The sequence below is a fragment of the Urocampus carinirostris genome, chromosome 17 (genome assembly GCF_059441175.1).
Source record: "Urocampus carinirostris isolate Australia breed hairy pipefish chromosome 17, RoL_Ucar_1.0, whole genome shotgun sequence".
Taxonomy (NCBI): domain Eukaryota; kingdom Metazoa; phylum Chordata; class Actinopteri; order Syngnathiformes; family Syngnathidae; genus Urocampus; species Urocampus carinirostris.
In genome coordinates, this window is record NC_142365.1 from 2,764,527 (window position 1) to 2,825,474 (window position 60,948).

Here is a 60,948-nt window from a genome sequence, read left to right on the forward strand (position 1 = left end):
GAAGCAACGAGATCTCGTTTGCCGAGATCGGCGCGAGACCAAGACAACAATGGCGGATCTGCCTGACGAAAAGTTTGGAGTGCGGTAAATCTTTGTTAAAAAAAAAAAGGAATCGGGTAATAATGACAATTTGGTTTGAGACAACGCGTCCCCAGCAAAAATGATGCGTCTAGGACGCAGGGACGCGGGCAAACCAGAACACTGCCAAAATCTGAAAATAAATAATACATAATAAAACAAATAACAAATAACAAATAACCATCTCTGAGTTCTTAACCAAAAAAGTCCACTTCCTGTTGTGCCATCTACAGTCTTAACACTAAAAGTCCCAGGAATGTTCTTGCCCCCTCCAGAATGTTCTGTAAATGCAACAAGGTGGGCTCTTTCAAATAGAATGCTATTTCGGACACACTAACCCCTTTGTGGTTTTTTTTTTTTAACTTTTTCGACACACTAACCCCCTTTTTTTTGGGACATTTTAGACATACTAACCCTTTGTGTTTTTTTCGATATTTTCGACAGACTAACCCCTTTGTGTTCTACACATTTTCGACATTCTAACCCCTTTGTGTGTTTTTTCGACATTTTCAACGCCTAACTCCTTTTTTTTCAACAGTTTTGGACATTCTAATCATTTAGTGTTTTTTTCAACTCTTTCGACATACTAATCATTTCGTGTTTCTTCGACAGTTTTGACATACTAACAACCCCTTATGTCTTTTTTTCGACATTAGTGTTTTTTCGACTTTTTCGACATACTAACCCCTTAGTGTTTTTTTGACTTTTTCGGCATACTAACCCCTTACTGTTTTTTTTCGTTTTTTTCGACAAACGAAACCCTTACTGTTTTTTTCGTTTTTTTCGACATTTTCGACATACTAACCCCTTAGTGTTTTTTTGACTTTTTCGGCATACTAACCCCTTACTGTTTTTTTCGTTTTTTTCGACATACGAAACCCTTACTGTTTTTTTCGTTTTTTTCGACATTTTCGACATACTAACTAACCCCTTAGTGTTTTTTCAACTTTTTCGACATACTAACCCCTTGGTGTTTTTTTGACTTTTTCGACATACTAACCCCTTAGTGTTTTTTTTATATTTTCAACAGACTAACCCCTTTGTGTTTTACACATTTTCGACATACTAACCCCTCAGTGGTTTTTTTTGACCTTTTCAACGCCTAACTCCTTTTTTTTCAACAGTTTTGGCCATTCTAATCATTTAGTGTTTTATTCAACTCTTTCGACATACTAATCATTTCGTGTTTTCTTCGACAGTTTTGACATCCTAACAACCCCTTACATCTTTTTTTCGACATTTTCGACTGACTAACCCCTTAGTGTTTTTTCGACTTTTTCGACATACGAAACCCTTACTCTTTTTTTCGTTTTTTTCGACATTTTCGACATACTAACCCATTAGTGTTTTTTTCGATATTTTCAACAGACTAACCCCTTTGTGTTTTACACATTTTCGACATACTAACCCCTTTGTGTATTTATTTCGACATTTTCAACGCCTAACTTGTTTTTTTCCACCAGTTTTGGACATTCTAATCATTTAGTGTTTTTTTCAACTCTTTCGACATACTAATCATTTCGTGTTTTCTTCGACAGTTTTGACATCCTAACAACCCCTTACATATTTTTTTCGACATTTTCGACCGACCAACCCCTTTGTGGTTGGTTTTTAATCTACATTTTTGACAAATATAGCATTTTATGTTCTTTGTTGACTTACTAACCCCTTTGTGTTTTTTAGACTATTTCACATACTAACCCCTTGTTTTTTTCGACTTTTCGACATACCAATCCCTTTGTCTTTTTTTCGATATTTTTGACATACTAACCCCTTTGTGTTTTTTTTTCGACATTTTCAACATGCAGACGCCTAACTCCTTTTTTTCAACAGTTTTGGACATACTAGTCCTTTAGTGTTTTTTTTCGACTCTTTCGACGTACTAATCATTTCGTGTTTTCTTTTACATTTTTGACATACTAACAACCCCTTACATATTTTTTTCGACATTTTCGACCGACCAACCCCTTTGTGGTTGGTTTTTAATCTACATTTTTGACAAATATAGCATTTTATGTTCTTTGTTGACTTACTAACCCCTTTGTGTTTAGTCAACATTTTCGACCTACTAACCCCGTTGTTTTTTGAACATTTTCGACATACTAACTCTTTTGGTTTTTTTCAACATTTTTGACACACTTGTTTTTTCGATAATTTCAACATACTAACCCCTTCGTGTTTTTTAGACATTTTCGACATTCTAACCCCTTTATGTTTATTCGACATTTCCGACCTACTAACTAACCCCTTTGCTTTTTTCAACATTTTCGTCATACTAACCCCTTTTTGTTTTTATTCAACATTTTCTACATACTAACCCCTTTGTATGTTTTCAACTCTTAAGACATACTAATAAGTTACGTCTTTTTTCGACATTTTCGACATACTAACCCCTTTGTGTATTTTTTTTGACATTTTCAACGCCTAACTCCTGTTTTTTCAACATACTAATCCTTTAGTGTTTTTTTACTTTGACTTGATTACTTTCAATGACTTTTGGATTACTCCAATACCAAATATGCTAATAAAAGACAAAAGAAACTAAATATGAATAAAATGACTAAATTTTGCGCAGGCTTGGGGAGTAACGGAATACATGGAAGGGCAAAAATGATGTTGGCAAGCTGTTTGGATTGATTTTCATTTTGTTTCTGTTGCATTTTATGTTCGTTTTGCCGGAGATCAAAGAGATCAAAGCCAGGAGAGAAAGCTTACCACGTGTTGTGAGTCATACTTTTATTCCTATTGAGTTTCTTTTGTCTTTTATTAGCATATTTGGTATTGGAGTCATCCAAAAGTAATTGAAAGTAATCCAGTTAAAGTAACCCTACCCAACCCTGATTATTCTATTCTAATCAAAACATTGTGACTAATTCATTGTCAGAGTAAGATGTGAAATGTCCGTTCGTCACTGGTATCGAATAAGAATAGTGCGGGGAAAAAAAACATCTTTTGTTTGACAACTCAAAGAAGAAACATTGTATAAGATAAAAACACGCACAAGACAGCGCCTGGTTGTTTTGAATGTTGGCGTGAGAGAGTTGCGCTGGCAGCATTGAAACCGAGGAGGTGTGTTGACACCTGTCCGTCTTCTCACCTCCATTGTTATTACTGCACTTTGAGTTGAGATACGCCCGCACTTATGCTGCCACTGCTTTTCTCTTGGTTCCTTTCCAAGTCTTCGACTTAACCCCTTAACGTTCCTATGGCCTGCCTTAGGGACCTCGCCAGGGTTGGGTAGGGTTACTTGAACTGGATTACTTTCAATGACTTTTGGATGACTCCATTACCAAATATGCTAATAAAAGACAAAAGAAAAGAAAGAGAAGTCTTACATTTACAACTCTTTCACAATGTCTAAAAATCGGCCATACTAAAATATACAAATGCAACGTTTTTAGGGCTGCGAACCAGTTGTCTTCTAAAGGCCACATTGAGAATTGCCGGGACCGACCATTAGAAAAATGGGTAAAATATCATGTTTTTCAGATTTTAATTAAATTTTAACTAAGTATACTCCATCGAAAATGGCCGAATTAGTGACTTTTGAGAGTGTGGGAAGCCTTTTTCTCAAGTCCTTTAGCTCTCTCCTATTGGCCATCTTCTCCCCGCATAATGGCGTGCCGACTCCTCCCATGGGCGCGCCAAGGAAGCCCCCTGGGCTTCACCATCTCGTAGAAGAGTCCCGATGTCTGGGTTGCTCAAAACAACACCGAGCGTTTCTACGTCATCAGGGCCTTTCTGCGTCACCAGCGTCTGGATGTGCTGATTATCTTATCAGCCGTACGTCCCGTTCCCGCCGTTCCTGTAAACAACGTTTTCCACCAGGGTGCCCTGACCTCGCACCACAGCCCAGTCACTGAATATCTTTTGGTTTAAATGTAATTTGTATTCAATCGTATAAAATCCTTTATAGTCCAATGTATAAAATCCTTCACAACCTTTCAAAGTATAAAGTCAAGTCCTGCTTATTTGTTTGGCACTTAATCACAAGAAGTCTCAAAAGGTTGTATGGGTTACAATGACAATTCTTGTCTCAAAAGCTAGCCAAGGACAAATCTCCTCGATGACGGCAGCCGTCGACACCGAGACCGCTTTTTCCGCCAGATTTTTCTCAATGATTGGGCGTGGCACTTAGGCCACGCCCACCGCCGATCCGCCGCCATAATGCGCAGTTCACCGGAGAGGGAGCGGCGCCGATTCTTTGAGACGGCGAAGAAAAACTCTGACAAGCCGGCGAAGCCTGAAGGGCGAGAGGCGAGCTGACTCATGGCCTTTCGTTGACAAGGTTTTCAGGGCGGGGTCAGAACCGGTGTCGGGCACGTGACTCTTGAACCGTCCTCTGTTGAAACCCTTTCTGATTTGAAAAAGGAAAAAACACATCTGTTTGGACATTGCACCAAGGGTCTCCACTTTCTTAGGAATGTCCATCCATCCATCCATTATCTGCACCGCTTATTCTCAGTAGGGTCACTGGGGTGCTGGAGCCCATCCCAGCCATCTTCAGGCATTGGTCAGGGGACACCTTGGACTGGTTGCCAGCCAGTTGCAGGGCACACAGGGACAAACAATTCACACCTAGGGACAATCTGGACCGACTAATTAACCTGACATGCATGTTTTTGGAATGTGGGAGGACACCAGAGTGCCCGTAGGAAACCCACACAAGGACGGGGAGATCATGCAAACTCCACACAGGAAGGTTGGTAGCTGGATTTGAACCCATGACCTCAAAACTGTGCCACTGTCAGGAATGTCTTTTGACTAAATCCAGTAAACCATAAATTCGATCAAATCGAAAGTTTCGACTCAGCAGAAATATTAACCCTTTTTAAGTTTTTTCCCAAAAATTCGACATATTGGGATTGGTGTTAGTGTTTTTTCGACATTTTCGACGTACTAACCCTTTTCTGTTTTTTCAAAAAATTTCGACATACTAACCCTCAGTGGCATTAGCTCAGGAGGTAGAACGCTTGCTCTGAATCTAAAGGTTGCAGGTTCAATTCCTGGTTGTTCTTTTGTGTTTTTTTTCAAATTTTCGACATACTAACCCCTTAGTGTTATTACGACTTTTTCGACATAGTAACCCCTTAGTGTTTTTTTTGACATTTTCGACATACTAACCCCTTAGTGTTTTTTCGACTTTTTCGACATACTAACCCCTTAGTGTTTTTTCGACTTTTTCGACATACTAACCCCTTAGTGTTTTTTCGACTTTTTCGACATACTAACCCCTTAGTGTTTTTTTTGACATTTTCGACATACTAACCCCTTAGTGTTTTTTCGACTTTTTCGACATACTAACCCCTTAGTGTTTTTTCGACTTTTTCGACATACTAACCCCTTAGTGTTTTTTTGACATTTTTGACATACTAACTCCTTAGTGTTATTACAACTTTTTCGACATACTAACCCCTTAGTGTTTTTTTTGACATTTTCGACATACTAACCCCTTAGTGTTTATTCGACTTTTTCGACATACTAACCCCTTTGTGTTTTTTCGACTATTTCGACATACTAACCCCTTCGTGTTTTTTCGACTATTTCGACATACTAACCCCTTACTGTTTTTTCAACAGTTTCGACATACTAACCCCTTAGTGTTTTTTCGACTATTTCGGCATACTAACCCCTTACTGTTTTTTTTTCGTTTTTTTCGACATTTTCGGCATACTAACCCCTTAGTGTTTTTTCGACTTTTTCGACATACTAACTAACCCTTTACTGTTTTATTCCGGGTTTTTTTTCGACATATTCGACATACTAACCCCTTAGTGTTTTTTTGACATTTTTGACATACTAACTCCTTAGTGTTATTACAACTTTTTCGACATACTAACCCCTTAGTGTTTTTTTTGACATTTTCGACATACTAACCCCTTAGTGTTTATTCGACTTTTTTGACATACTAACCCCTTAGTGTTTTTTCGACTTTTTCGACATACTAACCCCTTAGTCTTTTTTTTGACATTTTCGACATACTAACGCCTTAGTGTTTTTTTTGACATTTTCGACATACTAACCCCTTAGTGTTTTTTCGACTTTTTCGACATACTAACCCCTTAGTGTTTTTTCGACTTTTTCGACATACTAACCCTTTTGTGTTTCTTGCAAAAAAAATCGACATTTTAATCCTCAGTGGCATTAGCTCAGGAGTTACAACGCTCATTCTGAATTTTAAAGATCGCAGGTTCAATTCCCGGTTGTTCCTTTGTGCTTTATTCAAATTTTCGACATACTAACCCCTTAGTGTTTTTTCGACTTTTTCGACATACTAACCCCTTCGTGTTTTTTCGACATTTTCGACATACTAACCCCTTACTGTTTTTTCAACAGTTTTGACATACTAACCCCTTAGTGTTTTTTCGACTTTTTCGACATACTAACCCCTTCGTGTTTTTACGACTTTTTGGACATACTAACCCTCGACTGTTTTTTTCGGGGTTTTTTCGACATTTTCGACATACTAACCCCTTAGTGTTTTTTCGACTTTTTCGACATACTAACCCCTTAGTGTTTTTTCGACATTTTCGACATACTAACCCCTTAGTGTTTTTTCGACTTTTTGACATACTAACCCTTTTGTGTTTTTTTGAAAAAATTCGACATATTAATCTTCAGTGGCATTAGCTCAGGAGGTAGAATGCTCGTTCTGAATTCTAAAGATAACAGGTTCAATTCCAAAAGGCTCCTTTGTGCTTTTTTCAAATTTTCGACATACTAACCCCTTAGTGTTATTACGACTTTTTCGACATACTAACCCCTTACTGTTTTTTCAACAGTTTTGACATACTAACCCCTTAGTGTTTTTTCGACTTTTTCCACATACTAACCCCTGACTGTTTTTTTCGTGTTTTTTTCGACATTTTCGACATACTAACCCCTTAGTGTTTATTCGACTTTTTCGACATACTAACCCCTTTGTGTTTTTTCGACTATTTCGACATACTAACCCCTTCGTGTTTTTTCGACTATTTCGACATACTAACCCCTTCGTGTTTTTTCGACTATTTCGACATACTAACCCCTTAGTGTTATTACGACTTTTTCGACATACTAACCCCTTTGTGTTTTTTCGACTATTTCGACATACTAACCCCTTCGTGTTTTTTCGACTATTTCGACATACTAACCCCTTACTGTTTTTTCAACAGTTTTGACATACTAACCCCTTAGTGTTATTACGACTTTTTCAACATACTAACCCCTTAGTGTTTTTTGGACTTTTTTGACATACTAACCCTTTTGTGTTTTTTCAAAAAAATTCGACATACTAACCCTCAGTGGCATTAGCTCAGGAGGTATAACGCTGTTCTGAGTTCTAAAGATAACAGGTTCAATTCCCGAAGGCTCCTTTGTGCTTTTTTCAAATTTTCGACATACTAACCCGTTAGTGTTTTTTCGACTTTTTCGACATGCTAACCCCTTAGTGTTTTTTGGACTTTTTTGACATACTAACCCATTTGTGTTTTTTCAAAAAAATTCAACATACTAACCCTCAGTGGCATTAGCTCAGGAGGTAGAACGCTGTTCTGAGTTCTAAAGATAACAGGTTCAATTCCCGAAGGCTCCTTTGTGCTTTTTTCAAATTTTTGACATACTAACCCCTTAGTGTTTTTTCAACAGTTTTACATACTAACCCCTTAGTGTTTTTTCGACTTTTTCGACATACTAACCCCTTCGTTTTTTTTTCGACTTTTTCGACATACTAACCCCTTACTGTTTTTTCAACAGTTTTGACATACTAACCCCTTAGTGTTTTTTTGACTTTTTCGACATACTAACCCCTTAGTGTTTTTTCGACTTTTTCGACATACTAACCCCTTAGTGTTTTTTCGACTTTTTCGACATACTAACCCCTTAGTGTTTTTTCGACTTTTTCGACATACTAACCCCTTAGTGTTTTTTTTGACATTTTCGACATACTAACCCCTTAGTGTTTTTTCGACTTTTTCGACATACTAACCCCTTAGTGTTTTTTCGACTTTTTCGACATACTAACCCCTTAGTGTTTTTTTGACATTTTTGACATACTAACTCCTTAGTGTTATTACAACTTTTTCGACATACTAACCCCTTAGTGTTTTTTTTGACATTTTCGACATACTAACCCCTTAGTGTTTATTCGACTTTTTCGACATACTAACCCCTTTGTGTTTTTTCGACTATTTCGACATACTAACCCCTTCGTGTTTTTTCGACTATTTCGACATACTAACCCCTTACTGTTTTTTCAACAGTTTCGACATACTAACCCCTTAGTGTTTTTTCGACTATTTCGGCATACTAACCCCTTACTGTTTTTTTTTCGTTTTTTTCGACATTTTCGGCATACTAACCCCTTAGTGTTTTTTCGACTTTTTCGACATACTAACTAACCCTTTACTGTTTTATTCCGGGTTTTTTTTCGACATATTCGACATACTAACCCCTTAGTGTTTTTTTGACATTTTTGACATACTAACTCCTTAGTGTTATTACAACTTTTTCGACATACTAACCCCTTAGTGTTTTTTTTGACATTTTCGACATACTAACCCCTTAGTGTTTATTCGACTTTTTCGACATACTAACCCCTTTGTGTTTTTTCGACTATTTCGACATACTAACCCCTTCGTGTTTTTTCGACTATTTCGACATACTAACCCCTTACTGTTTTTTCAACAGTTTCGACATACTAACCCCTTAGTGTTTTTTCGACTTTTTCGACATACTAACCCCTTAGTGTTTTTTCGACTTTTTCGACATACTAACCCTTTTGTGTTTCTTGCAAAAAAAATCGACATTTTAATCCTCAGTGGCATTAGCTCAGGAGTTACAACGCTCATTCTGAATTTTAAAGATCGCAGGTTCAATTCCCGGTTGTTCCTTTGTGCTTTATTCAAATTTTCGACATACTAACCCCTTAGTGTTTTTTCGACTTTTTCGACATACTAACCCCTTCGTGTTTTTTCGACATTTTCGACATACTAACCCCTTACTGTTTTTTCAACAGTTTTGACATACTAACCCCTTAGTGTTTTTTCGACTTTTTCGACATACTAACCCCTTCGTGTTTTTACGACTTTTTGGACATACTAACCCTCGACTGTTTTTTTCGGGGTTTTTTCGACATTTTCGACATACTAACCCCTTAGTGTTTTTTCGACTTTTTCGACATACTAACCCCTTAGTGTTTTTTCGACATTTTCGACATACTAACCCCTTAGTGTTTTTTCGACTTTTTGACATACTAACCCTTTTGTGTTTTTTTGAAAAAATTCGACATATTAATCTTCAGTGGCATTAGCTCAGGAGGTAGAATGCTCGTTCTGAATTCTAAAGATAACAGGTTCAATTCCAAAAGGCTCCTTTGTGCTTTTTTCAAATTTTCGACATACTAACCCCTTAGTGTTATTACGACTTTTTCAACATACTAACCCCTTAGTGTTTTTTGGACTTTTTTGACATACTAACCCTTTTGTGTTTTTTCAAAAAAATTCGACATACTAACCCTCAGTGGCATTAGCTCAGGAGGTATAACGCTGTTCTGAGTTCTAAAGATAACAGGTTCAATTCCCGAAGGCTCCTTTGTGCTTTTTTCAAATTTTCGACATACTAACCCGTTAGTGTTTTTTCGACTTTTTCGACATGCTAACCCCTTAGTGTTTTTTGGACTTTTTTGACATACTAACCCATTTGTGTTTTTTCAAAAAAATTCAACATACTAACCCTCAGTGGCATTAGCTCAGGAGGTAGAACGCTGTTCTGAGTTCTAAAGATAACAGGTTCAATTCCCGAAGGCTCCTTTGTGCTTTTTTCAAATTTTTGACATACTAACCCCTTAGTGTTTTTTCAACAGTTTTACATACTAACCCCTTAGTGTTTTTTCGACTTTTTCGACATACTAACCCCTTCGTTTTTTTTTCGACTTTTTCGACATACTAACCCCTTACTGTTTTTTCAACAGTTTTGACATACTAACCCCTTAGTGTTTTTTTGACTTTTTCGACATACTAACCCCTTTGTGTTTTTTCGACTATTTCGACATACTAACCCCTTACTGTTTTTTCAACAGTTTTGACATACTAACCCCTTGGTGTTTTTTCAACTATTTCGGCATACTAACCCCTTCGGTTTTTTTTCGACTTTTTCGACATACTAACCCCTTACTGTTTTTTCAACAGTTTTGACATACTAACCCCTTGGGTTTTTTTGTCGACTTTTTCGACATACTAACCCCTTAGTGTTTTTTCGACTTTTTTGACATACTAACCCTTTTGTGTTTTTTCAAAAAAATTCGACATATTAACCTTCAGTGGCATTAGCTAGGGAGGTAGAACGCTCGTTCTGAATTCTAAAGATCGCACGTTCCAATCCCGGTTGTTCCTTTGTGCTTTATTCAAATTTTCGACATACTAACTAACCCCTTACTGTTTTTTCAACAGTTTTGACATACTAACCCCTTAGTGTTTTTTCGACATACTAACCCCTTCGTGTTTTTTCGACTTTTTCGACATACTAACCCCTTCGTGTTTTTTCGACTATTTCGACATACTAACCCCTTACTGTTTGTTCAACAGTTTTGACATACTAACCCCTTGGTGTTTTTTTCGACTTTTTCGACATACTAACCCTTTTGTGTTTTTTCGAAAAAAATCGACATATTAATCTTCAGTGGCATTAGCTCAGGTGGTAGAACGCTCATTCTGAATTTTGAAGATCGCAGGTTCAATTCCCGGTTGTTCCTTTGTGCTTTATTCAAATTTTTGACATCTAACCCCTTAGTGTTTTTTCGACTTTTTCGACATACTAACCCCTTTGTGTTTTTTCGACTTTTTTGACATACTAACCCTTTTGTGTTTTTTCAAAAAAATTCGACACATTAATCTTCAGTGGCATTAGCTCAGGAGCTAGAACGCTCGTATTGAATTCTAAAGATCGCACGTTCCAATCCCGGTTGTTCCTTTGTGCTTTATTCAAATTTTCGACATACTAACTAATCCCTTACTGTTTTTTCAACAGTTTTGACATACTAACCCCTTGGTGTTTTTTCAACTATTTCGGCATACTAACCCCTTCGGTTTTTTTTCGACTTTTTCGACATACTAACCCCTTACTGTTTTTTCAACAGTTTTGACATACTAACCCCTTAGTGTTTTTTCGACTTTTTCGACATACTAACCCCTTTGTGTTTTTTCGACTATTTCGACATACTAACCCCTTACTGTTTTTTCAACAGTTTCGACATACTAACCCCTTAGTGTTATTACGACTTTTTCGACATACTAACCCCTTACTGATTTTTCAACAGTTTTGACATACTAACCCCTTTGTGTTTTTTCGACTATTTCGACATACTAACCCCTTCGTGTTTTTTCGACTATTTCGACATACTAACCCCTTACTGTTTTTTCAACAGTTTCGACATACTAACCCCTTAGTGTTATTACGACTTTTTCGACATACTAACCCCTTAGTGTTTTTTTTGACATTTTCGACATACTAACCCCTTCGTGTTTTTTCGACTATTTCGACATACTAACCCCTTACTGTTTTTTCAACAGTTTCGACATACTAACCCCTCAGTGTTATTACGACTTTTTCGACATACTAACCCCTTACTGTTTTTTCAACAGTTTTGACATACTAACCCCTTAGTGTTTTTTCGACTTTTTCCACATACTAACCCCTGACTGTTTTTTTCGTGTTTTTTTCGACATTTTCGACATACTAACCCCTTAGTGTTTTTTCGACTTTTTCGACATACTAACCCCTTACTGTTTTTTCAACAGTTTTGACATACTAACCCCTTAGTGTTTTTTCGACTTTTTCCACATACTAACCCCTGACTGTTTTTTTCGTGTTTTTTTCGACATTTTCGACATACTAACCCCTTAGTGTTTATTCGACTTTTTCGACATACTAACCCCTTTGTGTTTTTTCGACTATTTCGACATACTAACCCCTTCGTGTTTTTTCGACTATTTCGACATACTAACCCCTTCGTGTTTTTTCGACTATTTCGACATACTAACCCCTTACTGTTTTTTCAACAGTTTCGACATACTAACCCCTTAGTGTTATTACGACTTTTTCGACATACTAACCCCTTTGTGTTTTTTCGACTATTTCGACATACTAACCCCTTCGTGTTTTTTCGACTATTTCGACATACTAACCCCTTACTGTTTTTTCAACAGTTTTGACATACTAACCCCTTAGTGTTATTACGACTTTTTCAACATACTAACCCCTTAGTGTTTTTTGGACTTTTTTGACATACTAACCCTTTTGTGTTTTTTCAAAAAAATTCGACATACTAACCCTCAGTGGCATTAGCTCAGGAGGTATAACGCTGTTCTGAGTTCTAAAGATAACAGGTTCAATTCCCGAAGGCTCCTTTGTGCTTTTTTCAAATTTTCGACATACTAACCCGTTAGTGTTTTTTCGACTTTTTCGACATGCTAACCCCTTAGTGTTTTTTGGACTTTTTTGACATACTAACCCATTTGTGTTTTTTCAAAAAAATTCAACATACTAACCCTCAGTGGCATTAGCTCAGGAGGTAGAACGCTGTTCTGAGTTCTAAAGATAACAGGTTCAATTCCCGAAGGCTCCTTTGTGCTTTTTTCAAATTTTTGACATACTAACCCCTTAGTGTTTTTTCAACAGTTTTGACATACTAACCCCTTAGTGTTTTTTCGACTTTTTCGACATACAACCCCTTCGTTTTTTTTTCGACTTTTTCGACATACTAACCCCTTACTGTTTTTTCAACAGTTTTGACATACTAACCCCTTAGTGTTTTTTTTACTTTTTCGACATACTAACCCCTTTGTGTTTTTTCGACTATTTCGACATACTAACCCCTTACTGTTTTTTCAACAGTTTTGACATACTAAACCCTTAGTGTTTTTTTGACTTTTTCGACATACTAACCCCTTCGTGTTTTTTCGACTATTTCGACATACTAACCCCTTACTGTTTTTTCAACAGTTTCGACATACTAACCCCTTAGTGTTATTACGACTTTTTCGACATACTAACCCCTTACTGTTTTTTCAACAGTTTTGACATACAAACCCCTTTGTGTTTTTTCGACTATTTCGACATACTAACCCCTTACTGTTTTTTCAACAGTTTTGACATACTAAACCCTTAGTGTTTTTTTGACTTTTTCGACATACTAACCCCTTCGTGTTTTTTCGACTATTTCGACATACTAACCCCTTACTGTTTTTTCAACAGTTTCGACATACTAACCCCTTAGTGTTATTACGACTTTTTCGACATACTAACCCCTTACTGTTTTTTCAACAGTTTTGACATACAAACGCCTTTGTGTTATTTCGACTATTTCGACATACTAACCCCTTCGTGTTTTTTCGACTATTTCGACATACTAACCCCTTACTGTTTTTTCAACAGTTTCGACATACTAACCCCTTAGTGTTATTACGACTTTTTCGACATACTAACCCCTTACTGTTTTTTCAACAGTTTTGACATACTAACCCCTTTGTGTTTTTTCGACTATTTCGACATACTAACCCCTTACTGTTTTTTCAACAGTTTTGACATACTAAACCCTTAGTGTTTTTTTGACTTTTTCGACATACTAACCCCTTACTGTTTTTTCAACAGTTTTGACATACTAACCCCTTAGTGTTTTTTCAACAGTTGTGACATACTAACCCCTTAGTGTTTTTTGGACTTTTTTGACATACTAACCCTTTTGTGTTTTTTCAAAAAAATTCGACATACTAACCCTCAGTGGCATTAGCTCAGGAGGTATAACGCTGTTCTGAGTTCTAAAGATAACAGGTTCAATTCCCGAAGGCTCCTTTGTGCTTTTTTCAAATTTTCGACATACTAACCCGTTAGTGTTTTTTCGACTTTTTCGACATGCTAACCCCTTAGTGTTTTTTGGACTTTTTTGACATACTAACCCATTTGTGTTTTTTCAAAAAAATTCAACATACTAACCTTCAGTGGCATTAGCTCAGGAGGTAGAACGCTGTTCTGAGTTCTAAAGATAACAGGTTCAATTCCTGAAGGCTCCTTTGTGCTTTTTTCAAATTTTTGACATACTAACCCCTTAGTGTTTTTTCAACAGTTTTGACATACTAACCCCTTAGTGTTTTTTCGACTTTTTCGACATACAACCCCTTCGTTTTTTTTTCGACTTTTTCGACATACTAACCCCTTACTGTTTTTTCAACAGTTTTGACATACTAACCCCTTAGTGTTTTTTTTACTTTTTCGACATACTAACCCCTTTGTGTTTTTTCGACTATTTCGACATACTAACCCCTTACTGTTTTTTCGACTATTTCGACATACTAACCCCTTCGTGTTTTTTCGACTATTTCGACATACTAACCCCTTACTGTTTTTTCAACAGTTTCGACATACTAACCCCTTAGTGTTTTTTCGACTATTTCGGCATACTAACCCCTTACTGTTTTTTTTTCGTTTTTTTCGACATTTTCGGCATACTAACCCCTTAGTGTTATTACGACTTTTTCAACATACTAACCCCTTAGTGTTTTTTGGACTTTTTTGACATACTAACCCTTTTGTGTTTTTTCAAAAAAATTCGACATACTAACCCTCAGTGGCATTAGCTCAGGAGGTATAACGCTGTTCTGAGTTCTAAAGATAACAGGTTCAATTCCCGAAGGCTCCTTTGTGCTTTTTTCAAATTTTCGACATACTAACCCGTTAGTGTTTTTTCGACTTTTTCGACATGCTAACCCCTTAGTGTTTTTTGGACTTTTTTGACATACTAACCCATTTGTGTTTTTTCAAAAAAATTCAACATACTAACCCTCAGTGGCATTAGCTCAGGAGGTAGAACGCTGTTCTGAGTTCTAAAGATAACAGGTTCAATTCCTGAAGGCTCCTTTGTGCTTTTTTCAAATTTTTGACATACTAACCCCTTAGTGTTTTTTCAACAGTTTCGACATACTAACCCCTTAGTGTTATTACGACTTTTTCGACATACTAACCCCTTACTGTTTTTTCAACAGTTTTGACATACAAACGCCTTTGTGTTATTTCGACTATTTCGACATACTAACCCCTTCGTGTTTTTTCGACTATTTCGACATACTAACCCCTTACTGTTTTTTCAACAGTTTCGACATACTAACCCCTTAGTGTTATTACGACTTTTTCGACATACTAACCCCTTACTGTTTTTTCAACAGTTTTGACATACTAACCCCTTTGTGTTTTTTCGACTATTTCGACATACTAACCCCTTACTGTTTTTTCAACAGTTTTGACATACTAAACCCTTAGTGTTTTTTTGACTTTTTCGACATACTAACCCCTTCGTGTTTTTTCGACTTTTTCGACATACTAACCCCTTACTGTTTTTTCAACAGTTTTGACATACTAACCCCTTAGTGTTTTTTCAACAGTTGTGACATACTAACCCCTTAGTGTTTTTTGGACTTTTTTGACATACTAACCCTTTTGTGTTTTTTCAAAAAAATTCGACATACTAACCCTCAGTGGCATTAGCTCAGGAGGTATAACGCTGTTCTGAGTTCTAAAGATAACAGGTTCAATTCCCGAAGGCTCCTTTGTGCTTTTTTCAAATTTTCGACATACTAACCCGTTAGTGTTTTTTCGACTTTTTCGACATGCTAACCCCTTAGTGTTTTTTGGACTTTTTTGACATACTAACCCATTTGTGTTTTTTCAAAAAAATTCAACATGCTAACCCTCAGTGGCATTAGCTCAGGAGGTAGAACGCTGTTCTGAGTTCTAAAGATAACAGGTTCAATTCCCGAAGGCTCCTTTGTGCTTTTTTCAAATTTTTGACATACTAACCCCTTAGTGTTTTTTCAACAGTTTTACATACTAACCCCTTAGTGTTTTTTCGACTTTTTCGACATACTAACCCCTTCGTTTTTTTTTCGACTTTTTCGACATACTAACCCCTTACTGTTTTTTCAACAGTTTTGACATACTAACCCCTTAGTGTTTTTTTGACTTTTTCGACATACTAACCCCTTTGTGTTTTTTCGACTATTTCGACATACTAACCCCTTCGTGTTTTTTCGACTATTTCGACATACTAACCCCTTACTGTTTTTTCAACAGTTTCGACATACTAACCCCTTAGTGTTATTACGACTTTTTCGACATACTAACCCCTTACTGATTTTTCAACAGTTTTGACATACTAACCCCTTTGTGTTTTTTCGACTATTTCGACATACTAACCCCTTCGTGTTTTTTCGACTATTTCGACATACTAACCCCTTACTGTTTTTTCAACAGTTTCGACATACTAACCCCTTAGTGTTATTACGACTTTTTCGACATACTAACCCCTTAGTGTTTTTTTTGACATTTTCGACATACTAACCCCTTCGTGTTTTTTCGACTATTTCGACATACTAACCCCTTACTGTTTTTTCAACAGTTTCGACATACTAACCCCTCAGTGTTATTACGACTTTTTCGACATACTAACCCCTTACTGTTTTTTCAACAGTTTTGACATACTAACCCCTTAGTGTTTTTTCGACTTTTTCCACATACTAACCCCTGACTGTTTTTTTCGTGTTTTTTTCGACATTTTCGACATACTAACCCCTTAGTGTTTTTTCGACTTTTTCGACATACTAACCCCTTACTGTTTTTTCAACAGTTTTGACATACTAACCCCTTAGTGTTTTTTCGACTTTTTCCACATACTAACCCCTGACTGTTTTTTTCGTGTTTTTTTCGACATTTTCGACATACTAACCCCTTAGTGTTTATTCGACTTTTTCGACATACTAACCCCTTTGTGTTTTTTCGACTATTTCGACATACTAACCCCTTCGTGTTTTTTCGACTATTTCGACATACTAACCCCTTACTGTTTTTTCAACAGTTTCGACATACTAACCCCTTAGTGTTATTACGACTTTTTCGACATACTAACCCCTTAGTGTTTTTTTGACTTTTTCGACATACTAACCCCTTTGTGTTTTTTCGACTATTTCGACATACTAACCCCTTCGTGTTTTTTCGACTATTTCGACATACTAACCCCTTACTGTTTTTTCAACAGTTTCGACATACTAACCCCTCAGTGTTATTACGACTTTTTCGACATACTAACCCCTTACTGTTTTTTCAACAGTTTTGACATACTAACCCCTTAGTGTTTTTTCGACTTTTTCCACATACTAACCCCTGACTGTTTTTTTCGTGTTTTTTTCGACATTTTCGACATACTAACCCCTTAGTGTTTTTTCGACTTTTTCGACATACTAACCCCTTACTGTTTTTTCAACAGTTTTGACATACTAACCCCTTAGTGTTTTTTCGACTTTTTCCACATACTAACCCCTGACTGTTTTTTTCGTGTTTTTTTCGACATTTTCGACATACTAACCCCTTAGTGTTTATTCGACTTTTTCGACATACTAACCCCTTTGTGTTTTTTCGACTATTTCGACATACTAACCCCTTCGTGTTTTTTCGACTATTTCGACATACTAACCCCTTACTGTTTTTTCAACAGTTTCGACATACTAACCCCTTAGTGTTATTACGACTTTTTCGACATACTAACCCCTTAGTGTTTTTTTGACTTTTTCGACATACTAACCCCTTTGTGTTTTTTCGACTATTTCGACATACTAACCCCTTCGTGTTTTTTCGACTATTTCGACATACTAACCCCTTACTGTTTTTTCAACAGTTTTGACATACTAACCCCTTAGTGTTATTACGACTTTTTCAACATACTAACCCCTTACTGTTTTTTCAACAGTTTTGACATACTAACCCCTTAGTGTTTTTTCGACTTTTTCCACATACTAACCCCTGACTGTTTTTTTCGTGTTTTTTTCGACATTTTCGACATACTAACCCCTTAGTGTTTTTTCGACTTTTTCAACATACTAACCCCTTTGTTTTTTTTTTCACTTTTTCACATACTTACCCCTTAGTGTTTTCACGACCTTTTCGACATACTAACCATTAGTGTTTTTTCGATTTTTTCAACATACTAACCAACCCCTTTGTGTTTTTTTTTTGACATTTTCGACATATTAACACCTTTTTCCCAACATTTTTAATATATTAACACCCTTTTGTCTTTTACTTCGCAATAACCCCTTACATCTTTTTTTTTGACATTTTCGACAAACTAGCCCCTTCCTTTTTATTCTTATGATTTTCAACATTCTAAAAAAGGGGTGGAAATACATTTTCACATCCATTTTAACAAAATACTTTTAACAAGAGATCATATAGTGTTTTTTTTTTAACGTTGACAATGAATTCAACATATTTTTCTTTAGTCTGAATTTTAACAAACATCATCCTTTTTATATATATGAGAAAATAGAAATAAGAACAACAATGAGTATAAAACGGGTACAATATACCTGCAAATGAAATGAATCACAACATTAACTTCTCTGCTGGCTTTGATCTCGTTGATCTCTATAAGGAGAATCAGCATTTTAGCACAACAGAAACAAAACGAAAATCAATCCAAACAGCTTGACAACATCAATCACATTACTGTGCATGTTGAGAGATTTGTCAGCTGTGGTTTCAATGTTTAAAATTAACTTTTTTTGTGGAGCACCAAAAGATGTGTCTTACCGATGGCAGCTCGCTCTGTAGACTGCCAACAAAACCCCGCCTTCCGGTCACATGTCAAAAGCCAAAACAAACCCTACCCCATACCAGCAGGTGGCACTGTTGGACTCATCATCGCAGGACACTTACCAAAAACTATTCAATAAAACAAAAGTTATTATTACACCCGTGACACATACATGTTGCAGTGTTGTAGTTTGCCCGCGTCCCTGCGTCCTAGACGCATGATTTTTGCTGGGGACGCATCGTCTCAAATCAACGTGCGTCCCTGGGACGCAACCTTTTTGACACAAATATGTCATTATTACCTGATTACTTTTTTTTAACAAAGATTTACCGCACTCCAAACTTTTCGTCAGGCAGATCCGGCAGATGTTGTTTTGGTCTCGCGGTTCCAGTTTTCGTCTGCACGCCGATCTCGAGTTGTGTGGTGAAAAGTCCGTCTCTTTTTAGAGAACCGGCTTTTTCGGCTCAACTCATTAAAAAGAGCCGCTCTCAAACGGCTCACTTGCTTTGATGATTGATATTACGAATGATGTTGTTTAAAGAAGTTAAGAAAAAAAGGAAGTATAAAAGGAGAAAATGAAAAAAAAACAGATTTGTGGTTATCCCTTGAATCGGTATATTACCAACAATAATTTGATGCAGAAAATGAATTCATAATTTGATGATTAAAACTGAATGAATATATCGATTTTTATTATATATTTGTCGCCGATTTACAATTTCAACCTCGAAAAGACTAAATTTTGGGGAGCCATAGATCTCTGTTGGGACCCATAGAAATTTTGAGCATGCGAATCCCCGGGACCAATCACTTTTCACAGATAAAATGAACTCTGATGTTGCCTCTGAAACACAGCAGTCAGTATATCTTCTAAGCTGCCACCCTTTGGCCACGCCCCTTCCAAATAGTCTAAAAAAGCAGTTCCTGGCTCCAATCTAGTAGTGAGCGACTATTAAGTCAAGATGTTGTTTTTGTTTCATTTTCGCAGGAGCGTCCCGATTTTAAGGTGAGCACGGCGTTCTCCAGCGACCGTGGGAAAATTCTCTGAACCTGCTTGAAGAGAAGCAGAGCGCCGGTATCTCTTCTCTTTTATTGGGCCTAGGATTCTTGCGTACGACCGCGTGCCTGGCTCGGCGCGGACCAGTGGCAAAATCACTGCATATCCATCCATCCATCCATTATCTGCATTGCTTATCCTCAATAGGGTCGCGGTGGGTGCTGGAGCCCATCGCCAGCTATCTTCTGGCAGTGGGCAGGGGACACCCTCAACTGTTTGCCGGCCAGTCTCAGGGCACACAGGGACAGACAATTCACCTAGGGACAATTTGGACCAATTAACCTAACATGCATGGAATGTGGGAGGAAACCGGAGTGCCTGGAGGAAACCCACGCAAGCAGGGGGAGAACATGCAAACTCCACACAGAAGGTTCAATCTCATGACCTCATAACTGTGCCGCACACCTCATATATACCCTCAAATATCCTTTCCTATGTTTCGAAAACATTCACAGACATTTTTCTCACGCGGGCCGAAAGACCAGGGGTGGGCAAATGACAAAGGATCGCTTCAGAAAGGTCAATATTGGCCCCTGGATGGTGCAACTGTTATGATTGCTGATTAAGGTCACCTGTGACTGCCCAATTGGCACCAACAGCCCTGAGCGCTGATTGGTTCAAAGACTCTTTTAAACCCCCGGCTTCCAAGAAGAAGCCGTCAGACTGTTTGCGAACCTATGCTCCCAGCTAGGCAAGCTCCATACCTTCCGACATTTTCCTGCCTCGTTTTCTCCTGCCTGATACCTGTTGTCGTGTCATGTCCTGCACGGTTGTCATGGCATCCAGCTAGCCCCGCCCCTTGACACCGGCTGAGACACATTGAACTGATTGCTTGTGGAGTACTTAAACGCTCTTTTTGGGACTGCCCGTTGCCAGACCATTGCTTTACGAAGTTGAAGACCTGTTCATGCCTGTTTGATCTGAGTAATGCCTAGTTTGTCATTTTGATTACCTTTGAACCTGTTTTGTTTTGTCTTTGGTCCGTTTGTGTGTTGGACAACTTTTATTTCTCAATTAAAGTGAAAGATCGGCTACGCAAATGAGTTCCGACATCCTGCTTCCTGGTTCGTTTCCTGACATGTCGACCTGTTTCTGGACCTGTTTCTGCCCTGCTCTTCCATCCCGACCATCGACCTGTTTTGCCCTGTTTCCTGCCTGATACCTGTTGCCGACCTCTTTTTTGGACTCGATACCGCCCTTGCTCTCCCGTCCCGGCTAGTGACCAGTATCCCTGCCGCCTACGATTATCCTCGCTCGACACGGAAGTGCCACTTCCGCTTTCCTGCCACCTGCTACCGGCGTCCGTCGATTTTCGGATGGTGGAAGCAAGCACTGCTCTCTTCATCAATAAAACTGAGTTAACGAACGCTACTGGGTCCTGTCTCCGTTCCTGGCTTGTGACAGCAACATCAATAGGTTTTTCAGGAAAATCCTGCCAAGTCATCCTTTTTTTTCTCCTGCAACCGTAACGGAATACATTGACGTTTCTGTGGGCGCATGCTCAAAAATCTACGGGTCTCAACAGAGATCTATGGCTCCCCAAAATTTAGTAAAATTGTAAAATCGGCGACTAATATATAGTATAAATTTATATATTCATTCAGTTTTAATCATCACAGTTTATGGATAATACAAATCAGTTATCACTTCAGATTTTGCAGTTCACAAAAATATTGTACATTATACAAAATAATATTGCTGAAATATTAGTCTATATATTCATGTAGATTTAATCATCACAGTTAATTGGTAATACAAAGCAGTTATCACTTCAGATTTTTCAGTTCATATATTCTTCGTGGTTTGCTGTCCCGACACAGTTGTAATGCCTTCTCAAGGTCCAATTGCAGCAACGGAATTTAAATAGCTAATTTGTGGTTTTCATTGTCGTGGTGCCGATCCAATGTGCTCTTCTGAAAGTTTGTATTGCGAAATGATTTATGCAATCCAGTTTTTTTGTCACGCTGGGTGCACGCATCACAGAACATGTAGCCTCCATTATCATCCTCCTCATAGCGTAACCAGGAATAAAAATTAAGTCAATTTTGGCAGAAAAGTCCTTTTCTTGCTTAGGAGTATTCTTTTGTTTATTTTCTTTCGTCGAATCGTTCGCTTCAACACACGTGTTTTCCTTGCCGTTTTTTCGTGCCGGAATTATTGCCGTTGTTATCACTCTCTGCATGTTTCGACTTATTCCTGACACTGAAGAAATGACCAGTTTTGTGTTGATTTTCACCTTAACTCGACGACAAGCACCACAACAATGACGACATCTCGAAGCAACGAGATCTCTTTTGCCGAGATGGACGTGCGGACGAAAACTCGAACCGCGAGACCAAAACAACAATGGCGGATCTGCCTGACGAAAAGTTTGGAGTGCAGGAAATCTTTGTTTATAAAAAATAATCGGGTAAAAATGACAATTTCGTGTCCAAAAAGTTGCGTCCCGGGGACGCACGTTGTTTGGAGACGATGCGTCCCCAGCAAAAATCATGCGTCTAGGACGCAGGGACGCGGGCAAACCAGAACACTGGTGGTGGGGGGATGACGTAGCACCGTTACACGTGTTCCGTTACCCCCCCTGGGCCCAACCGTTTTACGGCAAAGCGCGGCCTGTTTTCTGTTTCCATCAGGAGACGGAGATAAAAGTGCCAGGCCGCGAGTCCCGCTCGGCGTCCTCCATACCCGCGCCTGGAATTTCCAGAGAAAGGCCGTAAATTGCGAAGAGGGAGGAGGAGGTGAGTTTGCCGACTTCTGAAAAAGACATCCCTCACTTTGCTTCTAAGGGAGGATGCCAGGATGAGTTTGGCATGTGCGCTCCGGCGCGTATAAAGAAGTGATGGACGGGCAGGGTTGGGTAGGGTTACTTTAACTGGATTACTTTCGATTAGTTTTGGATTACTCCAATACCAAATATGCTAATAAAAGACAAAAGAAACTCAATAGGAATCAAATTACTAAATTTTTGTGCACTCTTGGGGAGTAACGGCAAAAATGATGTCGGCAAGCTGTTTGGATTGATTTTCATTTTGTTTCTGTGGCATTTGATGTTCGTTTTGCCGGAGATCAAAGAGATCAAGGCCAGGAGAGAAAGCTTACCACGTGTTGTGAGTCATCATTTTAATCCTATTTAGTTTCTTTTGTCTTTTATTAGCATATTTTGTATTGGAGTAATCCAAAAGTCATTGAAAGTAATCCTGTTAAAGTAACCCTACCCAAGCCTGTGGACGGGAGCTGGACGCCGACTCTGTCCGGAGAACTTCTGGGATGACATGAAAGCCTTGAGTTACGCGCCTGACCTTCCTTTCCGCGGCAGCTCAAAGAAATCCCAAACACGATGAATGGCGGCGCAGGTCCTAAATCACGAGTGGAGAAAGGGCTTACGGAGGACGGCTGACAAGGTGTCACGCGATCCGCGTACGTCGCAAACGTTTTTGGAAAAACCTCAAAAAAAAAAAAAAGCCGGGGCTAGGACGATCTGTCCGCGATCATAGAAATAACCGACACCAATGTTCCCTCTAATTTTCCTTACGGGTCTCAGCGTTCACACAAAGTCGGTGAGCAACGCTTGAAACAACAGTGAGCAACGGCAATCCCAAGTGTGGCAACTGAGTCATTATCAAACATGTCCAAAACTTGACATTAAGTTACATTTTGCTGAGTTTTTGGCGATGCAAAATTATTTTTCTCTTTTAAATGAATTGACTCATGTACTATTGCAAAGGTTGTACGGCCTACAAACGTAATTTGTTCTTACAATTCTTTCACAAAATATCCATTTCTTTATATTTCCTGATCTATTTTGTCACATAACATTAAAATTTTGGGGCTTATTGAGTCTGTTGCAAGATACAGAACTGTACTTGATCACATTAGTGGAAGTACAAGTTGGCAATAAGATTGACTTAGTATCATTGGAAATTATTTGAATGCAACACAAACTTTTTCTTCTTTTTTCAGTGTTTTTTTTTCTACTTTTTAAAAATTATTTTTAAAAAAAGTCTCATTGTGTTTTTTCTTTTTGTGCTCTATTTACTTTTTTCCAACATTTCTTTCTTTTTTTTCTGGCCTTTTTCTAAATCTTTCCTTCTTTTTTTCTCTTCCTTTTGTTTCTTTATTTCTCAGCTTTTCACTACTTTTTCATTTTGGTATTTTGTTCTTTTTTGTTCTATTCCCCCCTTCTTTTAAGTCATTTTGTGCACAATTTTACATCATATTTGGTCGTGTAGGGATTAAAGAAGCAAAAACAACCTGAAGAGCCGTTGAGGACCCGAAAGAGCCGGTTTCTTTTAGTGAGCCGAGCCGAAGAAGCCGGTTCTCCAAAAACTCTACTGACTTCACTCAACTTCGTTCTACTTCAACCTTGAATTCAAGATACCGCATTTAGAACACATTGTCGGGAAAACCCTTGTATTTTTACCTTCATGCACTCTAACTTTGACTTGAGTCGCTTCTTAATTAGCAATTTCGAGCCCTGATTTTTGTGCGCTGGCTAGATTTTCTTGTGCGCTGAGAATGTGCGGGCACGCAGCTTAGAGGGAACACTGACCGACACCCAGTTCCAGTTATCGTCGCGAGACGCGTTTTTCCGACAGAGTGGGGCCTCTCACGTGATTGGGATCTCTGCTGAGGTATCTAATCAATATATCAACGTTTAGAATTTGCCGGACATTTTTGGAAGCCAAAAACATCCAAAAAGATAACGATATCAACAAAGATGACTATTTGTAAAAAATGATGTGACTTTAAGGTTCTATTGGTAGTATACAAAAGGATGCGTGGACGTGAATGAATGAATGAATGAAAACTTTATTCGAACATCAAAATAAAAACAATAACTCAACACCAAAATAATGTTATATAATATGTTCGAAAAGGGGTAGTCCGAAGCAAATGCTTATATTCCCTACTCCTTCATCTTCCTCACCAAATACACCAATAATATAACAACAATTGTCATGATATTAATAATAACAGTTATAATATAAGAATAGCAACAATAACAACAACGTTAACCATAGGTCACTCTAGACACACTATTCCCAATCTCTCGTATCACTCATACCCGATTTTCTTCATCTCTGTATTCCGCCAGGAATGTTTTTTTTAATATCTAAACCTGAACACGTGAATAGTTGGACATTGTTTGATCTCGTCTTGTAAATTGTTCCAAAGTTTGACTCCACACACAGACACACACATACTTTTCCTGGTGGTTCTCACCTTTGGGATTATGAATTCACAACAGCCCCTTAAATTATAATTTTTGGATGTTTTCCGGCACTAAGTTTTTGTGCACCTTAAATATTAGTTGTGCAGTGAAGAATTTTACTAAATCGTCTAATTTTAATAATTAAACTTGCCCCTTCATATCAGATTATATATATATCCCCCTATGTTCCAGTCCGGAGCCTTTGCTCTAAAAACACTGGTCTACTAGTGATCCCAAGAGCCAAGAAGAAATCCAGAGGTTAAAGAGCGTTCTCCATTCGGGCCCCAGTGCAGTGGAATGGTTTGACGTCAGAGATTCCATCTGCAACCTCAGTGGAAATGTTTAAATCTAGGCTTTAAACACACTTCTATTCTATAGCATACGTACGACCTAGATTTCATCTTGACAATGTTGGCCTAATCATCCTGAATGTTGAAAGATTTTATACATTTGACTATAAAGGGTTTTATATGATTGAATACAAGTTACATTTATTGAATTTTATGCTGTAGTTATTTACTGACTGTGCCTTTATTCAATGAGCAGTGAAAGTTCAGGGCAGGCATGTGTGGTGGAAGATGTTGTTTACAGAACAGGACTTACTGATGATAAGATAATCAGCACATCCAGATGGAGGACAGCAGGCGTTGTTTAGGGAACAAGGCACTAATGACGTAAATGAGGAAACCCAGAGGACCGGCAGAAAATTATTTTTTATTACATCACAGCTGGAAAAAATGTCTTGGACCATACCAAGAAACGGTGAAGGAGATCTTGGAGTAGTTCGAAGGCCAGAGACAAAATGGATATGGAGTGTCTCAGCAACGTGTCAAAGATGGCACAAGCCAAGAAATGTGAAGGCTTCGCTGCTTCCACGGGTTGGTATGCACATTTGTTTCATTTTGAAACGGTTTTAGGTAATGTGAGTACTTACGGTCATTAGTTACTCGATAGTTCCTTTCATAAAAACCTATTAGACTTTTTTCAATAACGCGCTGAAGGATTTTATACATTTGACTATAAAGGACTTTATACAATTGAATACAAGTTAGATTAATTGAGTGCAATGAAGATTTTCACCGAGAAGGCTATAGTTCAATGATAGGTCACACCATTCCAGTGCAAATTATTTTGACTGGGGAATTTTGATGACAGGACTCTGACGGAGGACGGCAGGCGATGTTTTGAGAACAAGGCCCTGATGACGTAGAAACGCTCTGCTGTTTTGAGTTTTCCAGACACCGAGGCGAGGTGGTGGAGCCAACGTGGGGCTTCCCTGGCACGCCCATGGGAGGAGCCGGGACACCATCTTACGGAAAGACGTGGGCCGAGCGAAAGAAGCGAGAAGACTTGAAGAGAGGGTTTCACAGAGACTCCGACGACACTAATTCGACTAATTCGGCCATATTCGATGGAGTTCACTTAGTTCAATTGTTAATGAAATTAAATCTTCAAAAAACGAGCACGCATTGTTAGGTGAATGTGTTTGGTTAATGGAGTCCGATAACTAATTCGAACGATTTGGTAAACGATACATTTTAATATTTAATTTCTAACAGCACCCAACACCGACAGTAGGACAACAAACCGAAATGAGTTCTGCTCATGCTAACGCTCGTGCGACTGTTCGGGAAGCCGATTTTCCTTTTCCTTTTGAAAATGATATCAAATTCCAGACGCCATCGATACAAACGAGGGCCAAAAGGAGAGGGAGGGGATCCTTCTTTTAAAGGATAGCGGCGACGCAACTCGATCCCATCTCCGGCCCCGTAAATCTCGGCGAGGCGCGGCCCACTTGTGCCTCGGCCGTCCAGATGTTGAGAAACAATTCATCGGCGCGCGATGCTGAGAATTCCGATCCCGGAAAGGGGAGGACGAGGCGCGCCCGGGGCAGCGGGAGAAGATAGGGGACAATATGTCCACAAATGCACCGGACCGACTCACCCGTAGATGGCCAAAATACGGCCTGCGGGCCACATATAACAGTAAATACGTACTCCGAATAAAAACTTGATTTAGGGTGCCGACGTTGTCTCTTTGTGTATCTGCAACAAAAATACTACCACAAAAATACAACATTATGACTATAAAACTAAATATCAAATGTAGTGCTTGAAAACATCTCATCTCATCTCATCAGCCGTACCGCTTATCCTTTTAGGGTCGCGGGGGGCTGGAGCCCATCCCAGCCATCTCCGGGCAGTGGTCAGGGGACACCCTGAACTGGTTGTCAGCCAATCGCAGGGCACACGGGGACAGACAACTCACTAGCTCAGTCACACCTAGGGACAATTTGGACCGGCCAATTCACCTGAAATGCATGTTTTTTGGAATGTGGGAGGAAACCGGAGTGCCCGGAGGAAACCCACGCAAGCACGGGGAGAACATACAAACTCCACACAGTAAGGCCGGTAGCTGGATTTGAACCCACGCAGGAGGTTCCCACGACCTCAGAACTGTGCCGCACACGCGCTAACCACTGCGCTGCATGGACGGGTTATATTATTTTGTCTTCATTCTGATGAGAACACAATTACAATAGCAGTGTTCTGGTTTGCCCGCGTCCCTGCGTCCTATACGCATCATTTTTGCTGGGGACGCATATTGTCAAATTAACATGCGTCCCTGGGACGCAACTTTTTCGACACAAATTTGTCATTATTACCCAATTACTTTTTTTTTTTTAACAAAGATTTACCGGAATCCAAACTTTTCGTCAGGCAGATCCGCCATTGTTGTTTTGGTCTCGCGCCGATCTCGGCAAACGAGATTTCGTTGCTTCGAGATGACGTCATTGTTGTGGCGGTTGTTGAGTAAAAGAGAAGTATGCCTCCAAAAAAAACAGGTACTATTAGGTGAAAATCATCACAAAATTGGTCATTTCTTCAGTGTCAATAATAGGTCGAAACATAATGCAGAAAGTGATAACAGCGGCAATAATTCCGGCACGAAAAAACAGCGGAGAAATTCTTCGGAAAATCGGGAAGGCAAGGAAAACACGTGTGTTGAGGCGAACGATTTGACGAAAGAAAATAAACAAAAGAATACTCCTAGCAAGAAAAGGACTTTTCTGCCAAAATAGACTAAATTATATTCCTGGTGACGCTATGAGGAGGATGATAATGGATTGGACCTTGAGAAGGCATTACAACTGTGACAGCAAACCACGAAGAATATATGAACTGAAAAAGCTGAAGTGATAACTGCTTTGTATTACCAATTAACTGTGATGATTAAAACTGAATGAATATACAGACTAATATTTCAGCAATACTATTTTGTATAATTTACAATATTGTGAACTGAAAAATCTGAAGCGATAAGTGCTTTGTATTACCGATTAACTGTGATGATTAAAACTGAATGAAAATATACTGTAGATTAATATAATTATTTCAGCAATATTATTTTGAATAATGTGCAATATTGTTGTGAACTGAAAAATCTTGAAGTGATAACTGATTTGTATTACCAATAAACTGTGATGATTAAAACTGAATGAATATATAGATTTATATTATATATGTCATGGCCAGCATGGTCGCTGTGGCGACCGGCTGGCCCCGCCCCCTGGGCACCAGCTGAAGCAGATCGCCTAATTTGCGCGTTTGCTTCTTAAGGGGGGGTTGTGGGTATTGCTGGTGCTGGTTCATTGCATTTTGTGTTCTGTTTTGCTCTGTCCTGTTTTGTTTGATTCAGAGGAAACCTGTGTTTGCACGTTTTGAGTAAAAGCCTGTTTTGTGATTATCCCCAGTCTTAGTTCCTGTTTGCCTGTAAAGCCTGTTTTTGTTTTGTTTAGTCCCTGAGTGTTGGACGACTTTTATTTCCTTAATAAAAGTATCGGATCGTTAATGCGAATGAGTTCTCCCTTCCTGTCTCCGTTCTGGTCCGGTCCGCCTGACAATATATTTGTCACCGATTTACAATTTGAACCTGGATAAGACTACATTTTGGGGAGCCATAGATCTCTGTTGGGACCCATAGATTTTTGAGCAGGCCAGTCCCCGGGACCCATCACTTTTCACAGCTCAAATGAACACTGCAATAGAAATACCATAAAAATACGACACCTTAAAGATGACAACAGACATACAACTAAAGTAATATTGAAAAAAAATACTAAAAGGATTCTGGTATGGAAATACTTTAAAGATACTTATACAGAAATACTCCAAAAAAAACTCTTATTTTTATTTATTTTATTTTTTAGTATTATGACAGAAATACATCTACAAGAATACTACAAAAAAAGTGAAATTCTAGAAAAAAAGAATGACAATAATACTACAACTCAAAATATCGAAAGCGGTGCCATATATCAATAAATGGACTGAACCATTTCGAGGCAGTGGAATGTTCCCGACTCTGCGTTGGTCACATTTTTGTTTTGTTTTACTTTTTAAAAGAAAATGGAAGGTTTTTCATCCTATGAAATCGTATCATGTCCTTTAATAGGACGAAAGATGAGAGAGAAAGATGGAGAGAGAGACAAAACTAGATATATGTCTAGATAGATAGATAGATAGATAGATGTCTAGAAAGATAGATAGATGTCTAGAAAGATGTCTAGAAAGATAGATAGATAGATAGATAGATAGATAGATAGATAGATAGATAGATAGATAGATAGATAGATAGATAGATAGATAGATAGATAGATAGATAGATAGATAGATAGATAGATAGATAGATAGATAGATAGATAGTTGTCTAGATGTCTAGATAGATAGATAGATAGATGTCTAGATGTCTAGATAGATAGATAGATAGATGTCTAGATGTCTAGATAGATAGATAGATAGATAGATAGATAGATAGATAGATAGATAGATAGATGTCTAGATAGATAGATAGATAGATAGATAGATAGATAGATAGATGTCTAGATAGATAGATAGATAGATAGATAGATAGATAGATAGATAGATAGATAGATAGATAGATAGATAGATAGATAGATAGATAGATAGATAGATAGATAGATAGATAGATAGATAGATAGATAGAAAGATAGATAGATAGACGTCTAGATAGATAGATAGATGTCTAGAGAGATGTCTAGATAGATAGATAGATGTCTAGATAGATAGATGTCTAGATAGATGTCTAGATAGATAGATAGATAGATAGATAGATAGATAGATAGATAGATAGATAGATAGATAGATAGATAGATAGATAGATAGATAGATAGATAGATAGATAGATAGATAGATGTCTAGATAGATAGATAGATAGATGTCTAGATGTCTAGATAGATAGATAGATAGATGTCTAGATGTCTAGATAGATAGATAGATAGATAGATAGATAGATAGATAGATAGATAGATAGATAGATAGATAGATAGATAGATAGATAGATAGATAGATAGATAGATAGATAGATAGATAGATAGATAGATAGATAGATAGATAGATAGATAGATAGATAGATAGATAGATAGATAGATAGATAGATAGATAGATAGATAGATAGATAGATAGATAGATAGATAGATAGATGTCTAGATAGATAGATAGATAGATAGATAGATAGATAGATAGATGTCTAGATAGATGTCTAGATAGATAGATAGATAGATAGATAGATAGATAGATAGATAGATAGATAGATAGATAGATAGATAGATAGATAGATAGATAGATAGATAGAAAGATAGATAGATAGATAGATAGATAGATCGAGCGACGATTGGCAAAATTTCCTTCAATGAAATCAATTTCTGGCGTGAAACGTGACACGCACGAGCAAATCAAATATCTTTTGATGACAAACGGACACTTTGCGTTCGGGCTCAAGTGATAGATTGTCTAGCTTCCTTTTTCTTGACTATTTGGAGTCATCCAAGGAGAAGCGAGGCGATCCCACGCAGATGCAAATAATCCCTTCACCTATTTGCACAGAGGACAGAGGGAGTAGGCTTCACCTTTAGGGCAGGACTTAACTCCTGTCGCCGCTCGTTGGGTAATCACTACTAATTACTTGTGGGTGCGTTTGTGTGTCTGCGTGCACGGGGGATAATGGATCACGCTGACCTCACAAGTAGTCAACGGCCGGCGAATAAGCATCTACTGCATGAATTAGGGGTGGGCGGATCAGACCCGATATCGATATTATCAGTATTAAGCAAGTACTTGGATCGGTTTAGTACTATTGTCCTGGGATCCGTACTTGGCTTCTCCACCAATTTCTTCAAGGCGCAGCTTCTCAATGTAGAAAGCACACGGCGCTCTCGGCCATTTTCTAAGTTTATGCCTGAAGGTGTGACTGACAGGCACACTTTTAGCCCCTCTCCCTACCTGGCCTGCTGCAGCGTCCTGCCTGCCAGGCAGGAGGGAAGGGTAAATCTACGCACCCACCAATGTTCCCTCTTCTCAGCGCACAAGAAAATCTAGCCAGCTCACAAAAATCAGGGCTCGAAATTGCTAATTAAGAAGCGAATTAAGTCGAAGTTACAGTGCATGAAGGTCAAAATACACAGGCTCCCCTGACACTTTTTTCTAAAAGCGGTATTTTGAAGTCAATTTTAAAGTCCAAAGAAGTTGAGTAAAGTCAGTAGAGTTTTTCGAGAACCGACTTCTTCGGCTCGGCTCACTAAAAGGAACCGGCTCTTTCGGGTCCCAAACGGCTCTTCAGGTTGTTTTTTGCTTCTTTAATCCCTACACGACCAAATATTATGTAAAATTGTGCACAAAACGACTTAAAGGAAAGGGGGGAGTAGAACAGAAAAGAAAAAAAAATACCAAAATGAAAAAGTAGTGTAAAGCTGAGAAAAAAGAAACAAAAGGAAGAAAAAAAAAAGGAAAATTTCAGAAAAAAAGACAGAAAAAAGAAAAGAAAGAAAGGAAAAAAAAGTAAATAGAGAACAAAAAGAAAAAAGTAACAGATAGGAAAAAAAACACAATGAGATGTTTTTTCAAGGATTTAAAAAAAAATAGAAAAAAACAGGGAAAAAGAAGAAAAAGTTTGTGTTGCATTCAAATAATTTCCAATTATACCAAGTCAATCTTGTTGCCAACATTGTACTTCCACTAGAAAAATGTGATTAAATACAGTTCTGTATCGCGGAATCGTACATGAGTCAATTCATTCAAAAGAGAAAAATCATTTTGCATTGTCGGAAACTCCGCTCTATGTAACTTGATGTCAAGTTTTGGACATGTTTGATAATGACTCAGTTGCCACACTTGGGATTGCCGTTGCTCACTGTTGTTTCAAGCGTTGCTCACCGACTTTGTGTGAACGCTCAGACCCCTGCAAAATTACAGCGAACATTGGCACCCACCCTTACCAAACATTTAAAATGAAAGAGGCTACAGAAAAGAATAACGCCAGGTGTAATTTGTGTGGTATCATGGTCAGCTACTGCGGCAACACCGCAAATTCACATAAACATAGGAAACAAGCTCACCCTACCGAGACCAACGAGCTGTACCGAAAAATGTAACCATGTTACTGATCCTGAACAAAAACCTGCAAATCGGTTGTCAATATGGCATCGGAGCCATTGACATTAGGGACTATCTTTTCAAAATAAGTTTTTTGTATTGTCATTAAATTGATTCTTTTCTTTGGTTTGCTTCTCTTATGTTCGACAACAGTTGCGATTGATAAACGTACCCATTTTTTTCTGATTTTAAAATTTGAATTTTAGTTTTTTTTTAGAGAAAAAGAAACATTTTCAGTGCCTAAAATCTTTGTGCTGCGTTTAATCGTAATTATAAAATAACTACAACAATCATAACATTTCCAAGCAGAATCTGTCGCATCGGTATCCATGGATATTACACTGTATTTATTTGAATTTGTCATGTCCTGCACGGTTGTCAGGGCGCCCAGCTGGCCCCGCCCCTTGACACCGGCTGAGACGCATTGGACTGATTGCTTTTGGAGTACTTAAACGCTCCTTTAAGACTGTCCGTTGCCAGCATTGCTTTACCTTGTTGAAGACCTGTTCATGCCTGTTTGATCTGAGTAATGCCTAGTTTGTAATTTTGATTGCCTTTAAACCTGTTTTGTTTTGTCTTTGCACCGTTTGTGTGTTGGACATATTTTATTTCCTAATTAAAGTGACAGATCGTCTACGCATATGAGTTCCGACTTCCTGCTTCCCGGCCCGCTTCCTGACAGAATTGATACTAAAATTCCAAGTATCGTCCACACCTAGCAATTCCTGACTTGGTGTCCACATTAGCTTTGAGTTTTACTGAAGTCTTTCATTTCTTTTGTCATTTCTTTCAAAATCAGTTTCATACAGTGCTTCCCAATCATTTTCTATCATACCCTCCCCAGGAAGAAGAAAACCTCTCGTCCCCGCAAGTCAAGTCATTTTTATTTGTGACGCCCTTAATCACAAAGAGTCTCAAAGGGCTGCACAGGTTATTGCACAGACTAGTATTTCAGACAATTATGACACCATCCCCTGATCTGGAACCAACATGAGGGCAAGGAAAAACTCAAAAACCTCAACATGAGGAAAATGAAGAAACCTTGAGAAGGGAGCGCACATGTGGTATCCCCCTTTCAGGATGACCAGGCAAAGGATGTTGCAATTACAAATAATACAGTGAGAATGTCACTGCCCCCTAGTGTCGTGGAGGTGCATTTGCCCTTTATTCCAAGACAGTTAAAAAATAAAAAGCACTTCCTCGTGATCAAACGCGCCCCTTAAAAGGGACTCGAGCCCCCAGGCGAGCCCGCCGAACTATTTGAGAACCAGGGTTGGGTAGGGTTACTTTAATTTGATTACTTTCAATTACTTTTGGATGACTCCAATACTAAATATGCTAAAAAAAGACAAAAGAAACTAAATAGGAATAAAATGACTCAATTTTGTGCAGGCTTGGGGAGTAACGGAATACATGGAATGGCAAAAATGATGTTTGGATTTATTTTCATTTTGTTTCTGTCGCATTTTAAGCTCGTTTTGCCGGAGATCAAAGCCAGGAGAGAAAGCTTACCACGTGTTGTGAGTCATCATTTTATTCCTATTTAGTTTCTTTTGTCTTTTATTAGCATATTTGGTATTGGAGTCATCCAAAAATCATTGAAAGTAATCCAGTTAAAGTAATCCTACCCAACCCTGTTGAGAACCGCCGGCCTTATCCAACTCAACAGAGAAAATGTCAAACTTTTCATTTTGCGAAATCTCATCAGTGTCATTATGCATGATTGTTTATTCTCTTTCCTTCGTTTCCTGATCCACAAAAGATGTGATGAATAATCGTTGCGTTTTTAATGAATTTGATAATTACAGCAACATATTTTCGACAGTCCGCTCATTGGAACTCATTTCCAAACATTGTTAATTAGCCGCGAAATGAATTATAGCGCGCGGGGAAAAAACGACTATGGAGGGGGAAGCGCCAAATGAAAGATGTTATTGATTACCATGTTTTGGAGCTCCAAAACGAGCCCAAAAAATTGTAAACGTGGGGTGAGATCGTTTTCAAACGCTTCTTTTATTCCTCATTATTTGCCGTTTGCGAAAACAAGCGCAGGAATCATTTTTGACATGAGGGGGCTTGTGGGTGACGTCATCGCACGGCGAGGGTGACGTCACCGCGAGCACCCCCAAGAAAAGCGAACAGAAGCCGCAGGAAATCCAAAACAAACAAGTCGACGCACTTGAACGCACCACGTCTGGATTTTAAGCGCATGAGGGAAGGCTGAGTTTTTCTCCCCCTCTTTTTTTCTTCTAACCTTCCTGGTGGGAGAGACAACAGGTAGGAATTTATTGTATAAACAAGCGCTTTAGCTTCTGTTTTCAACGAAATTCTGCTTCAGTACGAGCTAGTTTCTGAAGGTCTAGAAATTCAGTGTATGCGCGCGTGCACGCAGGGGGGTCCATTTTGATTCATCGTGCCTATTGTACGGGTTTCGGGGACAATTTCTTCCCCGGGGCCATCACCACCCTAAACGAGCGCACAAAACTCAAAACATATATCTTGCGAACCAGGGTTGGATAGGGTTACTTTAACTGGATTACTTTCAATGACTTTTGGATTACTCCAATAGCAAATATGTTAATAAAAGACAAAATAAACTAAATAGGAATAAAATGATGACTCACAACACGTGGTTAGCTTTCTCTCCTGGCTTTGATCTCTGGCCAAACTAACATAAAATGCGACAGAAACAAAATGAAAATAAATCCAAACGGCTTGCCAACATCATTTTTGCCGTTCCATGTATTCCGTTACTCCCCAAGCCTGCACAAAATGTAGTCATTTTATTCATATTTAGACTTATTTGGGCTTGTTTTTGTTGCTGCTAAAATTGATTTCACTTCTTTACTTTGCACTATATTGCTGCGATGCATGGACTCTTTTTCATTGCATTATTTTTGTGACGTTGCCTATTTATCCTGACAGTCTATTCTCTTTAATAGAATAGAGAATAGAATAGAATATACCTTTATTGTCATTGTTACAAAATGGGTTGACCATATTGTGACGACGAAATTGGACCTGGCACTCCAGGTTCACATTTAACAGTGAGGATAAAAGAGAACAAAGAAGATATAGGTTATAATTTACACAGTCTATTTTCTTTAAAGTCTTTATGGCATGTTTACCCTGGAGGGTCATGTCTAATCTCCTTGAATTATCTTCTATTCCATTACATTACGCATCTGAAGCACAACTGCACACCATTTTTACGAAAAGAACCATGCATTTAAGATTGTTGTTTTGTGTTTCCAGGCTGCAGAAAGATGCAAGTGAAACTCCCCAAGTGTGTCATCCCACGCGTGGGCGCAGGTATACATACAATGACAACGAGATGATTCAGATTCGAAATATTTAAATAATAATCTAAAAAAAGACCAACGCCACTTCGTTTGGAGCATCCGTTCATCCAATCATTCAAATAAAAGGAGAAAATACACGGAATAAATATCCAGAATAAACACCCAAAAGTAACCCAAAAGTAACCCGAAACCCAGAGGCGGGGAGGGGGTTTCTTGGTCAGCTGCGTCAATTTACGTTTCCTCCATGTTTTACACGTTTTTTTGTTGTTTTTTTTTGCTGTAGAACAATTTTCGAATGGGCCTTTTTTTTAAACTGTTTTTTTTTTGTTAGGTCAATCTCGTTTTGCCCGTTTTAGCTCTCATTTGGATCGTCTCGGTCACTGGTATGGGTTGCTAATATTGTCGCGGTATTCTACGCGAGTTGTCTTGTCGTGAGTAAATAGGTGCCGCGTTGCGTTTGCAAGGTTTATAATCGCTTATTAAAGGGAATTGCAGTCATTCATGAGGGGGGGGGATCGACAGAGGCTGACATTTTGAGTGGAATCGTTTATTTCAGATGAGTGACGAGCGCTCAATGTCATGCACCATGACAGGAACAATGTTTTCGCCTTTGCACGCCATCTTGGGATGACACTCTTCTTGGTTTGTACATCGGGCGCAGGGTTGGGTAGGGTTACTTTAACTGGATTACTTTCAATGACTTTTGGATGACTCCAATACCAAATATGCAAATAAAAGACAAAAGAAACTAAATATGAATAAATTTATGACTCACAACACGTGGTAAGCTTTCTCTCCTGGCTTTGATCTCTTTGATCTGCGGCAAAACGAACATCAAATGCGACAGGAACCAAATGAAAATAAATCCAAAAAGCTTGCCAACATCATTTTTGCCGTTCCATGTATTCCGTTACTCCCCAAGCCTGCGCAAAATTTAGTAATTTTATTCATATTTAGTTTCTTTTGTCTTGTATTTGCATATTTGGTATTGGAGTAATCCAAAAGAATTGAAAGTAATCCAGTTAAAGTAACCCTACCCCACCCTGATCGGGCGTGGAAATGAATGTCTACACTGGATGCATTTTAGAATATTCCTTGTGGGATACCAATGGCGACGAGCGTGTGCGTAAAGTACGCATAATTTCTCAACACGAAAGAAAATAATTTGCATTTTCCTCTAGGTTTTCCCTTTTATGTTTTTTTTTTAACTGGTGCTAAAAAACAGCCGGGCGGGGTTGGTTAGAACAAGAACAAAAACACGTATCACCAAGGTAATAATCATCTGCGTCCTTCTCTGGTTACGCGCCAAGCGGGCTCCACTTTCAGTCAAGTGCATGCTCCTTGCTCTTTTTTCCTCCCCATTTTTAATTTAGCTTCTTAGCCTTCACAAAGAGTCGCCCTTTAACCCAGCAGTTTCCGGATAGAACGCTCCTATTCTATGCATCCATCAGACGTTTAGTGGGATGAAGGGAGCGCGCAGCCGGGGAGAGCTTTTAAACAGAGGTGTTTAAAGCGGTAGCCATCTATCCTACATTTGCAATCCCGCTAAAAGGAGGAGGCCTCTGTTAAGTCATTATTAATGAAAGATAGTAGTTTCTACTTAAAGACGCCAACTGGAGAAGGAAATCCATTTGTTATCCTTTTTTTTTTTTAAATCTCGTGGCTTGGGCAATGCGTCATTGCGCATTGCGCACGACTTTGCGCAGAAACTCATTTTAACACTATCGGATGTCAGCTGTCGAGTTGGTCCTACTCTGACCTCGTTTTGTGCATATTCAAAATGAATTTATTTCAACTCATTCCTAGATTATCCCCTAAAATATAATAAATCTGACTTTATAGTCCTAGACGCAACGAATGGGCCGGTGCATTTTACGCACGGCTGGTAGCGCAACGGGAAGCTTTTTAGCAATAAATTCACCAAAAAGTCACTACCTGGGTGTCAGCTACGGAGTTAGTTCTACTCTGACGTCATTTTGCGAATCTTGAAAATAAATTAATTTCAACTCATCCCTAGATCATCGTCAAAAATACAATTAGTCGGACTTTAAAGTTCCAGACTGAAAAAAACGAAGAGACCAGGGGCGATATGGGTTAAGCATAGTTGTTGACATATTGTCTTTCAATGAGGGGCCCGTAGGGGCATTTCTTGCTAACTGCAGAATTGAGTGTAGAAAAAGAAAAGTTCTGCTCATGATATTCAAGCGCACACAAACTCATAAAGTTGGGTTAGAATAAACCCAGGTTTTGGGTAAATGGACCGACCCGATATTCTGTTTTGCAAAAACTACCCCCACAGAACATGGGTAATGTTTGAGTTTTTTTCGGCAAAATAATTCGGTAAAATTGTTTATTTTTATTTAAAATAAAACTGCCGCAAAATGAATTCTATTCTACTGAAGAGTCTAGGTCATTTTGTTTGAAATGACCTCAATGATTTTAGTTCAAGTTATTTTGTGCAAAATTACCCACAAAAAATGAGTCCTATTGAAGATACATTTTTTTTCATTTACCGGTAAGGTTTTTTTTTTTGAGTGCACACTCATCTCGTTTCTTGATCTAAACAATCAGGTAAACTGCACCGTAAAATGACTTAAAGTGTACATAGAAACACGATTACTAAAACATTTAGATGTAGCATATTATGAATAGATTTTATGTTTAATCTACATAACAACTCAATTTCAAATGCAAAGTTTGTTGTGAGGTCAGTTTACATTTGTTTTTGTTCGTCTGATAGTTCCTTGTTCGTGTTATCATTTATAAAAGCACAATAAACAATGATTACATGGAAAATATACAGGATAGGGTCCATCTATTTGGAATCAACACAGACTCAACAGTAATCGATTATGATTCAGACTTTAAATCGGTTTATCTTCTGTCCAGGAATGGTATGGTAACCACAGTTCCCAGTATTTTCCTGCAGAAATACGTCATTTTACAGCGCAACATCACAGGAAAAACACGTCTGTAATAAGTCTCTTATGAAAATGGAAAACATATTCATTTGGTCTCAATACTCAAGAATAATATCAAAATTTCCTCTGAAAAGAAAACCCAAATTTAATGAATATTCTTCTTACGAAATGAAGTAGACTTGAAAAGTTGAAATCATGAAAAGTGATAAATATAGGAGTTCAATCGATGGAGGTGTGGTGCGTTCATGGACTGTCGGTTTATTACAAAGACGTGAACAAAGGGAAGACGTTTAGGAATGTTGCATTTAAGACACGTTGAATTTTGCAATAAACAGAGTGTAAGTTTAATATCTTATCGGCAATAAATAGAAGATTGATTTAATGGCTTATGATGTGTTGGACATCTAGTATCATTTTTAAAAAAAGATGAGTAAAATCATAAACTAATCGTGAAGGAAAAATATTTAGTTATTTTTTCTCATTTTCAGGAAAATTGCCCTGATTGGGTTTAATCGTGTTTTACCTCAAATCCAAGTAATAAAAATACGCATTTAAATACATAAAAAATGTGTAGCGTGGCACACTTCTCCTTAAAAAAGAGTGAGCCGTGTAGAAGAATGACAATAAAGTAGATCTGAATCTGAATATGAATTAAAAAGAAAGAGAAGAAACCATCAAGAGACCGGGAGCGTTACCTTCAGTGACTGTTCAATAAAATGGGATTTTGTGGGGGGGGGTTGGGGGTCGCTTGTGCAAACAGCAGGTCACGACGAGTTCAAAGCCCTCATAAAAAATGGGAAGACGACATCTGAGGAGATGCGTTCAAGGACCACTCAATAATATCGCAATGTGTTCTCGCGAAGGCACCATCGGCAGAAGAGATAAACCGCGGTGCGTTCAAACGCCGTGGGAGAGAAGACGCACGCACGCGTGTCAAACTGTAATGGCTGAATGACACGAGTAAACGTTGCGTTCAAGCGCGTCTGGATGACTTGAAGTGTCGAACGAGTGAGTTGTTAAATAAACAGCGGAATTTCGAATGATTAATCGTATTCGGTTTTCTGTCAAACGTGAAAATGAAACAGGTAGCACTTGTAGATAAAAGACGAAGGCAAAAAGAAAAATACAGAAAAGAAAGAAAACAAGACAGGGTAGAAAAAAAGAGAAAAAGAAAGACAGAAGAATACAAAGGTGAAGAAAACAGACAGAAAAGGAAAAAAAAAGGAAAATGATATAGAAGAAGAAGGAAAAAAGAGACAAAAGAAAAAGTACAACCACAATAAATCTGACGACAAGAAAAAGAATAAAAAGCATCACGATGGATTCAATCGCTTGATTTTTGACATGGGTTGACGAGTGACGCGTTCAAGGGACCGCTCAAAGAATCGGAAAATGCTCGATCCTTGACCCTTTCGGCATTTGGATCGTTGATTTGTTTGACTTAAAGGTGCACGCGCACGCACCCCATCGCCCCTCCCCTCTTTTGGGCGCGTGCACGCGACTTCGCATTTCTGAAGAGAGTGAGCGGGCAGGCCAAATGTTTGCTCAGCTCGGCTTGTTTGCGCACTTTATACAAATCGGCCAGAGTTGCGCGGTTTGGCGTGCGTGGGTGCGTGCGTGGGTGTACTATTGCTCTGCACACATTACAGACATGCCTAAACTCCGCACTCCCACAAAAAAAACCCCGCAACTCGCATCGGAATTACGATGGGCGGCCAATTGACTTTTAGGCGTTTGTTTAAAGGGACAGTGTGTATTATTTGGCGCTTCGTAGTGGTTAAAAAAAAACCTTTCATTCATTAAAAAGCAATCATGAGTTAGGAAATAAACAAAAACGCATCGTAACAAAGTGTATTGCTTAATTCTCTTAAATGGACACTTTCGCTATTTATTTCATAGTATAAGATATTTGCTCTCCCACAAACACTACTATACTCTCTTTTGTATATTCACGAGGCGATCGTGATAGTGTGAAAATGTTGTCGTGTGAGAAAGAATCGTATTATGTGTGAAATTCTTGAGTATAGTGGGCATGGGAGTATATTGTAGTAGTGCGAGGATGAGAGTATCATGCATGTATGAGAAAGTTCAGTACTGCGTATAAGAGAGTATAGTAAAGTGGGTGTTTGGGTGTAGTATTTGTGTGAAAGCATAGTGAGATGTCTCAGAGAATGGTGGCGTGGGCCTGAAAGTATAGTAATTCGAGTGAGAGCGTCTAGTAGTGTGTGTATGAGGGTATAATAATGTGTGAGAGTAGTGTAGTTATATGTGGGAGAGAGTATAGTAATATGTGTGAGAGAGTATAGTCGTATGTATGAGAGTATAGTAATAGTGGGAGAGTACAGCAGTTTGAATGAGAGTATAGTTATATGTGTGCGTCTGAGTTTATGCCAGTATGAGTGAGAGTATAGTAATATGTGGGAGAGTACAGCTGTTTGTATGAGTGTATAGTAATGTGTGTGAGAGAGTATGGTAGTAAGTATGAGAGTATAGTAATATGTGGGAGAGTACAGCTGTTTGTATGAGAGTATAGTAATATGTGGGAGAGTACAGCTGTTTGTATGAGAGTATAGTAAATGGGTGCGTATGAGTGTATGGTAGTATGAGTGAGGGTATAGTAATAGGTGGGAGAGTACAGCTGTTTGTATGAGTGTATAGTAATGTGTGTGAGAGAGTATAGTTGTAAGCATGAGAGTATAGTAATATGTGGGAGAGTACAGCAGTTTGTATGAGAGTATAGTAATATGTGTGTGTATGAGTGTATGGCAGTATGAGTGAGAGAGTATAGTAGTGTTTATGAGAGTATAGTAATACAACTGAGAGAGTATAGTAGTGTGAATGAGAGAGTAGTGTGCATGAGAGTATAGTAATATGTGGGAGAGTACAGCAGTTTGTATGAGAGTATAGTAATATGTGTGTCTAAGAGTGTTTGGCATTATGAGTGAGAGAGTATAGTAGTGTGTATGAGAGTATAGTAATACGAGTGAGAGAGTATAGTAGTGTATGAGAGAGTAGTGTGCATGAGAGTAAAATAATATGCGGGGGAATACAGCAGTTTGTATGAGAGTATAGTAATACGTGTGCGTATGAGTGTATGGCAGCCTGAGAGAGAGTAGTGCAATGAGAGTATAGTAATACGAGTGAGAGAGTATAGTAGTGTTTATGAGAGTATAGTAATACAACTGAGAGAGTATAGTGGTGTGAATGAGAGAGTAGTGTGCATGAGAGTATAGTAATATGTGGGAGAGTACAGCAGTTTGTATGAGAGTATAGTAATATGTGTGTCTAAGAGTGTTTGGCATTATGAGTGGGAGAGTATAGTAGTGTGTATGAGAGTATAGTAATACGAGTGAGAGAGTATAGTAGTGTATGAGAGAGTAGTGTGCATGAGAGTAAAATAATATGCGGGGGAATACAGCAGTTTGTATGAGAGTATAGTAATACGTGTGCGTATGAGTGTATGGCAGCATGAGAGAGAGTAGTGCAATGAGAGTATAGTAATACGAGTGAGAGAGTATAGTAGCGTGTATGAGAGTATATGTGTGAGTTTGTAGTGTGCGTATGAGAGTATTGCATGTGAGAGTGTCTCGAGAGCGTGTTTAGGATGTGACATTGAAAGCAAGTATGATATTTTTCCATATACTTGTGTTTCATGTGACGTCACATGCGGGGCAGGCTTCGGCGTGGGCGTGGCCGCGTGAATTCAATCCCACGCAAACCACACTCCACTTTCTCCACTCACTCGTTGTCACGACTCGCGCGGAAGGCGCTGGGGAAATTACGCCCAAAATTGCCCCGTTTTTCTCATTTTTTTTAGGACTCTAGCGGAACCTTTTCCCTCCCCCGTCCCTCCCATGTCGCCGCGCGCGTCCGAGTCTGCGTGGATTCCCCTGCGCGTCCCTTCCACGAAGCCACGCGCGGACTGACCGTTCCGCATCCGATCTCGTCGCAAAAAAAGGGGCCATGAATCTGGAGAGACTCTCCGAGGTGGCGGCGGCCTCCGCGCGGGCCCAGGCCAACGCGGCGCCCGCTCCTCCCACGCCCACGCAGGCGTCACGCGACCTGGCCACCGCGTTCCACTTGCAGCCCCGGAACTCCAACGGCAACACGGCCACGCGCAGGGGGAATTTACGCCACTCCAGCAGCGAATCTTCGGACGCAGAATTAACAGGTACGCGCGATTATTTTGGAGCGGAGAAAAAAGATAATAATCGGGAAATGATATCCATTGCGCACATTTCGACGGCTTTTTCCACCCAAATAATAATTAGGTCGTGGAATATTTTATTCGCATCGTAAATACGCATATTTAACCCTCGTGTTCTTCAGATTTGAAGTACCTTTTTATGCAGTTTGCACCGAAATATGAATAAGGACATTTCTATTACTACAGTAAACTGCATCTACGGGCAAATTATACTATTAATATATTGATTTTTGTCGTCTTTTTTATCCTTTTGCACATTTTATCAAGCCCTCCAATTTCATTCTACTTGTTGAAGCTAAATTAATTGATGGCATGTCGTTGACCTGATGTTTTCATCAAGTTTGTATTTAATTTTTATGATCAAATAACATTTGTTTCGATATAATTGATTTTTAAAGGATACACGTCATAGCTATCGGGCCGAGATTCATTTTGGAGTGTATTATGCTTTTATTTATGATTATCAAATCCTATTTCGATCCAAATAATGAAGTCAAATTTGATTAAAAGTCAAGAAAACAGCTATTGTAGACCAGGGATTATTTTTGAGTGTATTGTATGAATAAAAATAAATATTGGGAAATGAGACCTTGCGCGCTTGCGTAATTGTGAACATTTGTACGATTTCCCCCCTTAAAGATTTAATCTTGACAGATTTAACACTGCGCCTATTTAACTCTAGTATTGTCCTCATCTTGAACACCACATTTAAATATTTTGTATACATTTTGGAATATTTATATAGCTTTTTACATGCACCCGGAACTGTACTAAACAACAAGCCACGGTGAATCTGCACATATTTATATTCTATTATATTCTCCTTTTAATTTGTTTGACTCCCATTTCGTTATACTTGTATAATTGACTTGAAATATTTTATGTTCGTATTTACTCTAAATGTTATTCTTATGACCAGATAACATTTGCTTCAATATCATTTAGTTTAAAATTTAAAAGTGCTAGTTTCGAGGGCCAAGAATCAGGTTTTATCATGTAATTTACATTTCATTATTATGATCTTTTAAAACTAGGTTCAAAACAATGTATTTGCATTTTACGAAAAGAAAAAACGCAATAATTAATTACTAGGTGAAAGCATCGTTTATTTGAGTGTACAAGCGTTTTTCACGCTGAAAATAAAATCGAGAAATTGGATCGTGCGCGCATGCGACGAATAACAATCCACCCTTAAACGTAGACTTGAAGTCACTTCATCACCTCTAAAATGTTCCTGTAATTTAATGACTTTGGTCTCAATAAAAACACTGTATTTAATCCTATGCTTCAAAATGAAGTTACGAGAAACGGACTCAATCGAGAAATAGTATGTTTAATTCAAGTCAAGTCAGCCGAACGTTCACGTGACGTGTTTTAATTATTATTATAAGGACCATATTTGGACTTTTTCAAAATAAAAATTATATAGAAATGTGGCTATAGAGAACATTTTCTATTCCATAGCTTTATAAACTCCCATCTACAGTCTGCGTTAGCACAATGTACTGTACTGATGGCACATATTCATTATACATATCATTCTTATATTTTTTTTTAGGTTTTCGTCCTTTGCACGCATTTTACTTTTTACCCCCAATTTCGTTGTACATGTACAATTACAATAAAACTCATTCATATCATTATTTTCTACTGTTGGGACCAAACATGAAGTCATAACATTTAACCTGAAATAAAATATTATGGAGAAGATTTTTTAAAAACACTGTGGAGGGTCATTTTAACAACAGGAGGGTTAAATGCATTTCAATCGGCTTTTAAACTGCGTGAAAACGACTTCATAATTTGGTCACATTTAGGATATTTATTTGATTGACTTAAATATGACTTACTTTTATACAATTACTCTCTACTTATTGGCCATTTTGGTGGTATTTTATCTTATAAATGTTCTTGCACCGTCAGGATGGCAATTTGTAATTTCATTGTCCATTTCGTTACAGTGACAATAAATTGCATACATCCAAATTTCGATTCCAAAATAAAAGAAATGAGTCACGATTTCAAAATATTTAGCATGAATGCATGCATCAAGGTCGACTGGAAGCAAAAAGAAAATGCAGTAAAGGTTCCATTAATATCATATAATCAAAATAAAAGAAGAGTGCTGTGCATTTTTTCGTGCGTAAAAAATATTCAAATGTGGAAAGAATTCCGTGAAATATTTGTACAGTTTCTCCAATTTTAACCTAAAGGCCCAGTGTTTAAAACACTTCAATCAACATAACCTTTAATTTGTTTTTATGACAGAAATCCACCCGGAGGAGGTAAGAATGGCCCATAAAGCAAAACATAAAACAGAGTTTAAGAGCTCTGCTTTTGTTTACGCGTAAAAATAATATTTATATAGGGGAAAAGTTTGTTTCATCATCTGTGTAGTTTTTTTCCAATGAGTTGCATTTGAAATGTGTTTTTTTAATTAAAATATTGAATCTATTTTTCTACCAGAATACAACCGGTAGGGCAAAGGAACATCTGTATTGCATTGAAGCTATTCCCTTGCAGGCAAAAATCTTCCACTGTTTCTAACCAGTATTTAGACGTTTTTCTAAATGTTATTATTACCACTCGTAAAAAATATTGGATGATAGTGTCACACTAACGAATAATTTTAGGTTTGTTTTTCTTTCACTATAGCGATTTATTTGTCCTTCTGAATATATTATTGGTGAGAGTATATTCATATATATATATATATATATATATATAAAACAATCAAATCCAATGTTAAGCTAGGCCATTTTTTTCCAAACGTTTAACTAAATTGTGATTATTTCCATACATAACAGATATTTTGGTATAGCCTTACACGAACAAAAATTGGGATATTATTTATATCCTTATACAGATGTATTTTTTTGTCTTTTGAGATTGATTGTCAGCAACCTTCGACTCTTAAAGAGGGATGCGGCTCTTTTAGGGAATTTTCAGAAATGTTTAAAAATGGAAAAAGATAGGGCAAGGAAATATATAGATGTAGTTTTTGTGTGAAAGGTTTTTTTAGAATTAGTATTGAATATTGAATGACTCACTTTTATACATGAGATACTTTTTCTTTTCATTTCAACGAGTGTTTTTAAAAGGATTCATTGCGGCTGCAGACATATTTTGGGGGATTTTCCGGGGTTTTGGTGGTCCATTGTGGCTCATTTAAAATTGCAAATCAATTGTTGCTTGTTCAAAATATATGTTAATACTTGTATAATGTAAATATTTTGGTTTATTTATCCTAAAAGTCTTGTATCTTTTTAGTCTCGACTTTGCGGCCGCTTTTGTCAAGAGGCAAAAAAGTCAACATGTCCACGACTTTTAAGGAACATTTTTTTTTTTTTTTTTTTTTTTTAATATTTCAATATGACGTTTAACAGCAAATACAATGTGAGGTTAGAACAACAATCTTAACAGCATATTCACAATTCCGTCATGTTCGGCAACACGACATTTTAACATTTTTTCTGACATTTTTAACATCTTTGTTAGTGTCTTTTTTTGGTATGAACACATTTATTTTATATATATATATTTTTTTTTGGTATGAACAAATTTATTGACACTAATAGCAGCAAACAAACAATGTGAGGTTTGAACAACCCTTCTCGAAAATCTTAATAGCAATCAAGCATATTCACAATTTCGTTAAATAACATTGTCAGTGATAGCGGTTTTCAAAATAAAAGACTAAAACTTGAGCGCGTGTCCGTTTCAGTGGAAAAGGACCGCGGCGCCGAAGCGCGCGTCGTCGATGACGACGCCGGTGTCGACGCGTGCGTCGACGACCCGAAAAAGAAGAAGCAGCGACGGCAGCGAACTCACTTCACCAGCCAGCAGCTGCAGGAGCTGGAGGCCACTTTCCAGAGGAACCGCTACCCGGACATGAGCACCCGCGAGGAGATCGCCGTCTGGACCAACCTCACCGAGGCCAGAGTCAGGGTAGGTTGCACGCGTGGGTACCGCTTCTTCGAATCCAATTAAAAAAAAAACACTGAGAATTAAAATCAATCAATTGATAATAAATACATCCATAATCCACCAGAGTTACAGTTAGGCAGGGGTGTCAAACTGGTTTTAGCTGGGGGCCACAAACGCTATAAAAAATCTCACGTGGGCCGGACTAGTAAGTTGAAGAGAAAGAGAGAGGTAGAAAAAGACAGAGAAAGAGAGGGAGGGAAAGAGAGAGCGATAAACAGGGAGAACAAGGCAGACAGAGTTACAGTGAAAAAAAAAGAGAGAGCAGAATAGAGATATGAATGGAGAAGAAGGGGGAAATGAATACAGAGAGAAAAAGAAAGTGAAAAAAGAGAAAGATAAAAAGAATAAGAGAAGTGAAAGGACAGAAAGAAAAAGAGTCAGCAGGAGAAAAAGAGACAAAGTGAGGTGAGAGAGAGGTCGAAAAAGGGAGAGAAAGAGGGTGAGAAAGAAAGAGAAAAATAGAAAGAAGGATAATTAAAGTGTAAATTAGAGAGAGAAAGTAGAAAGAGAGCAAGACAGAGAAAAAGAAAGAGTTAGAGAGTGAGAGAGAAAAGGAGAAAAGAGAAAAAGAGAGAGAAAGAGAGTGCACAGGAGAAAGAAAAAGAGGGATAAATAAATAAAAAAGAAGTGAGTCAGAGATAAATGGAGAAATGCAATCGTTTTGCAAGTATTAACTGGCTTTGGTGACATCCGGTGGCAATATTCAAAACTACAGCTCATTTTCCTCTTGCGCTTCTCTCACTGTTTTCTTGCGGGCCGGGTTTAAACCATTGGTGGGCCTGATCTGCCCCGCGGGCCGCCTGTTTGACACCTGTGCTTTAAGGGGATGGCGTGTAATATTCAGTGCCTCCTAGTGGTAAAAAAATGTATTTAATTACCCCTCTGAGGTCCTCATTTTAAAGGACATCTTTGTATTTTACAATTGGCATGCAAATGTGAATAAAAACATTTCAGTGGTTCTACTTTTGAGACCAATCTCAGAAAAGTTATAACATTTAAAGTTGAAAAATATCGTGCAAGAAATATATATTATTTTTTTTTTTACAATAAAGCGTTGGGTCATTTTAACCCGAGGACAACAGGAGGGTGAAATACATGAAATATCAGAAGGATTTATCTTAAATACTCGTAAGTTGAGAATTTTGTATTTATGAGACATCACATAGGCCTCACCAAAATGTAGCGGTCATTATTGTGCGCCCTATCTTGCTTCTACGGGTGGCCGAAAAACCAAAACAGGCCAGGCAAAATCAAACAAGAAAAAAAAATGGTTCTTTTTGGTCACTTTGAGTCTCCAAAGTTTGTATTCTTCGTTTTTGGCTGCCTGACATAATACGACGAATTATACATAATGTCCTCTTAACTTGCGTATTAAGGCGGGGGCCTCAACCTGTCACCCTAAAGGCCGCATCTGGTCCTAGGGCCGTAGGTTTGATTATTAAGGAAACCGGAATGATTTATGGGATGTTTGCACTTTGGTCCAATCAAAAAAATGAAGATAGCTAGGTAGATTTTGGGATGGGGGATCTCATAAAAACGTTTTTTAAAAGGTGGGGTGCGGCATTCGAAAATTTAAGGCTGCAATTGTGATTAGAAGCCAGGAGGTGGCAGATGTGTGTGAATTTCTTAGACGCGCTGCAATAAACAGTTTTTTTTTTCATCTTTTGGGGGTTTGTTCTGCCCCGATTGAAGGAAGATAAAAGCAGATGGAAGAAATGGCAAATAAAACCATAAGGGCTCTTTGAACTCAGTGGGGCATTGTTACACAAAGTTAAGGGAACATATTTTACTTTCAACGTTTACAGAAAACCTCGTACTACACGACTGACCTTTAAATGGCGCAAAAGTCCGTCTGGAATCCGATTTTTTTTTTTTGAACAATTTTATTGACACTATTAACAGCAAATAAACAATATGAGGTTTGAACAATTTTTCTCGACAATTTTAACAGCAATTAAGCATATTTCACAATTTCGTTATATCTGACAATATGACGTTTTAACAATTTTTTTCCGACATTTTTAACAGCAATTAAACACACAATTTCATTATATCATATCCCAACACTATGAGTTTTTATCGACACTTTTAACAGCAATTAAATACATTCACAATTTCATTATATCATATTCTAACAATATGAGGTTGTAACTGAATATTTTTGGTTTAAATAATTTGTATTGACACTTTTAACAGCAATTAAACACATTCACATTTTCATTATATCATATTCTAACAATATGAGGTTTGAGCCATTTTTATCAACACTTTTAACGACCGACCTTTAAATGGCGCAAAAGTCCGTCTGGAATGCCGCGATTTATTTTGAAAATGGACAATGTTTTCCTATCCTGCCATGCACTCGGTAACGAGGAGGGATACAAAATAGAAAAAGTACACTTCAGAATGGCATATATTGGGATTCCAAGAGAATTCCGTTCATGTAAGAGCGATTGCGAGGTTCCGATGAAAACAACGTCATCCCCATTTTACATTGACTAAAAACTCTTAGTTGTCATAAGGTATTTCAACTAAATTGACCATTTTTAGACTAAAATCATCCTATTATCATTTTGAGTTCAAACCTCAGATTGTTAGAAAATGATGATATAATGAAATTGTGAATATGTTGAATTGCTGTTAAAAGCGTCAATACAAATTGTTCAAACTATAAAAAACTAAAATTATGATCAGTTTTAGTCTTTTCCATTTCAATGAGAGGTAAAACAACTTTTTTGTTGTGCATTTAAGACTTAACGGATTAACTATTTATCAAAATCACAAGAATTTCTTTGTTTCATAAAGGGTCAGTGTGTATTATAGGATCACTAGATGTTGCTGTAAGAAGGCCATGATGTCAGCTCCTTAGAGGCTCAAATAAATGCTGGTTTCTTCACATAGGAGTATTTCAAAAAATGCAATTGTATATGAGATTTTATGTCTTTTTGCTATATTTATCGACCAGTAAAGTTTTTATTTACCAATGGGAGGCGCTAAATAAGAAACACTGAGTGGAGTATATGAACTTGAAACGTGAAAAAGAACGAATAAAAAGTGTGGAGTTAACGCTCGCAAACAGGGTTGGGTAGGGTTACTTTAACTTGATTACTTTCAATGACTTTTGGATGACTCCAATACCAAATATGCTAATAAAAGACAAAAGAAACTAAATATGAATCAAATGATGACTCACAACACGTGGTAACCTTTCTCTCCAGGCTTTGAACTCTTTGATCTCCGGCAAAACGAACAGAAAATGCCACAGAAACAAAATGAAAATAAATCCAAACAGCTTGCCGACATCATTTTTGCCGTTCCATGTATTCCGTTACTCCCCAAGCCTGCACAACATTTAGTAATTTGATTCATATTTAGTTTCTTTTGTCTTTTATTAGCATATTTGGTATTGGAGTAATCCAAAAGTAGTTGAAAGTAATCAAGTTAAAGTAACCCTGCAAATAGGGATATGTTTCGTTCACTGGGGTCGAGTTAAAAGTACTATTTAAGTGTTCATTTACATTTCTAATAGGCTCCCATAATTATGCATTAACATTTTAAAAAAGCACCTTATTGAAGAGGAAAGGTGGAGACTCGCGCAAAAAACTTTTTTTAGTGGCACACAAGTCAAACAGGATACCCTACTTGTGTGTATTCTTTTGTTTGCATTGCATTAAATATAGAAAAAAACCGTTGGAGAAAAACGCAAAGCTGCTAAAATCACGACTGAAGTTTTCTGAAATGCGTCGACTTGAAATGGGAAAATAACTATATTCTACAGAGAAGGCTTTTTTTATATATATAAATCCCACAGAACAGAAAACTTCAACGATATTAACCTTCAAAACTTTACTATACTAGAAAACAATACCACGAATCGACAATGCAACCCTGCTAAATTCAACACTGAATAACGAATTTCTAAAAAAAAAAAGCATTCGTTTCCGCGAATTGAAAAATAACTATTTCAGGGAGAACCGCGTGAATATTCAAATGTCATTGAATAGAAAACCTCAAAATATACAATTTGATTTATTGCAAATATAGCAATAATACTTTATTCGCGAAAAAAATGTAACTCAAAGTGCTGTATAAAAACCCTCAGTGTACAATAAAAAAACAAAAGAGACACAAACAATGGTTAAAATACAAAAGAAGTAATAGTAAAAACAAAAGTAGTACAATAATTAAATAAACGAATGCATGTTAAGGCACAGAATAACCCTGTGAAGAAAACCTGCGCAAAAACTGTGTTTGGGGAGCAAAATTCTCAAATGTGGCAAACACAATTGAAATGATAATTTCCGAGGAAATATTTTCACTCATCCATCATAACACATAAAATTCATTCAATATTATTCAATATTCAAAATGCAGCTAGTTGTTTTTTGTGGGAGGGTTGATTCAAGTTTTGAACGTTTTGTGGCATTTTTATCATATTTACACGATTTTATCAATCATTTACACGATCTATTAACCTTTATATCAATTCTTATTGGTCCAAAAAAGGGGTTAGGGGACATTTCCGATACAATATTATATGAATTTATAAATACTACTTCAAAATCGTGAATACAAATAATCAACAATCTCTTATAAATAAAAAAATCCGTAAAAACGAATGTAGGACATTTTTTGTGAACGAAAACTATAAATTTGGCAAAAAAACAACTACAGATGAAATATTTTAAGGAATCATTTTCACGAGCAGATCATTAATATTAATATGTTGTGAAAGTGCTTAACTTTTCACCGATTTGAAGCGATGAAAAATATTTGATTTAATAAAGTATTTTGACCAAGCGTCAATGATAAAAACAAAACTCTTATTTGCATAGTCTACTTTTTATATGTATATATTTTTTTACTGAACCGAAAAAAATAAAGGCGGAGGGAACATTCCGATACAATATTAAATGAATATATAAATAATACTTCAGCATAATTAATATAATTAATGAAGCATTTCTAAGACATTTGTAGGAGCGTCCTTAAAAACGATAGCAGGACATTTTTATGAGCAAAAATCCAAAAAAAACGGTTATTTGCATAGTCTACTTTTTATATATATATATTTTTTTTTACTGAACCGAAAAAAATAAAGGCGGAGGGAACATTCCGATACAATATTAAATGAATATATAAATAATACTTCATCATAATGAATTTAATTAATGAAGCATTTCTAAGACATTTGTAGGAGCGTCCTTAAAAACGATTGCAGGACATTTTTATGAGCAAAAATTCATAAAAATTTGAATATTTTGGGAAGGATTTTCACTCAACATGTTTTTGTGGAAAGGTTTTATCAAGTTTTTACGGATTTGAGGTTATCGAAAACATTTGATTTCATATTATGAGTATTTGACCATGTTATTTGCGTGGGTCCATTTTTAAAGTGGACCGGAAAATTGGGCGCAGGGGGACATTTCACGGTCAATGCCAAGAACAATATGCATAAATCACCTTGGGATTTATTTCATTTGCCGTTCCGTTTAAAAAAAAAAAACAAGGGAGGGACAGAGTGTGTGTCTAATGACGTGTTCATAAAGTGACACGCTTTAGAAAGATAAACGAGTCCCATCCTTTACCCAATTTAGTAAACATTTGTCCAGCAAAGTTTTTCACACTCGTTTTAAATCTAGACAAGATTTATTTGACATCGGCGAAATATGTGCATTTATGTCAAAACTCATCCGTTATTTCAAGTTTGATAGTATTACAGTATTATTATTCAAACATATAAGCCGCGTTTGTTACGGTAAATCGTGTTTTAATCATCTCCAGAAAACAAATTATAGCGGTAAATAATAGAAACAGTAATGATAACAATTACGAAGTCGTTCTACAAAATGAAAACGTTTTCGTTGACATGCTTCATCAAAATCCAAATGAAAGTGAGCGAGCAAAAGGAAGCCCAAGAGTGCCGTCGTTCAACCAATAAAACGAAATTCCAATTCATTAAAACAGCCTTCTTGAAACAAAAGTATTCAGTAAAAGCCGTTTTATCCCGATGACGAATTGCAAAAGTACAACACGTCCTTTTCTTAAAGACTTGCTTATGACAAGTATTCCGTTCTAAAATGCATACCTGTCAACCTCCAGGGCTCTCGGCCTCTTGGCTGGGAGCAAGTGTCTCGGCCCCTTGGCTTTGTAGCGTATTATGATTTGACCGATAACGGATAATGGATAATTGATAAAGAATATAGAACAATAAACCTTACAAAATCCCCCCCCCTCCCCCCCCATGCTCTTACAAACTTTAGTATTTTGCCTTACAAATTAAAAAAATCTTACACCATATTTTTTTTTTCAAACGTGCTTATTTATGTAGTTTAACATGTTATATTGCACATGTGTTTCGTGATATCATGTATATTGTTAATAAACATTTTGTTGTGAGACACTGAGTTGCTCGACATGAATGAGGTTTATTATAAAGAAAGTTTGAAAATGAAGTCGCTTGGACGTTCACTGTTGAAGGAAAAAATACATGCAAATAGAATTAAGTAGAATAATACATTTTCTTATTCAAATTATGAATTCATTTTCTGCATTACATTATTGTTGCTAATATATTGATTAAAGGGATAACCACAAACCTGTCTTTTTTCATATTCTCCTTTAATGCTTCGTTTTTTTCTTAACTTCTTTATACAACATAATAATTCGTACTGCCTGAAGATGGCTGGGATGGGCTCCAGCACCCCCGCGACCCTACTGAGGATAAGCGGTGCGGATAATGAAATGAAAATAATGCATCAAAGCAAGTGAGCCGTTTGAGAGCCTGCTCTTTTTAATGAGTTGAGCCGAAAAAGCCGGTTCTCTAAAAAGAGACGGACTTCCTTTCACTACACAACTACCACGGAGTGATGCATAATGGGAAATCCCCAGGCGGCAGACGCATGCGCACAGTAGCATCAAACCGCTGGCTTCGTTTGCAACGAAAAAAAACGATACCGAGATAGAGGCTACCGCGGCGAACTGGTTTGACTCGATTGATTTGCCGTTTGGTGATCGTCGGTGTATACCGGATGGTACCCATCATTGGCAAATTGTCGTTTTTCCGTACAGATTTTCTTGTACATTGTACCCGTCTTAAAATGCGTAATAAACGTACAGCTTGACAGGTATGAAAATGTAAAGACGATATGAGATTCGATGATGACAATATTTTGTTTGGAATCATCGTACGCCCGTTCGATGAATTGAGTTGTGGCACTTTTGGGCTTCCGTAATCAAGCGAGCTGGTGATTTCAATGAATGTTATGTTGCCGATTCATGACAGAGAACCGCAAAAGCGTTATTTTTTGTGAGAGATAAGAAACGAGATAAGACAGACCCATAAGATACAGCGATCTTGTAAAGTAGATCATATTTAGTTAATTGTGTATTTCTCTGTGTTCTATGTTACAAATAATCCTGATGAACTTAACCCGCATTTTAACTTGTTTTTTTCTCATTTGTATTTACTATTTTTCCATTTTGAATGTATGAGTACCGTATTTTCCGCACTATAAGGCGCACCGGGTTATAGGGCGCACCCCCCAAAAATAGTTTTTGGTCCTATATTTTCCATACATAAGCGCACCGTATTTTAAGGCGCTACAATGGGAACGTCGACAAAACAGTCAGATGGTTCAGTCCAACTTCTTACCCCCTAAACATTCCCAAAGCTTGCAAAGAAGCAAATATGTGTCGTAGACACGTGCGGATGCGTTGTCCGTACGATGTCACCAATCACTCAAATGCATCGTTCCAAATATCATTCGGAAGGTTTAAGTCTTGGGATTCAAGAAATGCCAACCATTCCTTAGTTTCTATTTTCTTTTTCGCTCGCAACTTTACTGTGCATATGACAATTAACACTTGGAATTGAGTTTAATTTAAAAATAGACACTCCATTCCATCCATTATCTGCACCGCTCATCACAGAAACATCAAGTTCAGTCTGAAACAAGATACTGGGAAAATATAGAGCCGGAGTAGCTCACTGAAGTCGTTGTGTTCAATAATAATGTGCAACCATGATCCTCTTATATCCATGAGTGTAGTAAATCCAGGAGAGTAAAATATTTACAAATACAGAATGGTTTCCTCTATGCCGTAGACAACCAAACGTGCTATTCACATTCATCTTTTTCGGCCAATTGCAGGCTTTGTTTAGCCTAGGCCAGCCTGTAAATGATAAAAAGGATCCGCCCCCTTTACCTCCGAATAACTTTAGCCAATAGTGATCGATTCAAATGATGATTGACACATTGGTTAGCCAATGAAACGCCGGTAAGTAAATCCCAGCATACACCGCGGACGACTTGGCATTTGGGGGAAAATCTAGTCGGCGGCTGCTGCATTAGTTGCAAGACTTTGCGACTTAATATTGATCCATAAATAAGGCGCACTGTATTATAAGGCGTATGGTCAGCTTTTGAAAAAAATAAAGGCTTTTAGGTGCGCCTTATAGCGGAAAATACGGTAATCATTAAAATACACACACATAGTCTGATTTTAATACACACATATACTTCAGTTGTTTTTCGTTGTATGTATGGAAAGACGTATTTGTGACGTCATTGATAACTTCCACGCATGCGCAAACTTTGAATAAAACTGGTTCGCTGTCTGCAAACGGGGTGAGAGAAGTCTTGGTACCGCCCGAAACGGAAGATACCACTTTGGCTCTCCCCGCTGCGCAGCGGTTTCTAAAAACTGCATTTGCATTCCTGCCTGATCACTCTAGCCATTATCGTATTCATATTTTGATAGCTCTAACAGATCTAATTAAGAGGGGGAGGGGTTGCAATCTATGTTCCCTCTAAACTGCGCGCGTGCGCAATTGCGCACTGCCCGCACATTCTCAGCGCACAAGAAAATCTGGCCAGTGCACAAAAATAAGGGCTCAAAATTACTGATTAAGAAGCGACTTAAGTCACGAAGGTAAAAATACAAGGGTTCCCCTGACGCTGTGTCCTAAATGCGGTATTTTGAAGTCGAACAAAGTTGAGTAAAGTTAGTAAAGTTTGTCGAGAACCGGCTTCTTCGGCTCGGCTCACTAAAGGGAACCGGCTCTTTCGGGTCCTAAACGGCTCTTCAGGTTGTTTTTGCTTCTTTAGTCCCAACATGACCAAATATGATGTAAAATGATGCACAAAATGACTGAAAGGAAGGGGGAAATAAAACAAAAAAGAAAAAAATACCAAAATGAAAAACTAGTGAAAAGCTGAGAAAAAAGGAACAAAAGGAAGAGAAAAAAAGAAGGAAAATTTAGAAAAAAGCCATAAAAAAGAAAAGAAAGAAATGTAGGAAAAAAAGTAAATAGAGAATAAAAAGAAAAAAGTAACAGCTCGGAAAAAAATAAACAAAATTAGATTTTTTTTTAAAGGAATTTAAAAAAAGTAGAAAAAAACCACAGAAAAAAGAAGAAAAAGTTTGTGTTGCATTCAAATAATTTCCAATGATATCAAGTGAATCTTAATGCCAACATTGTACTTCCACTAAAAAATGCGATTAAATACAGTTCTTTATCGTGCAACCTACTAAATAGGCCCCCAAAATGTTAGTATTATGCGACAGAAGATACCAGGAATAAAAGAAATGGAAATCTTGTGAAATAATTGTATGAACAAAGGACGTTTGTAGGCCGTACAACCTTTGCAATAGTACATGAGTCAATTCCTTCAAAAGAGAAAAATACTTTTGCATTGCCGGAAACTCAGCAAAATGTAACGTGATGTCAAGTTTTGGAAATGTTTGATAATGCATTATCTTGCCACACTTGGGATTATGGTTGCTCACTGTTGTTTCAAGCGTTGCTCACAGACTTTGTGTAAACGCTCAGACCCGTAAGGAAAATGACAGGGAACATTGGTTGCAATTGATGGTTCCTATATCCCGTCCTGCCTTTCTGTCTCAGGTGTGGTTCAAGAACCGCCGGGCCAAGTGGCGCAAACGGGAGCGGAACCAGCAAATGGACCTGTGCAAGAACGCCTACTTGCCCCAGTTCGGCGGCCTGATGCAACCGTACGAGGACATGTACCCGGCGGCCGCCTACACCTACAACAACTGGAGCGGCAAGAACCTGCACGGGCCGGGACCGCCCCTCGCCGCCAAGAACTTTCCCTTCTTCAACTCCATGAGCCCGCTCACCTCGCAGTCCGTGTCCGTCTTCTCCTCCTCCCCGGCGACCATTTCGGGGATGAGCGTGCAAGCCGCCGCCATGCCGGTCCCGGGGTCCGTGGGGGGCCCGCCGGGCCTGAACAACATGGGGAGCCTCAACCCCCCGGGCCTCAACGCCGGCATGTCCTCGGCCGCCTGCCCGTACGGCGGGCCGGCTTCTCCTTACGGGATGTACCGGGAAACGTGCAACCCGGGCTTGGCCGCGCTCAGACTCAAGTCCAAACAGCATCACCCCGCCTTCGGCTACGGCGGCCTGCAGGGTCCCGGTACCGGACTCAACGCCTGCCAGTACAACAGCTGACCCGCCGGCGCTCGTCGCGTGACCCCCTTTTCCTGTTCCCGTCCCGAGACCCGTTACGTGTACATAGATCTGTAAATAGATATTGGAGATGTGTGTTTTTGTGTACTCGCTGTAGAGAAATTGGAGGGGGCGGACAACAAATCTTCCGTCGAAATAACAATATAGACGACGTTCTGTGTTTGTGTGCTTGTTTTCCTTTGTGATTTCCCCTTATGTTCCGGTCCGAAGCCTTCGCTCTGAAAGCGCCTGGTGATCCCGAGAGCCAAGAAGAAATCCACAGAGCATTCTTGTTTTGGGCCCCGGTGCTGTGGAATGCTCTTCCCCCTGAGATCCGATCTGCAACCTCAGTGGAAATGTTTAAATCTAAGCTTAAAATACACTTCTACTCTAAAGCATATGAATAACCTATACTTTTTGTGGACAATATCTTTGTATTATTTGTAATTGCAACATCCTTTGCCTGGTAATCCTGAAAGGAGGATGCCATATGTGCGGTCCCTTCTCAAGGTTTCTTCATTTTCCTCATGTTGAGGTTTTTGAGTTTTTCCTTGCCCTCATGTCGTTTCCAGATCAGGGGAGGGTGTATTAATAGTCTGAAATAATAGTCCGTGCAATAACCTGTGCAGCCCTTTGAGACTCTTTGTGATTAAGGGCTATACAAATAAAAATGACTTGACTTTGTAAATCGTATTTTAGGAAAAAGTACCTCAATGTTGCAAAAATGTACCGTATTCCCAAATCCTTAAAGGGGCAGTGTTGCCAGACACGAGTCTCGAGGAGGGCACAACTACACCCCGACAAGTTTTGCTTATTTCCTTTATTTATTATGTTAAGTTTATTTGTGACCCCCTTCATCACAAGAAGTCTCAAAAGTCTGCACCGACCAGACCAGAAAATCACAATGACCAAGCACTGGTGAGCTATTTCCAGGACAGGTCCGCAGGCACCTCATCTGTCCATAGGGGGCACCGAGGTGCCCACGGACACCACGTTGAAGACCCCTGTTTCCTCAATAGTGGTTATGGAGATTATGGGTTTCATTCGAAGAGCAGAATATGGCAATATTCATGTACCGAACAAAGGGACACCCCAAAAACTCTTCTTTCCTTTTGTTTCTTTCTGTACTACCTTTTTGCTTCCATTGATCTTGTTTTTCTTCTTTTGCTTTGCTTTTTACTCTATTAATTATTTTGGTTGTTTTCTTCATTTTCCTTTTGTTTCTTTTTACCCTAGCTTTTTATTTTTTTTATTATTTTCCTCTTATCTCCTTTTATGTTTTAATATTGTCCTCTTTTGTTTGTGTCTCTCCACAACATCCAGTTTTCTTTGGTTTCCTTTGCGTGTCCGTGGGTGTCCCCTGCCCACTGTCCCAAAATAACAGAGATGGGCTCCAGCACCCCCGCGACCCTACTGAGGATAAGCGGTGCAGATCATGGATGGATACCTAATGAGCAGACAATTTGTATATAACAAGAAAAAAACAAGTTACTTGGCTGATCACTGGAAGAAAAACACGATAATGAACGATGGCCTTATGGCGTACCTTACACAGTGGGATTCTCTGGACTGACCTGGATTTTTGCAGACGTTCATTGAATTTGATGACCGCCAGGGGGCGCCGTTTGTGAGCTACGCCGGCTTTATATTTTAGGGGTATCTTGTTTTAGACCGACGGTGACGTCTCTGTGATGAGATATTCTACAGACACGCATCAATTTGTGTCCTTATCATAATCAGCACATTTCGCTCCATATTTCCCCTTCAAAATAAATACTTGTCAGATGTGGCCGTTAGCCTTTGACCTTTTGATTGACACCACCCATGGCCAATTGCAAGCTTTTTTTCCACGGTCTTTAGCTAGCGATAGCCTCATACGGACAGTGTTGGAAAAAAAAACCACCAACTTGGCCTACTTTGGCTTCAAAAACCTTTAGCCAACAGTATGAGATTTAAATGCGTCGTGAATTATTGGTTAGCTAATGAAATTGCCAACGTTATACAGTTGTATTCAAATCAGAGGAAAAATTCAACGTGCGCAAAGCAATTCACGAGTACTTTTTACGCACGATTATCTCGCATAAGTGTGCAAAATCATTGGAAAGAGAAATCAAACATTTACAACTCCTTCACAATGTCAAAATTTGGCAAAGGTAAATTACACATTTGCAAACGTTTTCGTCACCAAATGGCCACTTTTTTGGAAATGGCTAAACATACCCTTCCAAAAATGCGTGAAATACAATGTTTAGTTTTCCAGAATGTGATCAAATTTGACAAGGTACCAGGTAAGGCTTCAAGCTATCGTCTCCCCTGTTTTCCAGTTCAGATGCCCATGCGACACTCATCTGTAGGCATTTGAAACCCATCTTTTTCCCAACTCATATTACCCGATGTAAGTAGCACTTGCAGTAAATATTTTAGTTTGGGACAACACCTGAGAGTGTTACCTTTCAAAAAAAACAAAAGAAAACTGTCCATCTTCTCCAACAGAACCGCATTCAGTTGACTTTGAGTGTGTCTTGGATTAGGATTTGAGGCCAATTTTACAAGAACTCTAAGGGGTTAAGCCTTTGAAGGATTTCAAGCACTTATACAAACCCTGTAGTTAAATCACTTACGACTTCCGTGCTGCTCCCGAGGTAAATGAGACACTGCCGTCTTATCAGCCTCAATAGTTTGCTTAACCTGATAAAGCGGAGACAGGGATTAGAATCGTGATAAAAACATTAAATCCTCCTTAGGTTTGCGATTAAAATGAAAGGTCAACGTTATTAGAACGCGTGGCGTCTGAGTGATTTCATGTCATATCGGTAATGGCCGTCATTTGTGGATTTTCTTTGCGAAATGACCGAATTTTCTGGACAAGAAGGCCCATCCCAGACATTTCTAACCCGGTGTGCCTTCTAATGGGAATTGCATTTCTGTGCAATTATTGAGCCGTCAATTAGGGGATGGAACCGGATAAAGACATGGACGCTTCTTTGCAACAGCATAACATTAGCTGCAATGAAAATCAAACCCGGATCGTAGCAAGGGGGATTTTGTAGAGGTTTATTGTTCTATATTCTTTACCAATTATCCATTATCGGTTAAATCATAATACACTACAAAGCCAAGAGGCCGAGACACTTGCTACCAGCCAAGAGGCTGAGTCAAGGTCCTAGCCACAGGGCCAAGCAGTGATCAGTGCGAATGCACCGTTCCCGGAGGTACTGCAATACCGGGCCGATGCGTGGAGTGGACAGAGCAAGCTCTTATTCCATCTCCCAATTGCAAAAATCAATAGTTCATAAATAGCAAGCGGTGCGCCGGATCCTAACAGACATTCCACTGGGGTTACAGACGACACCTAAAAAGGGATTGGGTTTTATCTCAATCTCACACTATGTTTTAGTCACGGTACCAGATATTTTAGGGGAATGAGAAAACAAAGTGATTAAAAATCAGTACAGTAATCCCTCGGTTATCGCGGTTCATGGGACCACCCGCGAAAACTGAAAATCCGCGAAATAGCGGCGCCCCTTCAAAAAACGTATACAGGTATACAGTATACCCCCCCTGTATACAGTACACCATATAGAATACGGGTAGAGAGTGAAATTCATGTTATAACAAAAAAAAAACTGTAAAATATGTTGTATGTACA

At 38.3% G+C, this 60,948-nt stretch overlaps 1 protein-coding gene and 1 pseudogene across 2 annotated transcripts; one reads left to right on the top strand and one right to left on the bottom strand.

Moving 5' to 3' along the window:
• Positions 1–34,580: 34,580 nt before the first annotated feature.
• pitx1 (paired-like homeodomain 1) lies at positions 34,581–57,992 on the top strand. 2 transcript variants are annotated; one of them, XM_088321160.1, is made up of 5 exons: positions 34,581–34,688; positions 35,667–35,723; positions 42,452–42,805; positions 46,566–46,789; positions 56,739–57,992. In XM_088321160.1, exons 3-5 carry the CDS (start codon positions 42,598–42,600, stop codon positions 57,300–57,302), a joined length of 996 nt encoding a protein of 331 aa, XP_088177286.1. In that variant the 5' UTR covers positions 34,581–34,688; positions 35,667–35,723; positions 42,452–42,597; the 3' UTR covers positions 57,303–57,992. The 2 variants fall into 2 exon arrangements, with proteins under 2 accessions (XP_088177286.1, XP_088177287.1); XM_088321161.1 differs by lacking the exons at positions 34,581–34,688; positions 35,667–35,723 and having other exon boundaries at positions 42,391–42,805.
• Positions 57,993–60,489: 2,497 nt separating this feature from the next.
• On the bottom strand, positions 60,490–60,663 carry LOC148348943 (U2 spliceosomal RNA; annotated as a pseudogene).
• Positions 60,664–60,948: the final 285 nt, after the last annotated feature.

Excerpts from the sequence above, each read along its gene's own strand:
- pitx1 (XM_088321160.1), top strand. The coding sequence starts at position 42,598 with ATGAATCTGGAGAGACTCTCCGAGGTGGCGGCGGCCTCCGCGCGGGCC. Across the intron at positions 42,806-46,565 it reads TTCGGACGCAGAATTAACAG|TGGAAAAGGACCGCGGCGCC; the intron begins GTACGCGCGATT and ends TGTCCGTTTCAG. Across the intron at positions 46,790-56,738 it reads TCACCGAGGCCAGAGTCAGG|GTGTGGTTCAAGAACCGCCG; the intron begins GTAGGTTGCACG and ends TTTCTGTCTCAG.